We start from the raw sequence: 68,136 nt of genomic DNA, 5'->3' as shown, positions 1-68,136 counted from the left end.
AATCTTGTACGCACCAACTGAGCCAAGCCAGGAGAGCCCCTAACTCGCTGGGAGTGGTAGAAATAATCAAAACAGACATCGGATTGTGGATATGATTCTATATGACAAATTTGTTTCCTAGCAATGATATTGTGGTAAAGTCGGTGAGGCAATGTCCTTTATCGAATACGGGGTTCAAATCTCAGCCTATTAGTCATGACTGCTCTATCCGAGGTTGATATGGGATGTTGATAATGATAGGAGACGAGTTAGTGGTTATTACATGGTTATAATGGTATAGGAACCAATTTGTAACCAAAGCTGTTTATACATGCATTTAATAGTTTTTTTGCTATGTATGTTTTCATCAGTATTGGTATTTGTGTTCTTTTTTTTTCTTTTAGCAAATACTTTAGATGGACGATTATGACTGACTTATTGCATCTCGGAAAACTGGCAAAAGATGAAGACATTCATTCTCCGGCATTTGTTCGATTCACCTGTTCTGTTTCTATAATTATTTGGAATTATGCTTGATGTGGTGCCGATATTTTTGTGCATATAAATTTCAAATTTGGCAAAACTGTTTGTGTAAATTATAAGTAATTTAAAAGTCTGTCATGTCTACATAAAATTAACATACACCTGTTTATTCTTGTTGGCTGGTTTCTTTTTTTTTGGGGGGGGGGGTATCTAAATATTTAGTAAACTCCTACAATATTAAGAATAAGGGAAAATACAATCTCAAACAGGTCGGGTGTGGGAGAGGACAGAAGAGCCATTTATTTATTTTACCGTTCTTTTCGCGGCGCCGCCATGGGAAGAGTGATATCCAGTGATACCCCATTGCATTCATTACTGTTCGGAGGAAATCATGTCCATTTACAGAGCGGTCCATTTCCGAAGAGTCTGTTGTTTCCCAGAACAGACCGACCCTCCCTTAACACAATTAGGGAGAATGTTAAGGAACGTGTGTGTGTGTGAGAGAGTGTGTGTGTGAGAGTGAGAGGGATTCGAGAGAGGTGGTATTTTATGGTATCTTATTAGTGGTACTTGTACCTCTGCATGACATTGGAAGAATCTACGAAGGTCATACAAGGTTGGTACTATAATCAGCAGTAGACATGGTAGAAGTGATGCTAAATACCATGGATCTCCGTGTTTTTATTTACTTTTGAACATATTTCGATGATTTGATAATTCATCATTTTCAAAAACAAGAGATGTAAGTTTAGTCGACATTTTATTTACTTTGCCATTTCTTCAAAAACATCTAATTTGTTCTTAACAAGAATTAAAGATTTAAAACTGATTGATGTCTGTAGAAGCAATGCAAAATGTAATCGAAGTATTATAGCCTATACTTATTTTATCATGTGACATTCACCAATGATAAATTCTAATCACACCGACTTTATTCTTCTTCTAACAAGGCTAGGCATAATCCCATATATCACGTAGATGTATCTTTCTTAATTTTCTTCTCTTTGCATACTGCTTTATTTTTCATCTACTGTGATCAGATACTAAGTAGGCCGATCACCCAAGGTGTCAGACTTGCAATTTGTCATCAGATAACCCACCCACCTGCTGAAGATGTATCCATCTCTTCCTCAACGTTTAACAGAGAGGTTCTCAATGGTAACCAGACTGCCACCTCATATAAAGACAGCACGTAAGAGAGCAGAAATATGATAAAACCAACTAAGATCCACTCTCTTTCATAGCAGCCATTCTACTGAAAGAGAAGCAAAATGTGTAACTGCATCTGGGCCGACAGACTGCTCGATTTCGCTTTCATTGATATCTAGAGGGCATCGCAGGTCGAGAAGATATCGACGATGGGTTCGAATTGGCGCGACGTCGTTACCAGCGTGCTCCTGTATTACCATCCAACTCATCATCATATCTCTGTTTGGATTCGCCAAGAGACAGTCGCGCAGCGTGAATCAGCCAATCTCATTAGCTGAAATATAATTGTTTCTCTCAACGCCCGCTTCGATATGATATCTTTCTTTTCACTCTAGCTATTCTCTGGTAACGCTCTTCATCAGGGGAGATGGGGAGGCTATTTCGTCTGGTTTACAGCAGTAATATCATGCGGAAAAGGACACGAGTCCAGGTCTAAATTGCTGTTGATCAGATTAAACCAAATCAGGTCTCGAGATCGGTTTACGCCACGCTCCTTCCGATTCTAATTTGAAGGATAGATCCTGCAACCTTGTAGCCCCATGCAGTTCAGCAAGAGATTGGATTGTAATGATTCAGCCTTTTTCACAGAAAACGTCAATGAATATTCATTGACAAAGTCTGCAGCAATAAATCCACAGTTCATTAAGATTAGAACCAATAACGACAAGTTGTTCGGGTGTTCAGCAATCGTCTTAATCAGATACTGAATAAATCTTTAGGACCACACATGCTGGCCTTCTTCATGAAAAAGAGACCTTATAATTATGTTGGATAAATCTAAAGATGTTTAAACATCATTCCTTGTGTTTTATACCTATCTATTATATTTATTTGTTATAACCATATGCAATATTGATTTATTGATTTGTATTGGCAATACATCGTTAATAAGAGCTACATTCTGCGTAAGGGAATTGCATTGCAATGATTCCGGCGGTGTTAAGGTCGCTACACATTGGACGTTCTAAAATGACAAAGTTCCTCTAGCTCCTTCACATGCATGCATTCCCCTTAACAGACAGGGAAATCTGGGGAATCAAAAGCGCATGGTTTTCAGGTCCTGTTGGCCCAAAATATATTCATAATTCCTGAGCTAATTAGATATTCCGACGAGTAGCCTCTTGATGCCAGGAAACTGCGATGGTAAAGAAACGCCCTAGGGGCTTCCAACATCCTGTGCATCCTAGGTTCAAGGTATAGGGTCTCCCATCTTGGGAGATGTGCTCGCGTGTCTTGTTTACAGAGCATGAAACAATTTTAGTTAAATCATGCATAATAAAATCTCTGTTCCCTCCCGCTCCCTTCCCCGATCCCTGTGGTGTGAGAGTCATCGGTATAGGTATAGGTTTAGGGACACTCCGGAAAGATTGGTCACCTTTCTTGGAATGAGACCCTAAGTTGGACTCTTGGAGGAATCACTTTTTAGAAATGGTCTCTCGGAATATTTTAATAAAAGAAAAACATTGGGTTGGTACCCGGCAACCCTTAACATATTAGGCCTATTTAGAATTTGGATTTTGAACTAAGTTGTGCTTAGAATATTCATTAAAATTCCGTGAATCCTGAAGTACAAAACTGAACGTCACCCTTTCTCACTTGGGGACGGGGTGATAAAGATGTTAAAGTTCAATTAGCAATATTTTAAGTAAATCTCCAACAAAATAAGTGAAGAAAACAGTTCTTCGAAGATGTATTTCAAATGGTAACACCGTATGCCCTTGAAGCAATGAGAACAAAAAGAGTCTGCGATTCGCAATTTCAGTATTGCTACTATATGACTTTCAATTTTAGAAGAAAAAAGAGTCCATCATATACCACAATTTCTGCGAAAAGAAAAATGATTTCCATAATGGAAGCAAGACGGCCCATTGACTGTTCATAGGCGCATTATATACCTGCTAAAAGCACTCTTTTACATCACCTTTATAACTCCCATTCTTAAAATGAGCAACATGCTCTGCTGCTCCACACTACTCCACATTTGTTATTTTGTTGTATGGAGAGTCTTCTATATACCATGCAGGGGGTGTATATGAGTGTGCAAAAATGAATAGGAAAATGATAAATAAATAAATGGTAATTTCTTTAACGTTTCAGTGAAGTAGGAAAAGGCATCTATTTCTGTTCTAGTTCTACTTCATGAAACTGTAGAGCACACCGTTATAGTTTTTATGCTATTCTTCAGATAAAATACGAAACATTGTTGTATTTCTTCTTAAAAGGATGACTCATTCGTCAATTCGGAAATTACATTCACATTTATGGGAGTAAAACATGTATTAGTAAGCATTGCTTGTATAGCTTTCACCCCTCCTTACAGCAATAACGACGTGATAGGCACCAGATTTAATAGGAGCTAAATTATACGGCGCCACGTAAAGGTATCACGTGATCTTGCTGTGAGGGCTCATCTCGTATTGAAGTTACATATCTATCGTTCAACGTTTCTTTATTCAAATTACAATCATAATCAATCAATATCAAGCTAATTTCACACCCTCAAATAAGAAAATATCAAATTGACACCAACTTCCATGAAATACAGTTGAGGAAACGTCGTTTTTTTCAATGCAAATAAATTCGGGTGCAACTTTTCTATCGCCTGAAAATAAATATGATCACAACCATTACATAAGCTTTTATAACAGACTCTTTCTTTTGTAACCTAATTGAGCCTGCTAACATGATTTATTTATGCTTTTCATTCATTGAAATCTAATAAATGGTCTCTGTTATAAGCCATCAGGTCTTATGTTCTATATATGTTATGGATTTTGCTGTTTGGGTTTCGCTTAAACCGAAAATTATATTGAATATCGAATGCATCAATGCAATATCATACCAATGATGACGATATTTCGACGTGTGCGGGAACGTTAAAGGACAAAATCTGTCTTCATCATTTCGGTCTAGCGTTCTCGATATTGCTTTCTCCTTCGTAGAATACGACTTAGAGATACTCATGCAGTTAATGTTCATCATTCCCCTGTCAATTCTTATATATCTTGCCTCTAATAATCAACTCCGATAAGCCATTATGCCTGACAGAGTACCATGAACTCGACATTTACCTGTGCACGTATTCTATTGATATTTCAAGTAAGGAACATACAAAATATTGAAAAGAAAAGAAAATCATACAACATAAAAAGTATTTGTAGATCTCCGAAACAACACGAGTATTGATATCTTCTCATTTCATATGATTCTGTTTTAATCATTTAGAATATTAGTAAATTAACTAAACATAGCTCCAGTTTCCTTTTCCAATACAAATAACATTGTTTATTTGGACCATTAAACTTGATCCTACAAAACTGTCTCAGTCGAATTTGAGGTAGATCACGTTGTTTCGGGCTTCTTTGTTTTTTTTTTATTCATTTCTTTTTTTCATATTATTCATTCATTCATTCATTATTATCTTCATGATCATGACAGATGTATTATTAAATATGATTTCCTCATGTATCTTAACTTATTTAATTAGACTTCAACATATGTGTCTTGTATTCATCGGCTTACATTATTTTGGTAAAGGCCATCGGTTGGCACTCTGGCTAACGTAATCTGAATCTTGTTTTCTCTTTGGGAACGCATCAACCTTGATGAAGGATGAGAGGCATCCTCGTATTATGTTCTATATCTACATCACAGCCACCGATCATCTTCTCCTGATTGTTTAATGACCTACTTAGAGAATTATTCATGAGCAACGCGAAACCCTTAATGTGATTTTAGAAAGAACATTAATCATGTTAATCAATGTCGTTTACATCACGAAGAGCTTTATGTGATTGGTGTCATTAGTAACCAGACGTTCCTTTGGTATGTAGGTTAATTCCTAGGAGAGGGCATATTAATATCATACAGTTAGGGAAGGGGCGTGGGTATAGATCTATCCAATGCCACCCCTCCCAGCACACATACAAAAAGTGCTATACAAGAGCCCGCTGGGAGAATAGTTCATGGGAGCTGTAGTGGCGACCCTGTGTAAATTATCATTATTAATATTATAATTATTATTGTAAGTATTTTTAATATTATTATCATGTTTATTGTTGTGTGCTAATTTTTATGTTTATAAAGGGTAGCATACTTCTCTCCAAGTTTCATATCTTTAATTCCGAAAATTGAAACAGTGTGCCTTCTCACCATAGTATCTTGATTTTGTAAAGAATACACATGGTTCCCTGTGAACAAGATAGGCCGACTGAGGTCTCATTTCATACAACTTGTTATCAATTAAATAATTACACTACAAATAACAAACTTGTACGCAGTCAATCTTTTTATAGGAGTTTATTAACATTAAAAGTGCCATCTTGCCAAGGATAACAAACTTCATGCAACAGGGCACTCGAAGCTTGCTTATAATCGAAAATCTTATTCCTAATTCTGCAACGTTAGCCCGTTTTTGGTTCAGCCAAACAGAATGGGAATAAAATACATGTATAATAAAATTCTGCAACGTTAGGTCAGAGGAACGACCCGTTTTTGGTTCAGTCAAACAGAATGGGAATAAAATACATGTATGATGAAATAAGGACATCATGAAAAAAATAAAAACTTTGCAGATTTGCCAAAATATAGGGTCCTTTGACTACAGGAACATCAGGGTCATAGCATTCTTAATTTTTCCTCTCTCTTTAACGTTGGTGCTATCCTTAGGTCCAGTACCTGTTCCACAATAACCGCTGCGTCTGGCACTGTCGTTTTGTTTACATGATGTAGACATGTCTGGTATATTCATGACACCAAATATCAAATGGTCGGGCACATCGTTGACCCTGAGCAGTCGTTTCATCGAGGCCGAACCTCATCTAATCCTTTCGTACATCAGACCTCGTACAAACTAGGTCTCCCATAACTAAAACTGTGTTAGCCTTACGGGTGTTTTGAAAAGAAGGCGGGAATCGAAGATACGCAATGCGTGGATTTTTCTTCCCACAGCAATATTTCGCAGAGAAAGTTTTTACAAGTCACGACTTGCCATAAACTTGATTGAGTATAATCTGAAATACCCAGCGCGCCTCCTAATAAGAACCTCACACACCCTCGCTCACCCTTACACACACCCGCACCCACACACACACCCACATAAATACATACATACAAGAGCAAACCATTACGCGCATCCTTACATACACACACCAAGCATACACTCTCGCTTATTATTTGTTTAAAGTTTTTTGTGGCGAGCTTGAAAGCTTATTGAATAGCCACACATATTTATTAGTTTTCAAACCCTCTAATTTTGTCACATCTTCTTATTAATACAAATTTCTAATTAATTATATTCAAATGTTTTTTATGTAAATGTGCATGCAGCTGCAAGAGGAATTTCTGATTTAAAATGAAACTACACTTTTGAAATAACAAAATATATCATAATATTTTAGAAGCATATACTATTATGTAAAGCTCTCTTAAACAGAAGTAATAATTCATTTGTTCATTGTTGTTCGTTTAGCCCTATTTGTTGGTTTCTGTATTTTGATTCAAACATAATACTAGAAAGTTGATTTATTGCTATTTCCATAATTTGCAGTTGGCATTTTATCAATGTTAATTTAATTTATGTTTTATCTCTCCCCATTGTATAATTTTACTATCTCTGTTGATTTTTTTTGCTTGTAAATTAAACATTTTTAACCTGCGAGCTGCCTGTTTGATATTTGTGTCAATAAACCATACCAATTCAATTACCAATTCAATTCAATCCAATTCAATAATTGCAAAATATTTGAAGTGGTTGCTCAAGCAGACGTAACATGTTTATTATAACGAATCAATACCAGGTATTGCACTATTGCGCTTTTATTTGTATCAATGGATAAAACTTTAATGCAAAGTCATGCTGTTTTCCTCGAAGGGGGAGGGCGAGAACATTCAAAGTTCTGATTATGCAGCGCATACTGGAGAGGAGATAGTCCATAGTCTCGATCACTTCCACCCACGCTGAATCTGACAAGAAATACAGCTAAGCAATGTCTTGCATGCTTGACACAATGCTGTCCCAAGCAAGCAAGATGCAAAACGATGTCCTGTATGCTTTGCACTTGCTGGTGATTAATTGCAGGGTCATACGTATACCTGACGTGCATGTAACCCAACCCCAGGATGAACGCCCAGCAACATTATTCATTGGTGGGACTGCACTGTAAATAGACCAAAGGGGGTTGCACTGCATGGGGCTTGTCGAAATTTGAGGCGTCATAATGAAAATTGTGGAGGAGTAAAAGAAGAGGGAAATATGTAGGCCGGGGGTCGAAATGACTTGTTGCTGAGATTTGTTGACTATTCGTGGTTTGTATGCATGCATTACATATCGCCAGTTGTTTTAGAGTATTTTATGGATTTCTTAGACTAAGAATCTAGGATTTTCTAAGGGCTGTGTCTACATCTACGGTAGATATCGCACATTAAAAATCACCCACATTAAAGTTTCGTCATTAGAGTGACACGATGCTTTAATTTTAACATTTCTGTGGCGTGAAATTACATACCATTCTACTAAAATGACCATAAAAAACTCGTCATATCTATTTTTTTTCGGACAGACCCACTTGACGTAAAAAATAGACTAAGCATATACTATGCAAAAAAGCACCACTGCACATCCCTCATCCTCTTCATTCGGTCCACATCGGGACATTGAGGAGTTTTACCAAGAAAGGATGATTGTACCAGATTGCACCACTTGCAAACTTTGTCAAATTACATGAATAAACATGATCCACTTGTCTTAAAACATGCTGTGGAGGTCCATTATAACTAAGCCCCAGTAACGGTAAGGGTGTCTTGGATCTAACATAGAAAATACTACCTGCATATGCATACGCTCACTCAGGATGGTTCGTGGTTGTAGTTTGGGGTATTCATTTATCTGTGCCCTTGCACGGGGAGCAATGCAGCGGGATACATATCGATCGACCCATTTAGGATTTCTTTCTATATTTCATGGGATTGGATAGGGACCATGATCTTTAGGAGTTGGGGAAAACCGATCCTAAAACAGTCGTGTAACATATGATCTTAGCCTCGCTAAGCACGTTCGTGTATGAAATCAATACTAATAGGTGGAAAACAGGCAGAATTTCGATGTGTGTACATTCATGAATGCCTCGTACAGGGAGTTCAAGAACTTTTGATTTATCTGCAAGAACAGATTTTTAGGTTATGTATTTCACACCTTTTCAGTACACATGGTAAGAGAGCATTACAATCCGACCCGCCCCTCTTTTGCCCTTCTATTTATTTTCTTACTATTGTTATCTGGACCTATAACCTGTATTCATTATTATCCATCTATCTATCTATCAATCTATCTATGTATCCAACCATCCATCCACCCATCTATCTATCCATCTGTCTATCTTTCTGTCTATCTATCTATCTATCTATCTGTCTATCCATTTTTCAATCTATCTACTTTTATATTTTGAACGGTATTGTCTCAATTTAATTTGAAAAAAAAAACAATGATGGAGCATCCAATCTGAATACAAGAAACCGCCTGGTATCAATATCTTAAAGTGGAGGTAGACGTCCTCTCAGATAACGGAGTTATGGAATGTATAGAGGGGAATGCGTGGGATTGAAATCTGACAATATATAGAAGCTCTTTGATTTTAACCGTCTCCAAATGATTTCAAATTCGCATGGCTTATTGGCGTATTGATAGAATAAAATGCCAATCTGGTCGTTTTATGTTCACCATTGATTTTCAATCGGGCATTCTTAAGAAGTTTCCTCATACGGACTGAAAGGAATTATTGGAAGATGAAAAGTCGTACAGATTATCTTAAAATGATTTTCAACAAAGAAGAAAGAAACAATGGTCTGAAATAAAGAGCAAAGCATAGACGACTTTACCATGATGAAGAAACAGACTGAGGCAGAAAGCATGAAGAAAAAAATCCCTCTATCACCTCTTTCACTCTCTTTTTGTTAGTTTATTTCCCGGTGGACGTTGTGGCCAGTGGCGTAATGAGCCAACAGTCTTGAGGGGGCTAGATATTGAGTATCGGGCGGATTTTATTAAGAGTAAATTGAGTTGCGAGGGAGTTTTGACAGACATTTATATTACAAAAATCTAAGTTTGTGATCGATTTTGACATAATTTTGATAAATATCATACATGTATTTCGCCCTTCTCTCTTTCCTTTTCTCTTTTTTTCTCTTGGCCGTAATCTTTCATTTATTCATTTACTCAATCATTCATTTATTTGAGATATTGTTATATATTTATCTATCTTTTTTATTTTTATTTATTTATTTATTTATTTATTTATTATTTTTGTATTTATTTATTTTAATTTTTTTTGGGGGGGGAAGCGCCCCAAGGCCTTCCCCCATCTGTACGCCAGTGGTTGTGACGTGCGCCTGTTATCCAAGCTACACTGAGGAAGTTAGAGATTGATTCGAGGTTCGAATCCCGGACACGTCTTTTGGATGGTAATGCATGGACCTACAACAAAAATGGTACAAATCTGCAAAAACTCAATAACACACACCCTCACGCACACACGCACACACCCTCTCACATACAATGTATCTGTGATCATGATAACCTCGTCATGCTAATTTCTGTATGTCTTTATAACAATGTATTTCTCCATCTCCGTCATCTCTCACTCGATTTATAGCTGAATGTCTCCCTATGCGTGTTCTTTAAGTAGTGCCGTTCAGTCTTTCATTCTCCTGTACTTCTACAAGACAGCATCGACCACTTCACCTCCCATCTCAAGTAAAGGGGAAAGGGGCAAGGGAAGAAGAGACGACTGTTGTCTGGATGAGATAGACTGTTACCCTACATGCCCTCTTAGAGCTCATGGTGGAATCAATCTGCCTTTATGCCTATGCCTGTCTTTACGACCCCCCTCTCAACTTCCTTCTTCCCTACCCCCTTCCTCTCTCTCTCTCTCCCTCTCTCTCTTTCTCTCTCTCCATTATCACTCATCCCCCGACTGACATGAATGAGTAGATGGAGGATGGGTTCTCAACGAGGACAGAAAGAAGAAGAGAATGGAGTTTCAGAGAGAGGTAGGCCGATACCCCATGTCCTCATGACAGACCCTTGGACGGGCCCTTGGAATGTCATGTCTCGCCAAACGAGTGGCAATTATCCTGCTACAAGCTCTCCCGATGACGAATAACCCCGCCAAGCATTGGACGTGACAGAAAGGTCACGTGACCGGCTCTCCAAAAAAGAGATCCGCGCGATGTTGTTTGTATGCTTAAGCAGTCTGTCCTGTACTGGGATACAATGGATCCTGAATGAAAATATACGGCCAACAATCGAATGATGATATTTCCTGTTTTGTCGATGAAGTTCTATTTAAGGTGAAAGAAATTGCAAGCCATTTGTTAGAATCATTTTGCGGAACATTTTGATGGATGTTTGGAAGATCAAGTTGCGATCGCCTCTATATTCGATGGTGACGATTTATCTGTGCCATAATAGTTAAGGGCATAATGAAGAATGTCTATTGATATCAAGCCAAGAGTTGCTGGTAAATTCAAGTTATTGAATTAATTACAGTGCATTATTACACTGATGAATATATTTTTTGAGGACCGAATTTTTATCGTTTAATAGACTACGTAAGGAATGTTAAATTGTGTTTTAGACATTGGCAAAATCGATCTTCGAATAGAACGTCAACCGATAGGTCGGAATACACACATCTTAATCATGATAATGTTTACACGTTAGTATCCTTATCACTTTCATTAACTTATTTTCTCCTAAGAGCGACTTTAAGAACGACTGGTGATCATTTCTTGTGGTAAGTAGTATATACCAAAATGTTCATTGGCGATGGTTTAGCGTAAGAAACGATCACCAGTCGTTCTTAAAGTCACTCTTAACTTACGAACAGTTTTATGAAACAGCCCCCAGGACTATTCACGTGAGGGGTAAATAACGAATAAACTTACATGGGATCAGATTGTCAAAGGACTGTAAGGTGGACAAATTCTTGACAATAACATGAATATTGTATATATTTAAATCCGAATAATTGGGGATATAAAATGACATGAAATCGCATACACAATTGCTCATCAATGCTGTTTAACACAAACATATTCCAATGATATTCGTTAGTAATTGCTTAAAGCGACATTTCTGGCCATGTTTGTAAGTATATGGGTTATTGTCACATTCGAGAAATGAATCATGGCGAATTCTGTATTATCAGGTTATCTTATCGTTGCTCAATGCCTTGAAAAACATCCTCTACGACGGACAAAATTAATAAATTAATCAAAATAGTCAGACATTCTATTGAGAAAAAAAAAACATGCCAGTTCGCAGGAAGTCGCATACTGGTGGCAATATTCAGCCATCTTGACATTCTGCCGGGCTCCTTCGTCTGACACGGTCCTTTCATTTCCGTTGGAAAACAACCACCTCCAATATATCTACCACTTCGTTTTTGAAGAGACATCTTAAGAACTTTCTCTGTGTCAGGTAGGAGGAAATGGCGGCCAGTAAATCAAACCTCTTCATAAAATACCATTTCAAGTGGTATCTTATAGTGTCCAAGCAATCGCGGTGCCGATTTGAAGAGTTGATATTTAGCCCAAATCAAACAAAAGGTGGAGAGGTATTGGTATTTGATCATCACTTCAGAGCACGTCTCGGCATCACCCTAAACTTGGACCATTTAACCACGTTTATTATACAGCTATATGTATTCATGAGTTGGGGTGAGTGTTTTCAATCATCCTAATAATTCTATTAATGAAAGTCCATATATATTGTTCTTTGAGGTTAGCGGATGCTTTTACTTGGAACGAGGACATTCAGCATCACCACGTGATGCTATAATGAGACCTTTTGCAACGACATAAACTATAAAGCGGGTTAAGAAATAGAACAATTTAAACATCAATGAACATGTCTTGGTTAACTTTATTAATGTAATGAACAAGATGAAACTGGATTTATGGTAGGCCTATAATAGGGCAACTAGGGTATTCGTGGACATTTCACCCCTCGTCACCTTAATGTGCGTGTCTGCAATTCATCTGACACAATATTATATCAATATTACTCGATCAATAAACCATGTCATGACCACTCCAGGGCGGAAGAAGGACATTAATAGAGATTTGATGAAAGTACTTTCTTCTTATGACAACGCTAATATCTGATTATGATGATGATGATGATTGCTTAAAAAGGTGCCTTTGTTAAGTTTTGTTCGAAGGCTTACCCGATAACAACATTATAAAACCAAATTCAGGAAGATCATGCAACGCCTGGTGATTCTTTGTTACTTCTTAAGATGCTTTGATTGATTGGAAATTATAGTTGGAACGAACTTATTGGAATATAGCCTTGACAGCTCAATTTAACAGTAATCCTTTTGGGGCATCCGTGTTAGAACCCTTACAATGTTCTTAGTTTTGTAATCACTTTGCTTCTTGACAATGCTACTTTTCATTGTTATAGAACGGTAACAACTCGATGCTACGGGGGTAGGGGTTCTGTTTATGCAAAAGAAAAAAAGGAGGAATATAAGAGAAGGCCTGATCATTTTTATCAAAACGATTTGACAGGAAAGGCGCCATCGGGAAAGGTGTACTGTCCTCATGCTTCTTTAAAGCTTTCAACAAAAAATACATTATTAATGATGCAGAAAGAGTAACAAAAATGAAGAACGATACAAAGAGTTTATTGAACGAATTGGCTTGGCCTATTATTTCTTTGGGTTAAATGGAGAGCTAACTGATCTTCATTTTGTGTAGTCAAAATACCTAGTTTATATACCTTTTCCAGAGGATCGAGGGGCGAAAAGTTTGTTGTCTCTCATTGACTTTGTGTTATAAAGGGCTACAGGAATGGTTTCTGTTTTGCTTTTCTATAACGTAATTGTTGTGATATATTGAGGAGTGAATTAATCATATGTTTATGGTTCACATGGACGTGCAGTACCTTGAAATGTGGGACAAGGTCAAAATTCAAAAGTTGCAAAATGACATAATATTGAAAATCACTGTTCTCTTCAGTGGTGATAAGTGATTTTCTCAGCGGTTTCTTTTGTTTTCATGCACCTTAACATTAACATGAAATCAAACACACCTCTGCACAAGCAAACACATAACAAACAAACAAACATGCATGGGTATTTCAAACCATGTTATCGCACAAAACCATCATTACATTAACCATAACAAAACATAAAAAAATGAAGAAGCAGGGTCTTGATTTGAATAGAGAGTTCTTCGACTTTTCTTCAATTTCTTTTCTTTTCTTTTTCGTGACGGAGAAAGTATATACATATATATATATATATGTGTGTGTGTGTGTGTGTGTGTGTGTGTGGAGAGAGAGAGTTGTGGCCAAGTGGATTAGTCTTCGGACTTTGAAACAGAGGGTCGTGGTTCGAATCCCAGCCATGGCGTAATTTCCTTCAGCAAGAAACTGATCCACAGTGTGCTGCACTTAACCAAGGTGAGGTAAATGGGTACCGGTAGGAAGTAATTTCTTAAAAAGCTGTGTGCGCTATGAACGCCTAGCTTAGCCGGGTAATATAGGAGCGCCTTGAGCACCCATCAAGGTGGATTTTTGCGCAATATAAATACCCTACATTATTATATACATAGGATTATATATAGTTTAGAATAATCTTCCTTTTTATATAATTATATATATCACTATTTGGACAAGAAAAAAATCGATAAGGCTCAGCTGTACATAGAAGGGATGATCAATTTGGGAATTATATATCAATAACGGTGGACATTAATTTAACCAAGTACGACAGAATAGAGATTTAAAGGATTACATGCACCTCCTATGACGCACTTAGAAAATTTAGACATGATAAATGCGCAACATCCGTGCTTTTTGCTTTACCTACCGCCCGTTGCTTTGTATGCCTAATATATTCATTGGCATTACACGTAATAACTTAAACAACCCTTCTGTAGACGACTTAATAAAGTAGAATTAATCATATGGATCTTTGAAAGCTTAAGACCCATCCACTTTCCCAATAAGACCCGACTCAATGCTACAAGGAATCTTCTCTAATTAAGTTGACGTCACATAATGCAATTATGCAAGCTTTGTACCATGACTTTTCGCGCAGACTATATAGAGACACCAGTCTGGATTAAAATATAGAACCCAAACCACCCTATATCGTTTTTTAAGAGTTCAAATCACTCTGTTCGGCTAATATTAAACTGTCAGTGATGACTGTGTTAAAACTACTTTAATGACTCAGATATTTGTATGATTTTTGTATTTCAAAAATGTATATATTTCAAAAAAAGTATATATTTCTGTATATATACATATACCTCTTTTGTTTTAATGCGTGGGGGCGTATTGGTATCAGAATATTGCTGAAAAGGCACCTTAGTAAAGAATTTTTCAAATAAATGAATGAATAAATAAATAAAAGATCATCTGAGTTTGGAAGAAAATATTAATTTCTCTAATGTATATCTTCATGCATGTTACGGAGTCATATTAGATCACAATTTAATTTAACTACAATTTCAGTTCAATGAAAAATAGTTTGGGAGTAATCACAGAAGATTAAATATAAAGCTGTTGGTTCAATATAAAAAAAAGTGATAATAAGAACAATGGCAATAAAGGATTGAATTTTTTAATAACATCATTAGCTTTATGTTTTCCATTGATAAGCTTGGGAGTGGGATCAAGGGTGAAAATAAAATAAAACAAACAAAAACACCCTCCTCTACATTATATACTTCATATGTGCAAAAAAGGTATCTGTTCTTATACTTTGTTTGTGTTTTAGTTCTCAGATGTTTCCATAAGCACCCTTTCCTAGTAATCCCGTATTTAATTCAATTATGCTGACGCAGCAATATATATTATTGCCCAGCACTTTCAAATCTTTGTTTAAAGCGCTACATTAATGTAACGATTTGTTGTTTTTAATAGAAATATAATTTTATGACTTTTGATTATTGTCATTATTATCATTATTATCATTATTATTATCATTATTTTTATTATTAGTAGAAGTAGTAGTTGTAGTAGTAGTAGTATTTCATTATTGTTGTTATTATTAGTAGTAGTAGTAGTAGTAGTAGCAGTAGTAGTAGTAGTAGTATAGTAGTAGTATTTCATTATTGTTATTATTATTATTATTATTATTACTATTAACAATATTATTCCTGAAATTCTTGTCATTATATAGCTAACTCTTTTCACGACCAGGCAACGTGACCGGGTGCATCCGCTATCGCTTAGGATATCATACTTCTATTGAACATAATTTGACTCAATTTGTATTTGTTATGTATTGTATTTTATTGAGATAAGATTTAATAATGATAGTGAAAATAGGATAATATTATTCTTACTTCTTTTCTGTTTTTGTAAACAGCATATGTTGCATTATCCGATTTACATCTTTTGTTGTAAAAAAAACTGAATATGCTAAATGTTATCAAACAGGGGCCGCTGTGGGGGAGCTGAGCCGAAAGTGGGGTAGAGGCTGACCATGCAAAAATCATATTCAGATAGTCATTTTTACGTATTTGTACACGGTTTTGGAAAAAAGTGCGGGGCCCACAGCCTCCTCTCCCGGTTTCCGCTGCCCCTGTCAAATAACAGTATTCGAATGAAATACAGTTGTTGCATCTTTCGAAATTATTAGTTTGATTCAAATTATCAATGACGTATGTCAAATACCATCTTTAGATCAGTTTAAAACATGAGAGACTAATCTATTTCATTTGGGATCAATTGTCTTTCCTGAGTTTTCTAAATAATAGAATGAAAATGAATGAAAACTATTAATAATATGACATTTTTCTGTATTCAAAGACTGAGATTGTTAACATTACTGTCAATGGCGGTTAGTTTAGTATGTATAATGTTTTAGTTTAAAAATGAGTTGAACTTTTCCAAATGTAATTTTTGTTTGAAGGAGATATTTCTGAACACATTTTGTAATCGGCTTCACAGTAAATACAAATAAGTTTCTCTTTCTTTAATTTATCAATCATAATGCCATATTTTACAATAAGAAACAAGAAAAAAATATTTTCAACGTGTTTACTGCTTATTATGTCGACTAATTCAAAGATTCATATTTCATAAGACTCGATCGAATTTTCACTTATTCACTCTCTTCCTGCATTTTCACTCTTTCGTCACCTAATCTCTTCACACAGAGTAATACAATGCTTGAACTCTCTAAGAACATAATATGACTTTAATAACTTGAATATCATTGATATTATATCACAATCTAAATATTTCAATTTCTCATCATTTTTTCAATCGAAATGGGTGCTAACAGCATTTTTGATGATTATTGAACATTTTCATAGATCTTTCGTCAACACGTACGTGCATACTTGACCAATTTTAATAAAACACCAGGATTTATTTGATTCATATCAATTCTAGGAATTAAATGTAATGATACATTACTTGAATAACTATATTTTAGGCCACTTTGTTTTATCATTAAAACAAAAGGAAATCTGCTCAAGCCAATACTTTTAAAAGCGCATATACATGAACATATTTCCTTGCATGTGTTAATTGATGATACAAAGAGAAAAAAAAGCTGAACGTTCTCCACTCAGAATGTCAAAAGGTGAAAAGGGCTAATGAAAATCACCCAAGTTTTCTTTCTTACCTTGGGTTACGCCGAAAGCTTGTATGATCACCACAAAGAGAACAAGATTGTGATCCATTATTTTCACTTTAAAAGAACGTCTATCCATCATCAAGATACCCATCATTTCCCCGGGGACGTACGGTCGAAACCAGGCTCAGAAGTTTCCTGGCTTATGATGAAAAAGAAGAGCGAGCTAATGCTTGCCCGAGGTCTCCCAGACTTCAGCAACACCTCTGTGTCTCTTTGGAGAAGAGTTATGTGTCTAAATACCAATTATTATTCCAAAACCTGGATGCACCATATTGAAAGAGAAGTTGAGCGAATGTTTTCTGCTTCCTCGGTAATTAAAGAAAATGATCGAGAACTTTCAGGGTGCGGGTGGCGCGGTCGATAGAAACTGTTTCACTCTTTCGTTCTGGAGGCAGTGTTGTTATGAATATAAAGACGGTGATGGTGGTGGCGGTGTGCTGATGAGACTTTCTGTCGCTCCAGCATGCTCTTGAGTTGGAGGCGCGGACGGACGGGAATATGCACTCGAAGGGAGAGAAGAGCACGAATAAATCACGTATCATCAGACCGTGTCATCAAGGAATACAATCGTTGCATGGTGAGGCTGAGATATTGGAGCCCTCTATCGGCAGCTTGCTACTTTTTATCAAACAATACCCGTAAAATATTTTTAAAAATATTTACCAGGGGTGAAGCAAACAAACTGACTTAAAACAATAATGTCACAACAGTGTTCTTCATGATCTGCATATTCTTTCCGTGTTAAAATCTGCCTTTTTCCCTTCCCTCATTTGATAAGACCCCAATAGACCAGTTCATAGTTACTTCATGGACAATTTTGATCAAATGACCTTTGTTGAGAAAGGCAGATTTCAAAACAAGATATTATGTAAGGATGCCTTACATAGCAGGTTGAAGAAATTGAATAGACCAGGTGACTAGAATAGCACACCATTGAACACTCTATGAACTATTTGATGCATTTCTTCTTTGAATGCAAATTAGAGGATGTTGTACAATGTACTTGGCAAAGTGTGAAATACCAGTCGTTCGTGGACATATTGTTTTTTGTGGATGTAAATGAAAAACACAATTAAAAGGAAAATATGAATAATCAAGACATCAAAGATGGTGTTTATCTCATTGATTTTTAAACCACCATGTCACTTTAGTACAATGACCTTCCTCTGATCATGCGCAGAATCTTCTGATTTTTCGATTCACTTATGTTAACGTTAATTTAAAAAGCACACATTCAGGTTTGTTCAAAAAGTTGTTTGTTTGACTTAAGGGAGGGAATAACATTTTGAAGTGAACTGAACACCCAACAATTAACATCAAAAAGCATAAATAACAATTTTTCATAGAATGTTGAAAAAAAAGTACATGATCATTGATTTGAGCAATGTAACAAAAGAACAAATATAATGATTTATTTAAACAAAGTTCCCTTTTAGTTTTACTGTTTGAAAGTATCGTTAAAATTCAAACCTCTAACACTAGCGTAAAAAAATCATCCATTAGAACTGCATTGAGCATAAAGTAAAGTAGATGAAAGCGTTAGTAGTTGTCAATAAGCACTGTGCAGTGAAGTGGAATAGCGCCATCTAGCGATCATGCTGCTGTTGCATATCAATGCAGATATTTATTTACCATGAGTTCAGTGTTTACAAATCGAGGTGTTTATCAGTTCAGTTATCCTTTAAAGATTTCAAAGTTGCAAGAGAGAAGGGGGGGGGGGGGGGTTGTCGGCGGTAATATTTGATTACTAAACATTTTAGACCAACATAATTAATATGCACAACATTTACGACACATTTTGGTAGTACGTTGCTCCGGCGACGATTACTCCGCAGCAAATTCCATTCATTAATGGAATGACCAACTTCAACCCTAGATTGAACCTTATAACCTAAACCTAACATACAAACCTATTGCAACCCTAACTCTATCATCTTAGACGAAATAAGCCGTTAGCAAGTGTCTTGCCAACGTACAAATCACACTCATAAAAGGCTGAAGCCCGGTATTGCTTGATGGACTGAGCACCCACACTTATACACACACATACGCACACCCTCGCGCATACACTCTCACACCCACAGCATACATGAAATATTTGCACACACAGTTATAGGGTTTTAGGATACAATGCCCCCACCATTTGTTTAAGTTCTTGAGAGAAAAAAAAATCATGAAAATGCTCCCTTAACTTGAAAGTACCTCTTGGTTCCGGCGTAATCCCTTTTTATAATGATTTCGCAGGACCCTGGCGATTTTCAGTACATAGGGAGTGCGGGTTTTGAAGACAAATTTGACAAGCAAAAAAAAAGGGGGGTGTGAAGTTGATTTGGCTCAGGAAAGATTATCACAACACAAAGAAGGAGAAAGTTGTTGTATTTTTTTTTACCTTTTAGCATACCTAATTGATTTATAGGGGTGCCGCCTATTGTGAAAAAGAACAGACGCAGCACCCCTGCTTAATAATAATAATAATCCGCTTTTATATAGCGCTTAATCCATCGGAACGACGTGTCTAAGCGCTTTACAGATATATTATTACCCCGGTCATCGGATTCAATCAGTCATTCCCGCACACAATGTGTGCACATCCTCCACTCCCTGGGGAGTATTCTAGTCAGTCGCCTGTGAGGCGCACACAGTACTGACCAAGCTACAATGACTTTCACATCCTACCGGGTACCCATTTAGCACCTGGGTCGAGAGTGGCAAAGTGTGGATTAACGCCTTGCCAAAGGACGCCAGACCGCGGTGGGATCCGAACACACGACCCTCTGTTTACAAGGCGAGAGTCAGAACCACTACACCACGGCTCCTCCACACATGAAATTCTACCATTTCATTCAATTAACATTTCCAGTCCCCTTTTCCCCTGCCACATACATCGATAAAAGAGTAAAACGCACCAAGCAAAACGCTCAAAGTTTAATCAAAATCGGATAACAAGTGCAGTCATGAATTCTAAAAGTTTAGCAAATTTGTGAAAACAGTTATATGCACGCCCTAATGAATATTTATTAGTTTGGCTCATGATGTTATGTCCAAACTTACCCTTTTTAATTCTATTACATGAAATAATGATCACGTATTTTCATCCATGTGTGTATGAGATGTTTCCCTTGAAACAAAATGAGTTGCAGTGACGATTCTATAACACATCAAATCAGTTTTCAATCCATTTTCTTTTTCACTCTTCATGAACAACGTTTGAATAACTATGATAAATAGATAAATGGTTAAGTACATTTTATTTATTTATCTATTTATTTGTTTATGTATTTATCAAATACATAAACAAATGAATAGATAAATAAATAAATTAAAAAGAAAATTGAAAATAAATTAATTAATAAATCATCGGCTTGCTCATTGCATATATAGCATAGATCTGTTTTACCGAAATACTACAAAATTTAAAACTGTCATGAATATGTTATTTTTGCCGATTTTGATGAAATGTTTAGTATTCTGTTTGTCTGATTATAAGTTATCTATTCAAACCATAAGTATCATTTTCAACCTGGAGTAATCATTTGAATCAAAATTTAACAAGTCATTAAGGTGAAGACTAGCATTATGTCGCAGTCTCACCGATGGAAGGAACTAAGAACTGGCCGATAGTATCATTGAAAATAACGTAATAAGACTAGTAAAGTCTTTACTCTAGATAGGTCTTTACTATAAATAAATCCACCCCCCCCCCAAAAAAAAATGCTGTTACTATTCCAAATCATTACTAGATGACTTGATGTTTAAAATCATTTCGTAATTCTGATTAATATGAATTTTATTAACTGTCATTGATTTTTTTAAATCAGTGCTGTCAATCTAGCCCAATAGAAATATCTAACTTCATGCTTTATAAAGTTCATCTTCTGATTTTGCTCCCCTTTAGCCTTTCTGAATTATTATATTCTGCCCCCCCCCCCTCTCTCTGTATTTTCCTGTCTTTCGATTTCTACACTCTCACCTCTTCTTTCCAAATAGTCATCGTCATATCCATCATCATATTTATCATCTTTATCATCATCACCACCACCACCACCGCCACCACCACCACCACCATCAATATTATTATCACACTGCAAAAACTCCGATGTTGATTTAACACCAGCCCGGAATCTATGTATGTCCACACCAGATAGGTATTGAAACAACACCAGTTTGGAATCAAACTGATGCTGTTTTAATACTAATTGGTGTTGTACAAACACCTATCTTGTGTTAGACCAAAACGAAACTGGTGTTGTTTAACACTTCTCTGGTGTAGATTCCGGTCTAGTGTTAAATCAACACCAGAGTTTTTGCAGTGCATAGTCATTATTTTCATCATCGTCACCAACTTTACTATCAACAACAACACCACCATCATTATCATAATCATATTCGTCACCATTTTCGCCATCACACCACCTTCACCACCACCATTACCGTTTAGCAAGTTACTGTAGTTCGCGTTCATAGTAGACCGATCATAATGTTTGACAGCGTTGACTGGAGCAAATAAAGACGAAACAGACTCAAGAGGGCGTTCTTTATCTTGTATTGTGTCAAAACGTATATTTAATCAATCTCCAACAAAACGGATGGAAGTGGAAATACATTTAAATATACAATGATAATCATAGTATCGATTATCAAGCTGTACAGTATCGCTTGTAATCGCAAACGATTTGGTTAATTGAAGACCAATAAGTTTTATGCTTATTGTAGACATGTAGAAAAGAAAGGAAAGAAAACAAGACTGCCCAATTTTTCGAGCATAAATGAAATGAAAATATGCAAATAGATGAATACATATAAATTTGATATTTAAGATCACAGCAAGTCATATTAGCATCCAGCACTAGCTGCGGGATAGTCAAAGTTAGGTATTTCTTTTAAATATAATCATAATAATATTTTATCACCTCTACGATAGAGTCTATATTTCAATGTACACGCAATTCAAATGAAAAAGAGGCACGCCCTCTTTGACGACTTTGGACAGCACGAACAGCAAAAAGGTCGAATCAAGGATTCCCGTATACCCATTGATAAAAAAAATGGATAGAGCTTGAAGCTACAGGAAAAGTATTCCATGGCACATTGACAGTATAATGGAGCCATATACACGCCCACGCAAGAGAAAAAGTGTGGAACCGAGTGCGCGCTTGACCTTTTGGATTACTTTTAAGTGCTTCCGGTGACCTTAAAAGAGCGCGTCGTTGCTCTATCCAGTTTTGTTTTTATATCGATGGTTCTCATCAATGATTGCCTTGTACCAGTGTAATAATAACTTAATAAAGATCATGCATGAGATTACGTAGTATGTATAACGCAGGTCCAGCCGCGGATGATCTACACAGTGCCCTATATTCACAGAGACTAGTCAAGTTGGCCATTACTATTTAAAACATCTTTATTTGAATCTCGGTCTGGCCCAACATTATGCAATTTGACTTAAGATTTTTATTTCGAAATCAAATTCTTACTTACTTGTACTGTTTGAAAGAGATTCCTAATAATTAGAATGGGAATATATCAGTGTGCAACTATATAATCTCCAATAAGGGTGATTTTTTAATAAACAAATAAATTAATGAGAAAATAGTCGGGTAATAGAATGGTATATTTTTTCCTATTCTGATTTTGCCAGAAAAAAGGAACTCGCCATGTCGTATCTATGAGCAAAGACCAGGCGAGCCCCATTCTTAGAAGATAGGCCCTACAGCACTCATTCTCACTGCTCAAACCGAAACCAATGCCACAAAACATTGTAATCAAACACACTTCGTAGAAGCACATTGTAAATCCAAAATGCTCGCTTCTGATTGGTTATAGTTGCTCCTGATTCTACCAGCACGGTTGGACTTTTGTAGCAACGCAAATGCGAAATGCCCCAACGCGCCATTATAAAAAAGGATTGGGATTAATTTTCAAATTTCAATTGCCGAAAGGGGTTTTGGTTACTTGCATAAATTTTTCATTAATATTCATGTAAACAAATTAATCATCGCAATCATTTTTAGAGATCCAGAGCAATGCCCGAGTGTTACAAAATGGCATTACCCTATTTCATGGGTGACATGTTGGCCTGATGTCAGTTTTGGTCATGTGACTAGGGTTTTAGTAAATCAAAATAAATCGATTTAATTTCAACTTATCATGGACTCACGTAGATCTATTTCACGAATGCAAAATGATCACTGAAAAGAATACCTGATAGTGTTCTAACCGTTATAAATACATTTCTTTTTGTGTATTTTTTCTTTCTCCCTTTTTGGGAGCAAAAGAAAGAAAATGATATTTCTATACAAACATACAATACTTCAAACACCAGGATTTGGCTTAAAGGGGACCTTTCCTATTCTGTCATTATGTAGGATACAACTTGGAAGAGGAAATTCCAATATTCGACAGTTTGAATAGTTCTCTTAAATTTATGTAGATCTTTAATCTGAAGAAACAGATAAAATAAATAGCTTTCCTTTGATTAGATCCTGTGAATTCAGAGTTCTAGAAATCAAAGCAAGGAAAATCTTCTGATAGTTATAAAAGAAACAATAAATCAAAATAGAAAGACAGATAGATGTACACATTTATATTACAAACCTTAATAATTATGATTTTGAAATCATAAATGAGGTTCCTGACTTTGTTGACTAACAGTACGGTACTACGTGTTTTAAGTTTTGCATTAGAATGGTGTATTGAAATTATATTAGCCGTCGTGTATCCCGCAGACAAAAGAGATTACCAGTATTATACATAGAAATATACCGAGCAGAAATATGCCTATATCTAATAAAGAACAGTTATTGCATAATGATATATAATGTAGATGTGACACTGCTAAAAAGATAAAAGATTTCATAGGTCTATAATGCTCCTTCGTGATCACATATACGTCATAAAGAATTGTATTACATTCTAAATAAGAGCGCTTCGGAAAATACCTAGGTCGTCAAACAGTGTGAGAGAATATAAAAAAAAACTAATCCGACTACGTTTTAAAGAAAGCACTAGATGCCATCTATTATATGCCATTAACTATGACCGTTGACCGTTTTTTTCTTAAATAAAAAGAAATCCTACAAAAATTAAACAAAATAATCACTTGGTCTCATTTTTCCATATCAAATACTTGGAAACAACTTTACTTTTTTAATATTGCTCCCCTTCAATACAGAGAAAAAAAAACCACTGGTCCGCCGTGAAGTCAGAAAGTTAACAAAAGTTTGGAAGGTCCAGAATAAGCGATTTTCGTTAAGTCGTACTCGTCTTCTTCCGAACAAAATTGTCATATTGCTTACAATTTTAGAATGTCGTAATCAAAATTCACACCTATCATGCTTAATGCTTTACATGCATGCTGAATACGTACAGTATATCATGATTAAAAATTCGTATTAAAAATAAGAGTGTTGAATATAATCAATAATCACTTTGCTTACAAAGAGAGATAACATTTAAAAAGAATCTGTACCGCTACAATAAAGTCCAACGCCAGCGTTAAGAGATAGACTCTGTGATATCTACAGTCAAATTACCCTTATCGCATTTAATTAGTATTGAAATTCGTATAGATTTGATGTTTTCAGCTAAATATAAAAAACAAATGTTATTTTTTTAACTCAAAACAAGACCACATATACATGAAATATTCACATTCAAAAAGCGTCAAACAAATGTTGATATATAATTATCATGTCGATTATAAAATATACAAATTATCAATTTTGTTCATTTTATTACATAACATGATCTTGACCCTATAAGTCGTCAAGTACAAAGCAAACTGCCGTTGCTGTGTCGGTATTAGCTCATGCATCAAGGGATCGACCCCAGCAAGCGTAACGCCTGTACCGTAGACGTATCTTTCAGACGATAGCACGTTCGTTCCCATCTCTAGTGTAACCATGGTAACCTACATGATTTTTAAAGAAATCGTTCTGAGAAAGGACACAAGCAGGAGGAGGGCGGTTCAGACTGGTTGAAAGCAATATAGATAATTATGACACATGAACCTGCGATTGATGTCAGGTTGGTTCTGGGGGCCAGTGGCATATAGGGTTATCAGTGACACCAATTGGTCGCTGGTGGTTACGAGGCAATGATTTTTTCGAGGATACCGTAACATGTATAAATTGGAATTAGGTAATGTTAAACAAGGAATAATGATTCTATGATTATATATTAATATAGAATCATTCTTTCTTGTCAAAACATTACTCAACTCCAATACACGTTGAGGTAAGCTCGAAGATAATATATAATTATACTTGCAAAAAATCATATTATTGATAGTGAGGCTAAAATCTGTTAGTAACCAGATATTGGTTTATCAGCATGATAGACCTAAATGCATCTACAGAAACGAACCAAGTATCAAAGGTAAAAACATTTGTTGTGTCTATTTTTATGCATAGTACCTGAGCTATTTCCTTTTAGAATGGATTTACTCAGAAACTTCACACAATTTAAAGCCTTCCAACGATTTAGGTCGCGATTTCATTACAGCATACATTTTGCCACAATATGTATTGGATTCGAACACTTGTCTCAACTGCATAAATGTAAGCATGACTCTACTCATCATCTACTTCGAGTGTTATCAGTAATCCATTTTTTTCACCTGCATTATTGAATTAAAGACTACTTTGGTTTAGGTCAGTGCTTCCTACATGTCCTGGGTCTAAAACACCACACCTTGCATGACGTGGGGAATATTCAGAAGTAACTGATCCTACGTATCCATAGTCCATACGACGTGGTCTGAAGAACGTTTACCTACGGACGTCGTCAAGCAATTCAGCCATCCGATTGCCAATGCTCCATTACGAGAATGATCACCACTCACTGCTTACTGTATGTTACGTCATCGTCGTCCTTTTCAACAATGAGGTCAGTAGAACGGCTGTCATTGTATTGCATGGATAACGAGCCATCAGCCATCATTCGCCATCTCCTCGCATTGCGGCGGCCAAAGTTGCATTAGTTTTGTTTTTTTTATAAAAGACGGTCACACGCACCTTGAGTTATTCTGAAATTGGGAGATCGGTGGTAGGAGATGCGGTCGGGGGGTCTGTTGCCGCAGCTGCATCCCTTTCTATCTGTGTCACCACTGGTTCGAAAATGAGCGGCGCCGATAAGATGATTCCGGATGTCCCGCAAATTACGCAAATTAAAAAAATCCAGAGAAATATCCGGTCGATGACCATGGCAACATATTTCCAATCTTCTGTTACCTGTGAAAATAACAAGATATCAAAATGAGCCAAAATGTTAGTTTCTTTGCACTGGCGTAATGTTAGGGGATCAAGGACAAAATTAATAATGGACAGAAAAAAAGGAAAACGTAAGAAATGAGATGTTAGGTAAAAAATCTACTGCCAAAATATCGCTCGCAATTTTTCATAAATTTTGCCCCATAAGCCATATCAGGACCCCTCAAAATATTTGGCTAAATACGCCAATATTTCTGTGCAAGTTCCAAAATATTCAGTGAAGCATCAGGGTTACTCAAACCCCAACAGAGGTCAACGGAAATTGACGTCGTTATAGCATCGCACCGAAAAGTGAAAACAACTAATTTTAGTATAAAAATACAATCAATATTCCCGAATATTTTGTAGATTTGAAAAGATCATGCTTCATGAACCGGGGGAGGTTGGGGTTCGATCTCCGTCTGAATCATACTGATAACATGACCTTCTGCCTTCCTGCAGGAGCCCTCAATTGGGTTAGAATCGGGAGTATATGGAACCCGCTGGAAAATTAGCATCAAAGATATCTTTGGGTTTCGGCGTAATTATTGGTGAATCGTCATGAATTTCCGAACTCCCATAAAAGAATGAACCGTACAGACATCGTTCGTTAATCGCACAGAGGCTATACAGACAAAAGTGTGAGGTTTTCAATCCCACTGAAATTTTTGAACGACAATTCGATGGCCCTTCCTGGTATGAACGTATAACTGCAGTATAGGTATGTGTGGACCTAACAGCTGACAAGGCACGAAAAGGCGTGGTAGGGGCATTAAACGCCCTTTTCACCTTTTTTTATGCCCTGCCAGTAATTACTAATCATTTTATATTCACCCTATTCCATTCCTTAACCTCTCATTTCAGGCATCAGTTTTTTTAGGACCCTTATTTCATGTTAAATTCCAGTTCCTAATCATCACCATTTGCAGAGGGCCATCTACCGTAGTTCTCAAGCTTCTAATTTCATAGCAACTTCAGATCTTAAGGGTATGCTTTCAGATTTTGGGGCCGCGCACCCTACCCTTTCCAAATCCGACCCCCCCCCCCCGCCCCATCGGTGGTCCTATGTCTTGTTTTAGTAATCTTTTATTCTCTTCTCTCATAAAACAAAATTGAACATAGCAAAATTTAACATTCATGAACATAAATTAAAAAGCGATATCAAATCAAATTACCCATAATTACAGAGTTTGATTTGAACGTACAAATATTGTGATCAACACATCCATACATTTGACAATTCTTAACAAAAATAAAGTTGAACAATGCCAGAAATAAAAATTCTGAATCAATTCAATCTGTTCTCAAAATATCTGATATACATTCTTTTCTCTTACATTTTTATACATACATACTACATTATGTCTAATCGAAAAAAAAGTACAACCTAAGATCAAATTATTCACCATTTTACTGATGGTTGTATCACCAAAAAAAAAACTCTAAAAAACACGTAAGTTGTTAAAATACTACTAGTGGGATTTATGAGAGAAGATTTAATGTTCATAATCTTCGGACCTTCCGCACACTCACATCCCACCACACTCAACACAGATTCACGCACAAACACCCCGTGCACACACACACACATCCACCAGATCAAATACATTTTATCTGTCCGCATAAGAGTTACGGCAGCTGTCATGAAAAAGTGCATGTCATGCATTTATTACAAAACAACAGATTGATTCGGAATGCCTCGTCGTCATAAAGTTTTTATATATTCACAGGTGAAGAATATGTGCTCATATGTCTCTTCACATTTACCAAGGAACGAACATAGATTATGCGTTGATGATTTAAATCTAAACAAATATTGTTAGTATATACAAGTTAATATAACAATTTGAATTGAAACTCAATTAACTTGCTATTTAAGGTAGCTACCCTGGGTCTTAAAAATATTGTATCGGTATCTTTTTCGGAAAAGTCATATATTCTTTCAATGTTCTTAACAGCGCATGACCTCTCAGATTTCATGTTTAATAAAGCTTTATAGATTTTCTTTGAAGTAATATTAGCTAGCGTGTTCACATATATGAAACATAAATTCGAAATTTAAAGCTGTGTCCCTGCATGTATTTGTTTTCTTCAAGAGACATTTCCACGTTGCTGGAATGTTTTCATTTACTGTGTGGAGATTTTCTCATCTTCTTTTAATACCATCCTCAGGAAGGCTCTAGATGACTTAAAATGATGTAATTTATAAGTATTTCTAAGAAATAAGCTTTCTTCAAATAACATATTTCCGTCCAAACGCATTATTGAAGAATATCTCATTTCTTTTTTGACGTTTCCCTTTTAAGCAATATTTCTTTCGTAGCACACCATATTTCCAACATGTTTATGTAAAAGCTTGGTAGGGACAATCTGCACAAATTCAAAGATATGTTGCTAAAAAGTATAAGTAAACCTCCACTGTCACGTGTCCTATTTATAAAAAATCGTCTCAATCTTATTTTCGAATCTCCTAGTATGAGTCTCTTTAACCACATAATCCTTTGTGCAAATACAAACAAGTAAAAATCTATCATTCTAAGCCCTCCATTTTAGTAATCCATGCACATAACGTTCCTTTTTATTTTGTCTTTCCCATTCCATAAGAATTCAAACATAAACGTTTCAATATCATGAAAAACCCAAGGTGGTACTGGGGTGAGTGACGATACAAAAATTATTTTCGAGAGTGCAAATGTTTTCAACAATTTAATTTTTCCCATTAAAGTGAGATCTCTGTTTCCACCAATTCAACAATTTTTTAATTTTGCTTAGGATCTCTTTATAATTTATCAATTCCTGCACCTCCACATACAATGAAAAAGTTTTACTCAATATTTTAATGACTTCTACTATTTTACCAAAAGGCATTCTAACGTTTCCTTCTGAGAGGGGGCCTAACAGCAAAATAAAAGTTTGGTCTTTATTTATTCTCAAACCTGGTATTTTTTCAATTTTTTCAAAAGGTTTTTCTATGTTATCTATTGATAATGGATCTTTTACAAAAAGGGACATATCGTCTTCATAAAGTATTTTTTTAACTTCAAAATCACCAAAGTGAATTCCACGTATATCGGAATTTTTACGAATCGAATGAGCTAAGACCTCGATACATAATATAAATAAATAGGGAGAGAGGGGGTCCCCCTGCCTTACACCCTTTCAACCCTGTAAATACCCTGTAGATATGTCTCCATAAAAACACAGCTTGAGGCTTTATTATATGATGTTTTAATCCACCTACACCAAGATACTCCAAAACCGAAATGACGTTAATCACTTTGTAAAAATGAATGGGACACAGAGTCAAATGCCTTTTCAAAGTCTATTGCCATTAATAGCCCGGAATGTTATTTTGTTTCGTATAAAAATCAGGTCGTCTATTAATTTTACTGCCTCTCCTATATTTCTGTCTTTTATATATCCAACGTGATCAATATAAGTAATTTCATGCAATACTTTTTTAATTCTTATTGAGAGAGCTTTTGCTTAAATCTTATAGTCGATATTCAGTAATGAAATTGGCCTGTATTTTTTTAGTAAACAAAGGGTCTTTTCCGTCTTTCGCAAACATCTTCAATAATCTAGTATTTTTCGCCTTCCTGTTGCGAGTATAATTTACTGTAAATATAATATATCTCTTGTATTATTTCATGTTGATTAAAACTGAGTTTTCCTTCTATCATTAGTTTACGAATTACTGTTTTTCTTTTATTAAATTCCATCAGTTGGGTAAAATACCTTGTATCTCTTTCACCACTTTCACAATATGATGCTGTGGATCTAACCTTAACTCCTTTACTTACGTAATTATAAATTTCTTTTAATTCATTTTGTTTACTTTCTAATAATTGTTTTGCCTGTCTACCTTTCCTAAAAGATCGTTTTCTGAAGCCAATGATTTTTCTCAAAAATCTTATTTTTTTCCTTCCGTAACTTAACCTTTTCTTTAGAATACTTTCTTGTAAAACTGCCAATTTTCATTTTTAGAAAATCCCATAGAATTCCCTTATTTGCAAATTCTTTTTTAAATTCTTCTTTCAATCTTAAAATTTCTTCTTTCATCTTTTTCTTAAAATCTTCATCGTTACACAAACTATTATTGGATTTTCAGTAACAACTTTTAAATTTTAAATCAGATGGCAGATTATAGCAATGCAAGTGAACTGCTGAATGATCTGGTGCTAAAGATGGAAGTATTTTACAATTTGAAATAATCTCTTCTAAAGTTTCTGATACAAACCAATAATCCAATCTACTTTGCATGAAAGGGTTCATTTGTTTGTAGGTATATTTTTTTATGATACCATACCTTTCCTTCATATATCTATATCAATCTATGTCCAATCAAAAAATCGTTGAAAAGAGATTCAAATTTGGAATTCATATTTTGCTTACATGTACCCCTATAATCTAGGTTTTTATCTCGTATCGTATTGAAATCTCCTCCTATTATTGTGGGGTAATTATTCTCATTTATTTTTTAAATGTTCTTTTGAGCTTCCTCAAAAAAATTATTTGCTCCGATTCTTTCCCACGAACTGGGAAATATATGTTTGCTAAAACTAAATTAAACCCCTGTATGTTGCATTTCAAAATTATATACCGACCTTCTTCATGAGCAATGATTTTTAAAACTTGGGCATCTAGCTTAGCATCTACAAGTATACTAACTCCTTTGCTATGACTCGTACCATGACTGAAATATATATTTCCAACCCTCTGTTTTTCTACCTCTCTTCGATATCTTCCGTACTAAATATCTCCTGTAAAAATACAATATCTGAACGTTGATCACGACACCAATCAAAGATTTTTCTCCTCTTTGATTCTTCTCTTATCCCTTTTACACTTAAAGAATCGAAATTACAATCAATGGATATCTTACAAGTGCTACACTCCATATCGATTATTTGAAAGTAATAATAATACACTTGGCCACATTTTACTACTTTTAAATACTGACGGCGAGGCAATTACAAATACACATCTGCTTTCCTTGATCCCAACATCATTTTCCCTGAGACCTCTACACCCATGCGGACAGAGAGATGTCAACCAACATGACCAAGTTGTTCGATCAGTGTCCGTTTGTTCTCGCATCCGCTGTGCAGTGTCGTACAATATTCGTAAGATACGAATGACTTTACGCACGACTGGTGATCCATTCTTGTGCTGATATCCCTGTATAATTGATTTATGACCTAAGATCATGTTCCAGTCATGTGTAAAGCTGTGCGTAACTTTACGAATTGGTTTATGAAACACCCACCCGTAAGGACACCGTAAAATCCTAAGAATAATAGTGAGCTACGCATAACTTAGCCGAATACCCGTCAAATCAACACTTTCCTGGTCAAATTTACCCCAAAACGGATATCTTGAAATGCTTACAGAATTAAACTCATCCTCGTTCTTGAGATGCTGAGCAATGAACTTGACTCCATCAACAGCCTGTTTGAACTCCTTGGAGTATCTCCCTCCTGCCTTCGACATCGACGGCGTATCGATGTTCGGATTACCGACATCGTCAGATAGAGTCCGGAGTTTGAAACTAGGGTGGAGGTTGTCAAAGATATCCCGCCCGTTACCGTGGGGATTCTCCCCGTCTTTGTGCATCACCTCCTTGAGTTCAAAATAATTAAGGTCCTTCTCCTTGGAAGGGTTTTCTCCATGTAAGTGCCTCTTGGGCCTCTTCATGTAGAGTAACGGCGGCAAAACTTCGAGGAAGACTTTACGCACCCACGGGCGCATCGTATGCGTGCTGGGTGCTCTATAGTGAATGTTCAGAACAATAACGGTAATGACAATGGATAGTGTAACGAGGACCATGGTGAAAAGAAGGTAGCGACCAATGAGGGGGATGAGCAGCGATGTTGGGGGAATAATCTCTGCAATAAGCAAGAGAAACACAGTCAAGGCCAGAAGCACTGATATACAAAGTGTAATCTTTTCTCCTGAGTCTGAGGGTAGATAGAACACAAGAACAGTGAGGAAGGAAATGAGCACGCAAGGAAGGATAAGGTTCACCGTGTAGAAGAGTGGCTTTCTGCGGATATGAAGCGTGAAGGTAATATCTGTGTAGATCTCATCGCAGCACGGATACTTGAGTGTGTTTTTGTTTGCCGGTGTTTCAATGATGTCCCACTCGCCGCTCTGCCAATAGTCTTCCAAATCGACGTCGTTGCTCGAAGGAACAAGGTCTATCAAGCTTCCGTCGTAAGTCCATGAGCCGAATTTCATCGGGCAGTACTGTTCGTCGAAGGGAAAATATCTGACGTTGATCTTGCAAGAGCTTTTGTAGATAGCAGGTGGGAGCCAATATACAGTGCCGGTATTGTACACAAGTGCTTTGGCCATAAGTGTCACTTCGTAGTTGCCGTCAGCGCTATTTGGGAAAAGATAAAAGAACGCACATTTTAGACACAATAAAAAATCACGTTTCCCCCTTCGTGTTATAACCAAAAGGCTACATTAGCCATATAAACCTTTCTATCAATATAAGCATCGGATGAATTCTGCTTTTATTAGACATTGGCTAACAATCGATGTAGTGGGAGGGCTGAAAGTAATAAGAGATCAATATGATCACACACTTTTCAATACGATCACACACTTTTTTGGGGGAGGGGGGGTACATAAATCGGGTTAACGAACATTGAGGTATAGGCAATTACGTGTTGCGGAATTACGAAGTGCAACCCATAAATCAAGGGTAGTTTTAACCGTTCTTAGAGAGAAAGAGTGATTCTCAAAATTTCGAGAAACCTGGTGGAATTTTCGTTATCTCCATCCGAAGGGTGAATACTGTTTTGAATTATTTGATATTGAAGTGAGTGTTTACTACAAAACCTAATCTAAAATAATTCATCAATGCGCAGAAAAATATAACAGTCCAACATAGTTTCGGGGAGGGGGGATTTGAAAATTCTTGGAATTGATACGATGAACAAAACATCAGTCACTCTTGAAATCTGGTTTGGGGATCGGAACTTTCAAGCGTAGAAATAAGAGCAATTTAAGTTACAAAAAAATTGGAAGACATCTTCTTCGTTTTTCAGACAATTAATTTAGAATCCAACACAGGCTGTTTTATAACAACAATGGAATGATGGATGGTGAGTTAGTAAATGAATGTGGAAATGTTAAAAGGATGCGACATTGTTAAAATCAACATCAGAATTACGGTTACACCCATCAAAGGGCAAACAGTGCGTTAGAAATTTCCCTGTGAGCGTCCAGATCTGTTAAAAGTACATGGCTTCAAAACGCATTCCAAAGTACTTTTTGCTAATTATAAACGCAATTAAATTTGAATCTCACAAATGCGCGATCAAAACGCGTTTAAACCAGTTTTCAAACAACGGAAAGGCAAAGTTATTTTGAACGCGTTTAGAGCTTTGGTCTATTTTTTTTTGGGGGGGGGGGGGTGTTTGCACTATGCAATTATAATAACAAAAATAATGCACCTTGCATGACAAGGGCACAGTGCACCATCGCAGAGACAATATCGGTTTTTCGACTAAGAGGTGATAAACGCAAACGCAAAAAGAAAAACGCTATTGTAAAGGCCTTTGAAAACGCGCTGATAATGGGACATAGAAAGTTTTTCTAGCACGGAAATGTTGATAAAACGCAGCTTAAAGTAATTTGTTTTTATTGTAGTTCTGTTTGGTAAATTTTATGTTTTAATGGAAAAATTTATATCAAACAGTGGTTTCATTTCCCCCTGAAAAAAAATAAAAAGGAAAGGAAAAAAACCATCGAAATGGTGAAAAGGGGGCACACGCACAAGCAATCAGTTTGATCCCAACAGAATCATGGTTAGGGATCGTTCAGATACCACATCAAAAAATCAATTAAAATCAAACCCCATTACATCCACGAGGCCAACACAAGACCGATGTTCCTTCTACCCATCTCGAAATACTGCCTTAATATATAATTCTAAGTTGTCGATGATCGGTCCTTTTTGGAGTTGGTGTTGTTACAACATCAACTAATCGATGCTCACCGGATTCCAAACAAACTATTCTTCGTCATTATATATTCGGTCTTGTGCAGCTCCCCGTAATTGCAAGTGGGGTATAACAAAACTATCAATGTCCACACCGAACTGTGGTCAAAGTTATAAGGAACATGTCCATGCGATAATGGGGGTGAGGTGAATGGAATCTCGTGACCCAGCGTTCTCGTGTCAGGATATCTCCTCAAACCATTCCTATCTTACTTGTTGTACATTATTAGACCTGGTATCCAGATCTTGTCAGAAGGTGCTCTTATAATCGTGATATTCTCGTATTCCGATGGATCCCATTTCAACCGATAGTCCGCCCATTCCTGCTTTGAAAACATACAATAATATCAAGCCATAGTTCTTCCCAAAACAATTATCACTTATCTGTACTCATATTCTTGGGAGAAGCTTAAGTTTACGAATGAAATGCGATTCTCCCGATGTCGGGTATTTGTTGAGAATTTTCAAGAAGTTTGCATGTAAATATCACCAGTGGCTAAAGAACAAAAGGGCATGACCTTTAGGATTACGATCATGCCTATCGTTTGATGCAAGCTGATATCATGGATATTGACTAATGAAAAACAGATGACTAAGTACAATTTTTTTTTTAACCTGTCATCAGATGAAAAGTTCTGCAAATTAATGAAATAGTTCAAAATTTAACAAAATGACAAAAAATGTCATTTTGGTGGGCAATGGAAGCATTTATTGTTCTTAGCCCGTTGTTTATGCCTGGTCTAAACTTAAGCTTCTTCAAGAATATGGGACTTCTTCTTTTAACGTGTAGAGGTAGGGTATGTTAGAGCATGCTTACTTGTTGTATAAGACCAGATCAGGGGTCCATATCATTTTGGAGGGTACTCGGAGTATGGAGATGTTGTCGTATTCCATTGGATCCCACTGAAGTTTATAATCTTCCCATAACTGCTCAAAATGGCAAATAAAAATCACATATGTGTTAACGAACCTATTGATCGAAAAGATTCAACTTCAAGTACTTTCATAAATCATGTGTACATATATATAACGTGTTTGTTAAACTAGTATGAGTAAATTCAGATAAGTCGAACACCTCTAGCAGTCTCGCCTGCATAACGTGATGCAATATAGCTGAAGTGCTGAATTTGAAAACAACCATTGAATAATTATTCACAAAAAAGACCATGATGATAATAAAATGCTACGTTCATCGACCATAAATTACATTTGATCTTGATCATGTGACCTAAGACGTGTGCAAGACGGCCATTGATACTTTATTACCCTTATGTCCACGTCTCATGAACTAGATTCGTAAAATTTCAAAGTCATGAAGCAGTTCAACAAATATCTCCAACATGGCCAAAGTTCATTTACCTTAACTTACCATTGACCAGGTCATGTGACCTGAAACTCACGCACGATTATCACTGATAAATTGCCCAAGTTTCATGAACTAGATCCATAGACTTTGGAGTCGATGACATTTCAAAAACATGACCCTGTTTAACATTTTGATCTTGATTCCCCAACATTTTCTTAGTTCATTGACCATAAATGACATTTGACCTCGGTAATGTGACCTAAAACTCAGGCAGAATGTTCACTGATACTTGATGACTCTTGTCTAAGTTTTATTAACTAGATCCATAAACTTTCAAAGTTATGATAGCAATCCAACAAATACCCCAAACATGGCCAAAGTTCATTGACTTTAAATGACCTTTGACCTCATTCATGTGACCTGAAACTCACGCAGAATGTGCAATGTTTCTTAATTACTCTTACATCCAAGTTTCATGAACTAGATCCACATATTTTTAAGTTATGATGATATTTCAAAATCGATTTTTATTTCTGCATCGGGCCCTAAAGAGGGGGTGCTGAAAGGGGGGGGGGGTTAAAATGAAGGTGAAAATTTCCACATTATACCATACAAGCCTAATCTGTGCACTCCAGAGAAATCTTTGGGGGTACTTCAGCACCCCCAATCTTCAGAGCCATGTCTAGAAATACTAAGAACTAGCTTGGTCATTTTATATGATATTGAGATCATATGTACGAGTTAATGAGACCATTGCTACTTTATGTTTATTCTGTTCACACAAAGGTTGATTCCTATTCAACCACATTTTCCCGAATGTAAAAAGAAATTGGGTGTGACAATCCCCTAACGAAATCATTTTGTCCTTATCAGTATCATTTCTCCCTCTTCATGAAGTAGTACCCAACTTCCCGTCTGTAATATTATTTATAGTCATCTGAATTTCCTTTGACTAAAGTTCCGAGACGCCATCTTTAAAACCGGGGTTTAAAATCAACTGTATTATGATCACACACTTTTAGAATAAGAAGGAAATCAAATTCACGGGGAAATCTCACATTACCTGTTTGAGCCAAACGTTCGTTGTCATAATTTGGTTCTTTTCGTCCTGCAGGAAGAATACAAAAACATGAGAAGAATATCAACAAATCAAACTACTATTAAATTTCATAACAAGTAAAAAAAATCAACTAATTAAACGTCTTGTCGCCAAATATCTGTTCTCTCCCTCCCTCATTTCCCTTCTATTTGAAAACCAAAACATATAGGAAATACAAACAATTTTGTCAATTTAGATATGTACCCCAAAGGTCCGAAAGGTCACCTGCATTATGCACAACAATACATGTTGGTTTGAAAATGTATTTACTTTTGATATACTTCTTTTTTGTTTTTTTCGATTTAGAAATTCCTTGCAGACAGTTGACGACGCTTCCAATCGTTTGTTAAACTCTTTAGTGAACGTTTGTCGCATAAAACAGATTTCGGACAATTTTTTTTATCATTTTGATACTTCCCATCGGTTCCGAATCGTTCACGCGTCAATTAAAACACACTCCCGCAGGCATGAAACACCGGATTGCTATTATACTTGTCCAGAAGTATACTCACCACATCGATAAGTTGGGACATTGTTAACTGAAAATTGACCGGTAAAACATCCGAGTTATTGACAACTGGTCTAATCAATCTGTTATATTTGTAGAATAGTTTTGTAAAGAGTCGCTCCTCGGCCTCAGATGATGTGCATCCTGAATGGACCAAAACATAAATGAAAGGAAGAAACATTAGTATCATGAAATGATTGCCTGAATAACGAGTTTTGAAAACAAAAAACAAGAAATTGAATCAACGTAAACGAAATACGTCTAATCACCAAGCACCGTATATGGATACCAATGTACGCGAACAAATTAAAATATTTTCTTATAGACATTTGCCACAAGCCCCAAATTATATGGTGTAATGTCTACTGATATACCAGGGGGTGTTTCACAAAGATTTAAGTATGACTTAGAGTCGCACTTAAATGTCTTGTTGCGCGCAGTATAAAAGGCATGACAGCATTGGTCAGATCATGCCAAGAGGACGCGCACTACTGCGTATTGATCAATAAGATTGCGCGTTGCATATAATGTACGCGTCGACATTTAAGTGCGACCTAAGTCATACTTAAATCTTTGTGAAACACCCCCCATGAGTGAAAGTCGATATAAATATAGGTATTAGATGGGGGTAAGATAAAAACACAAGCCTATTATATCTCGTATGCTTCTACGTAGTGAGGATTTCAGTTCTGTGCTTTTTTCATTCATAATCTCAGATCAATCATTTCCACTGTTGAGTATTGATTTATTTGCATTTGCCTCAGGTCACTATGCAATATTCCCCTTGCAATTTGGTTTGTCTACAGGTATATAGATCCAACTTGACGATGTACACATTCGTTTCACAAAGATCAAAATAAGAATTTCCTACGTGTATATGCATAGTTTACCAGTTTTCCAGATGTTTTGGAAATATACAAATATTTTTAAGTCCATTCCAATTTCGTAAAAATAAGGTTCCTGGCAGACTCAATCTCTCACACCTATTTACCAATATCACAACTAACGTCACATATATCGAGAGCAACATCAGCAAAGATCTATCAAATGTTGATCCATAAATCATCATAATTATGCTCGAACCATGATTTTGAAAGAAAACAATGACAAGTCATCACCATGATCACATAATCTTCTCAAAAGAAAGAAAATAATTATATTGTGGTCAAACACAGATAGGAAAATGCACTTATTAAACTTTCCATGTGAAAATGAAATCATCAAAATGATGAAAAATAAATTTGATTTCGCAGGAATCATAAAGATATACTATATACAGATTATCTCCATTACTTTCTTATCAAATGCTCTATTCCATTTAAAAAAATAATAAGAGGATTAATTTGCACCAAAATGTTATATATTATAAAGAAAGGTGGTTATCGAATTTTCTCGTTTTCATTCCTATTTTGATTGCTGATTATAAAAATTATGAATTACTCGACGGTGTCAACCGCATATCCCTCTCCATTGTTTGATGAGCGTGATTGTCTTGTGAAAAGGGAAGATACGAAATGGTTTAAGGAATCAGTAGTATCATGTGTTTGCTAAGAACTATCAAAATAATGAACTTGGACAGAAGCAGGGCATTGTCATTTATTGTGAATTAGGTTGTATGTCCGATGTCATTAAGATAGATAGATTTTGGAGTGCAATACATTTTCGTTAAACATGTAATATGAACATCGGACGGTGGATCGGCGTTTATAATAAGTTATGCATCTTAGATTCCAGAAAAACCCAAAATATACTTTATATATTCTAGACATTAAGATTATGCATTTCATGAAGTTTTGTCTATTTGCACACTTCCTTTTTTAAGAAATGCTCAGATATAAACTTTACAATGATAACTCCTCTTTTTGTCTTTTTTTTTGACTATTACCGATATTTACACCCAAAGCTCAGGGCACATCTTATACCATTTCGTATCTTTTCAATTCCCGATTCTTCCCCAAATAATGTTAATGCAGTTTAGATTATTTACGCCACATTTGGCAACAATTAAAGGGTTTGTAATGCTGAACCGAAATCTATATAGAACTCTGATCTTGATTCAACAACCATGACGTTCGGTACATGTAAGCTGAATATATATGTGAACAAACAAAATCCGTAACACAAGGCTTTGAAACAACCTAAAGATTTCAATTGAATATTTTGACTACTGCATAGTTATCCAGTATCTTGAAAATATATTGATGCAAGTGCGAATTTGAAGAGCCATTACAAGTTTTGAGATCGATTGCGATTTCTCGTTCCGGAATCAGTTACGCCCGATCCTTGCCACAATGGAGACACTAATAAGGACGGTTTATTTTCAATTGTTCTGATGCCAATTTCTCTAATTACCAACTCGTCTACTATCATTTCGTCTACCATCAGTTCTTCCACTATCCAGTTGGTCTAATAATACTTGGCCCAAAAGCAATTTGGTCTAATTGGACTTAGTGTTAATCGGGTGAAATAAATGAAATCAAAATGAATATTAGACCAACTGGTTAAGAGACGAAATGGTCATAGACGAATTGGTGTTTAGAAGAAGTGATGATTGGACCAAATGGTTGTCAGACAAAATGTTGATGAGGGGAATAGCATTAGACTAAATGAAGGAAGACCGTGTGATGAGTGGACGAGTTGGCAATAGACGAATTGAAAATATACCATGAGGACGGGGGGGGGGGGGGTCACAGATAGTTAAGTTTGACTTAGAGTTATGTTTAAACGCCAACGCACACATTCTATTTAACTCGCTATCTGATTGGTGGACAAGCGGTAGTGTGTGCCCCGTACGCACAATCCGACCAATTCGGTGATGCGTTATATACCACACGCATCTGAAACTTAAGTGCAATTCTAAGTCATACTAAGTCTTTGGGAAATTCCCCCAGAGCTATTTAGAGGTTGAAACTACCCTGATTGATTATTTCTAAAGATTTCAATTGTTACAACTATAGTCAACTATCAGCAGATTTTGATTAGGCAAATTGCGCTCTACAAGGTCCCAGATCTTATTTGATCGAATTGTTATTATAATCAAATTTCATTAAAAACATATATTACAGAAAGCAAATAATTCATCCTATCATGTTTAAAAATAAAATATGACTATAATATTTATGGAGAGGTAAACTTTGCATTATCATGAGAATAATTATGAGCGTATGATAACGATGAAATTTTACAAATGGGTCAGTTTTTGATATATTTCATTTAGGCTTACAACTCTACGAGCAAGATAGTCATGACAGTGCATTGCATTCATTTAATACAGCATCACGAACATACTCAATTTCTTCCAGGGCCGATAACCTAGCGGTGAAAACTCGGAAATAAAACGTCAAAATATTATACGTATTTATATTAATGTACTCTTAAAGGTCAAGTCCACCTCAGAAAAATGTTGATTTGAATCAATAGAGAAAAATCAGACAAGCACAATGCTGAAAATTTCATCAAAATCGGATGTAAAATAAGAAAGTTATGACATTTCAAAGTTTCGCTTATTTTTAACAAAATAGTTGTATGAACGAGCCAGTTACATCCAAATGAGAAAGTCGATGATGTCACTCACTCACTATTTATTTTTTTTTTTATTGTTGAATTATACAATATTTCAATTTTTACGAATTTGACGATTAGGACCTCCTTGCCTGAAGCACAAAATGTTAAAATAATGGAATTCCACGTGTTCAGGGAGGAATGAAACTTCATTTCACATGACAATGACGAGAAAATAAAAATATTTCATATTTCATATAATAAAATACAAAAAAATAGTGAGTGAGTGATGTCATCAACTCTCTCATTTGGATGTAAGTGGCTCGTTCATAAAACTATTCTGTCGAAAATGAGCGAAACTTTAAAATGCCATAACTTTCTTATTTTACATCCGATTTTGAGGAAATTTTCTGTGTTATGCTTGTTGAATTTTTCTCTTTTTATTCACATCAAGTTTTTGTTAGGGTGGACTTGTCCTTTAAGAACCAGAGGTTGTTGGAAGATGTTTTATTTTAATCTCGTAATGGATGTATGGATGGCATCTTTAAACGGACTGAATGAGTGTGCCCTTGACCTAAGAAAATACGAATTATATGTGGTGCTCCGAGCGCTCTGCATTACCATAAGATTCGCTGAAATAACACAATTTAAATGTAAATATACGTAGTGTTAAGCGTTGAGCCACTACACGCTCATACAATTTCGTTTTGACATTTGTTATTTTTGCAACATAATCATAAAAATGAATATTACTCGTAGTATTATAAAGGTAGGGGACATTTTTTTAGATTCAAATGCCATATTCTTTGAATATTTGGCGGAACCTTGATTAAAGCTCAATTAAATCACCAGATAAAACGATTAAGTCAATTTGCGCTTTAGCCTTTCCTTCTAACAAAGAGAATGAAATAATGCACTTCAAAATATCAGATTCTGAATTTTAGATGAGAATACAGTGATCTGCATTGCCTCGGAGTCCCTTTACAACCCACCTTATTCAAGACAAAGAATGTCGATGATATATATATATAAATAATTCTACCTATGATCATGCACGAAGGCTTGTACCATAATTAAACATCATGTTTTGTTACAAAAAAAACCCTGCTATCATACACTTTGTTAACAGATTCATGGAAAACATAATAAACAACTCAGTCTGGTCTTTATCACCAAGTCGTGTGAGGTTATGATTATGATGTTGGTAACTGATATTCAAAACGTGATGCAATTTCCATACATCATTATAAGTACGTCTGTTTGGTTTAGATTTAAACGGCGCTGACAGTCATGCCCTGCAGTGGAATGCTTTCATTTTATTTCTCAACAATAAGTACAATGTGGTTCCCAATGAAATGAAACAGCTCTACCGCAGCCTATCACCGTTCTATGTTGCTCTTGAATAGATAATTCTTTATATTAGATATGACATGACGATTACATCTCAGGAACAGCCATGTAGGTAGTAAATGTGACATTTGATCGGCTAGGGGTAGCAGGGTGATTGGTACCGATTTAAAAAGAAAATGAGGAGGGATTTTTTCAGGAGTACAAATTGGACATTTTCGATGAAATATTCTTCCATCCCTTTATAAGGAATCCCCACGATTATGTTCCTAGATAATGATCGTACAGCTAGAAATGTCATTTAATAAAATTGTGTACGGACTTGATAATACCGTGAATGAAAGGAGGTTGTCGGATATTCCTCGCCCCGTCCTCCGCCTCTTACACCGACGCCATCATGGCCATGATACCCCGTGGGTATCACAGGACTTGCTGAAGAGATGTGGAATCTCTTGGGAATATAAGAACTCAACGGGGGATTTTATTTACCAGGCATAAGACGCATGCATGAGTCAAATGCTAGAGTGTCATAATAATTAAACACAGCGATGTAAGCTTGCCTAAAGATGAAGTATGTTGCATGCTGAAGATGCGGGGGAATTAATTCTAACCTCTACTATTCTGAAGATAAGTTTCCCATTTTCTCCTTCCCATAGTTAAGACATAACTCATCTATATTGGAGGTACACAAGAGCTTTACATACTTTTTCGAAGTTTAAAGCTTACATTTTTTGCGAATTGTTAAAGATTATAGTCTTTTTATGTAAAGAGTAAGTGATTTATGCTATAGATTAAATGTCGCTTTTTTAAATTACAGATTTGCACACAACATTGGTGGGTTGCTATAATGAAGGAACCGATATCTCCACGCACTCTTAATATCATTCGTATGTTATAATAAAGAGTTATTTAATCATTTTCAATATTGTGAAACATGAATTGTCTCTGTCTTCATTATATACCATCAGCAATGTTGGAACCTCCAGAGAATTCAATGGACCACTTTAATATCAAATCTACACGAATCAAAATCGTTTACATGTCATATAATAGAGCACAAGAGATTGTCAGAATATACCATTGGATCCTTATTTGAATACCCTCTGTGTTATGCATATCGTTGTGAAACGAAATCTTGACAGACCTTTCTTATTTTACATTCCATTTTTATGCACTTTGAGAATTGATGAATTAAGGAAGGTCGGGTACTTTAATCGCATTTGTTTTATACCAAGTTGTGTTTTTATTTTAACATTTCATCCATTTTGCATTGAATTTATTTATTCTAAATACGTCACTACATGAGAAACGTGTTAAATTGCAATTTAAACGAAGACATGGTACCTGACAGCATTTTACCAAGTCTGCCTTCTAGGTAGACCACTTGGCCGGCAGATGGTCATGATGGTGTAAGTTGAAATAATTCATATTATTGTTCTCATGAAGTTTCCATTCGCGCAGTAGGAAACCAATTTCATTTTATCAGTTTGTCTCATCATAATGCTGCCGAACTTGCCGTTTACCTATGATGTATTATGAAGTCGCATGATTCAGGTTGAATGTACATGGAATGTTCGAATATTATGTTCAAATATTTGACTGCGAAGATGGAAATGCACAAACAGATTTCAGATCCGTGGTTTCTACAGCAGTAGAAAACAAAACCGGTTGTGATCAAACTCTATTATTCCTTATAACGACTTTTAACTAAATACTTTCTTTTAAAGTGACTTTCCATTTGACTGAGTAGATTTGGACCGATGAAAATTGACATTATGCAAGTTAGATTAAGTTTTAGTTGAATCAATTGTTTTTTTTCACCTTCTTGCCTTAAACGAAGTTACAGATTTTTTTTAAATTGTCCATGCCAAGGTTGTAAAGATTAATGTAGGACATATATATCATTTTATTGCATGCAGTAACAAAAACAACAATCGACTGGCTTGACAAATTTAGCTTGTATTGTAATGGACTCCTACACATGCCGTTAGATCACGTGTCATTTTAAGGTTATATTTGTTATATTGCCCGTGCCTTCAGTAATGGAGCTTGGTACCCTGAATGCAAGGAAGAAAGGAAATGAAAGATACGGACTCGAGCCTTATATTGAACCACATCTCTCCATGCTCACTTATAAGAAAAGGAAAGCATCTATTTCGCTAATCCGATGACGTCACTAAAGAATGTTCCTCCGTATTCGGTGCGCTATCGGTCATTTAGTGCATTTTGGGTATAGACGAAGGCGATCGGGTATTGCTCGAAACGTGGTAGATGAAAACAATCAGAAGTAAATAAGAAAAGTGGTGTGTCTTAGAGAAACGTCTGACAAACGACCATACTATATTACACGCCAAGGTTGAGAGGTAGCCCTTAATGGTTGGCTAATAACTGTTGCCTCCTTTTCTGAAAGGTCTTCTTAAACCATGAACGACCAGAACATACCTACTGGTGGTGCCAAGTTTATATTCGTCGCCACTTAAAACAATAGATTACGAAGATAATGTCCTTCTTATATGGTTAGACAGAGAACAGGCCTTCCATCCAATGTGACTAACTATTAGTGTTTTATCCTTTCTGGAACTCGCATTGATGAATTAGTATAAGTCATCCCCTTTGTGATCATTGATTTTACCCAACCCTAAACGGTCAATTAACGTAGACCATTACATAAGCCACAACTAGGTAGAACTTCGTATTTCTGTCAATTAACTATCTTCATTAGATGTAGCAATCAAGCGAAGATTTTCCATCATGTGTCTAATGGTTCATAAGGTATACACTCTAAACCCCAGAGTAAAAGTTTACCCAATATTGGGTAGAAAGGGAACATGCATGTTTGCTGGGTATTTTCCCCCAATAATGGGCAGAATGCATGTTTGAAATGTAAATTTCAACGCAACATTGCGTAAAAAAACATTTGGTATCTTTTTACCCAACAAACATGCATGTTCCCATTTTACCCAATATTGGGAATTTTTTTTTAGAGTGTAACTGGTTTGGTTCCGCACCTAATATCTAACCACTCTTCTCATCTTATGCATACATTTGATACATAAGAATCACAGCTCTATTCTACGGAAACAAAACTTGTTCTTGCGAAGAAATCATTTTTCTATGCCAAATTGATTACCAGACAGCACCATTCAGACAAAAATCGGAGCAAATTAAATGCCTTCATTTGAGAAGCATGTGAAATTTCATCGGGAACCTGGTGAAATGTTTACTTACCTTGTGCAAAGGCAAGGATCATGATGGTGACTAGAAAGGATTTCATGATCAAGCTGCATGTAGCACCCGTCCTACCCCTATCTGCGTTGGTCGATGTGTTTCGGCATGTCCTTACTTGCTGGCCGCAGAGTGAATCCAGCCCTGGAATAACACAATGAAAGATTAAATAAACCATTCGTGAATAAGTAGTAATCAAGGTTGTATAATATTCCATGATATATCCCGATGCATAATAACGAATATGATCTGTTAATTAGATTCTTCAATATGGTTCCTTACTTGCATGGCGCAAACTCATCCAACATTATGATCATTCTCGAGCTGTAAAATGAGCAATAATATCATTTGACTTTATCCTACATAGTCCTTCTGGAGACTTATCCATAGTCATATCACATCATTATGGTTCCTGATTTTATCTTCTTCTGGCCGCTAAAGCTTGTAGATCTTCCATAGACAGTATTCAATCGCCACGATCTGATAAGAACCAGTCGGCGACGCCAGAATCACACAGTTTGATTGTTACGCTCATCACCAGCGGTAAGATGTGATCTGTCAAACTGTCAACCGAGCATGCTTTCACCCTACCCTAACATTTCTACTTCTTACCGGTCCTTCTATTACACATGCATTTATCAAGGTAATGCCCTTGCTTCTACAGTCAGGAGGTCGGTAACCGTGCAACTAGGAACCATGACCCACCTCCTTTCTAGCTCTCAGCATCATTTGTGTTTCCAAGAATCTACCGGGGAATGACATATCTTAACCTTGACCACATATTGAAATTTAAAACTTATGCCTATAAGTCGCCGTCGTCATCGTCAAGCGGAAGGCTGTGTAACTTGAAATGACTCAAGAGTTTTTATTTAGAAAGGAGGCCACTCCCTTCTATAATTATTTTACAACGCATTAATTCCTTGAACAGTTTTCTGAGATTTCATCTACATGTTCAGTAATGAATCATTCTACAGCTATTTGAAAATCGATAGATCATTTTTACAAGTATTTGTGCATAACGGTATATGTCTGATTCGTAAACTACAGTTATACTATATCTATTGATATACTTCCATTGACTTGTTAGCTGCCATTAGCGGTAATGAAAGTGAATTCAAATTTACCCAGACCAGACGTTCTAATTTTCACGAATCCACTTCAATGATCGATATCAATGATTTTGTGATGACTAATAATTACAAGTTAGATGAAATCGATTGCCAGACAGAAGCTATTACAACCATGGGATTGAGGCTATTACTCCCTTACTGTTTCATCTCCGGGAAGTATTGTTCGGAAAACATTATCAATATCGGAATATAGCAGAATATATTTTCCCGTTGGTCAATCCACCGAAACATTTAATGTAATTGTCAAACGTATTGATTGATTTCCATTAAGAGATCAGTCACTTCGGAGGAGACGAAAGGAGTTGTCTTATATCGTCAAATGAAGCGTTCAACAACTGTCAGACAAACAATTGAACAATATCCCTTTGCATCTAAAAGAAGCACTGTCCATGAAGACTGAGGGGGTATCTATTTCAAATATCTACACTGTGGTTCATGCATATTTTATACATAGAAGCTACTCATTCGAGCGACTTAGAAAATACTCCGATTGAGTCGATCTATTTATAATACACCAATACGTATCATTTGTAAAAAAAAATGGAATCATGTTGGTTGGACAGTAGCCAATTTTTTTTAAGTCGACTCAAGACAACCTGGCTATAGGCTGCTTTTAGTCTACAGTATTATTTAAATGTTGCTATAAACAAAGTACAGTGACATGAAATCGTGGGCACAAGACAATATCGATCAATAAGACCAATCGCTTATTACCAAGCGATACCGTAGACATGGTAGATGTGCAAAGAGTTATTTTTTCATAGAAAAGCGGTAAGTTAATTTTCATTTACAGACAGCACAAGAAGGATCAAACTCACTACCACAGAGTGGCGCTCAAATGATCACGGGCAAGTAAAAATACGCCTTCCCGATGTGTTGTGTTGATGATAATGGAAGGAAAGGTGATGAACCGAACAGCTCCTTCCCCGTTGCCAATCTTGAATTGTTGCGGAACTATAATTTTAGATTTGTGATCTCTCTAATAATAATGATAATGTAAGATCAAATTTTGATTTATTTTTAAAAAAACTGTCGGTTGTTATGCCGAACATGAACATGACATTGAGTTCTCACTTAGGTCTCATTTTGTTTCCTTGAGGCTAAATGGAAGTCACGTCTATCTCTCCATGCATCTGTGCTTCCATATGTCTCTCAATTCATGCCTCGTGTACCCCTTCGTCCTACAAACACTATAAAAGTCAAGGTTACAAGGCGTTCTAAAATCCAACTTTATCCTTTTTTACTTTATAGTCTCCGAGGTCATGTGATAACCCACATATCATATCGAAAGGTGCGAAAAACATTTCCTGGGGGCTTCAAGATTCTCAGCTACATGAAAATTCAATTTTGACGGCCCTCTTTTTTCATAAGAAACATGTTAAAGGCATGTCGGAAAGGTTTCATTTCGAAAGGTCATATGATTCAAGACTGGGCTAGATGTTGAACAAACCCCTTCCCCTCCACTCCCATATATAGGCACACTCACCCCTCCCTCCCCCCACACACACAAACAAGCGTAAACTACATTTAGCCATCCTTGATAATTATCTGGATAGCATAACAAATTACTGTTTTAATCCCTTTAATCAAGCAATATCATTTACTCCCGTGTACGAGTAAACTTAGTTCAATCTAACATTTGTCATTTTTTTCAATCTCTCTAAAGCCAAGACGAAAAAAGCTTGAATAACGAATTTACTTGAATTTTGACAGTGCCGACCTTTTATCATCACAGCATTAGCAGTACATCATTATAAAGCCATGTCGTTTTGCATGAACATAATGCAATGTATTACAAAATACAACAAGGGACCGGCCTCCTGTGAGAGTCTTATATGGCAAACAAATTATAAGCTATATTACAATTTTATTTTTCATATTATACTTCAAAACTTTAAAAGGAATAAATCTATTTTGGGTTTTCATTATGTGTTGTAAAATGCTTATATGATAAAAAAAAAGATCTACGATTTCACCATGATATCAGAAAATCAATGAGATCCAGTTTCATAGTCACGCAAGCTAAAAAGGTAGAGTTTAGATGACATAATGAGCGTTACAACTCAAATTCTAATGCATCAAAATACATTAAATACTTTATTTCTGAACATGCTTAAATGTTCATAGATACGATAAAGCTAAATCTAAAATAGCTCCCAGAAAACTCAAATGTCATGAATTCATATTTGAAGGAATTCTATTTCAATTTGACTTTATTTTACATATTTCACAATTAAACATAATACATAAACCATATGACGTCAGAAGATTCTACATGATACACTGCAATATTTTTATCCAATATCATATACCATATGGGGGCCATTATTTAAAAGCAGTTTGCTTTTTTATGGTCCTAGCCATATTTTGTTTGCATAACTATGTTTGATTTGTATATACACATTTTTATGGTTGAATAAACTTGAATTGAAAAGGCTAAGAAATGGTAATACTTCTTCATGATTTCAGTCTAAATTTCTTCGTATTCCTTAAGGTGATGCTCCGTGTTAACAATGATATGATTTAAACAGATGAAGAAAAAAATAGGAAAAAAGATTAAAAAAAAACACTGAAAATTTGATCAAAATCGGACTAGAAATTAAGAAGTCATGGCATTTTTAAATATTTACATTAGTCTGGTGAAACAGTTTTAGGCATGTGTTCATGAATATTCAATGAGCATCTTGGCGATGTCATATCCCCACTTGTTCTTTTGTATGTTATTATATGAAATTAGGTTTATTCAATTTTTTTCTACCAAGAACTGAAAAAGTGGATTGACAACCAATTTAGTGCATTAGATATTCATTGCTGCAACTTATTTCATTATAAAGGAGACACATTATTCAAACATGTATGAAGAAATGAAACATTTATGATTTCACGTAATAACATGAGAAAAGTGAAAGTGGGGATGTGACATCATGAGCCCACCTAATGAATTTTCGTGTTGTGGTGCATAAATACTATTTTCACAAAATATTAAAACTTTAAAATTCAATAACTTCGTTATTTGTTATCCGATTTTGATGAAAATTTTCAGAATTTTCTTTGTGTATTTTACTCTATTTGTCTAGATATAAATATTTTCAGCCCGGACTATCCCTTTAATTTCATATATTTCCTGTCTACAATCTTTGTGTTTGCTTCACATCACCGGTGCATTATCAGGAGTCAACAGACAACTTGAAACTTCAATGTTGTGAATTCTAATTTGGGAGAAGTTTACATATTTTTTACCGTCCAAACTCTGGTAAAGCACTTGATGTTACGCTCTGTCGCAGCTGCTCGTGGCATAGATGCCAAGTGATCTTCAAAATGGCAGTTGCCTCGTTCTTCATTTCTCACTTGACTGCTGATTCGCTCATTAATGTTCCAGAATTCCGCTCTTTTCACTTCGATGCCCACCGTGAATTGCCTTCATTTTATCATTTTCTGAAGATCGTAAGTGTTAAGGACCCCGAACATCCCTAAGACCTCCATAATTTCGATGAATAGTAGAGTGTTTAATCACCGTGTAAACATCAAAATGGTAACACCACCCTATGTGATGTAATAAAGTCACTATTATGATCTGTTTTGATATCTGAAATGTTGATTCGCTGCAATGATATGATTAGAGCTTTCTTGAAATACATTTCTTATGGGATGTAAATTAGGTATCAACAAATAGCACAATGAAAGTTAAGATAGAAAATCAGGCTTTGATGCATAACATCTGCGACCATTTATTCCAAATGTTCTTCGTAATCTCATAATCTGCTAGCTATGCCAATGATTATTCATAACATCTTAAGGGTATTTCCAATCATAATGAAAATAAGATTTACTGAAGTTTGACCATTATTATACTTATTTGTTTAAGATATTTTCATCTTTGAGACAATTAATGATTGACTTCTTAAAACTTGTTAGCTTCACAAATCGCTCACCAACAAACCATTAATTAAAGAGCTACACACTCAGAATACATTTATTTCATAGTACATCTCAATGGATATACCATACATCCCTGTCGTATTCGCATTGTTTGGATTAATAAGTGATAGTTTATATAACATATTTACTGATCTTGCAGATTGTGTAATATTACTTTCAAGGTAACTTGGTAAGAGATATGTCTCATACGATATTGGTTTTCACTACCTAATTAAATCACATTTTTACTGTATAAAAATCTACAAGAAACACTTCCACTTCCATGACTTCTCACATACCAAACCGGGTTGACAGTAATTTCCTTGATATCACAACGTCATTCAAATAAACTACATTTTCCCTTTCCTCAACTCTTATAGTGCTGGTATAAAGCTGCTGGAAGGATGGTTTTGAGTCGATCAGCGATGCCTGATCACTCTTGCAGACTTCTATCTCTAGTTATGGTAGTGAAGAAAAGCAGTTGATAACCTAATTAAAGTTTCGATCCATTAGTGCTTCTTCTACGATGATCGCTGATGACAGACAGGTGAGAATATCTCTATGGAGAACTGCTAACCCCTAACATGCCGGGGATATTAAAGCCCTATGTGATTTATGTACATATGGAGGTGAATTACCAACCTCTGTATGTTCATTGGAAAGTAAAGGTTTAATGTGGCCGAGGGCCCTCTAAAAGTTATTAGTAATAACAGACGCTAAGAGTTTATGACAAACTATAGCCTACAACCGAATACAGCATTATCAACAATTGATAAAGTACATGTAGCTCATGACGGTAGAATGTAATTTGCTATGAAAGACAAAATATTTTGATTAAAAGAAAATCCGGTTTATGACAGGCTGTCTACATGTACAATGATTTTGAGCACCGGTTCTAATTTGCACCGTCAGATCGCAGGGGCCGCGGAAACGGGGTGGGGGCTTGAACCCTCCCCCCCTCCACTTTTTTTTTCAAAAACCGTGAACAAAAACGTAAAAATTACCATGTGATTGTGATTTTTGTTTCTTCCGCGGTCCCTGGATCGTTGAAAGTAGGTTTTATGTTGGTTATTTCTATCAAAATATATGCAAAAACCTTCATGATACGATCATTGTGAACGTAGAAATTCTGTATCTGTACCCAGTGAAGTTCTGCTCGAAATGATAGGCCCTAGTAAAAAAAAATCCAGACCTTTTTTTTAATCCACAAAAGTATGCGACTTACTCAGCATGAAACCACCACTAAAACCCGGTACCACCCGGTCACGATATCCGCTATAAATCTACGTTAGATGTGGACTGCCTGGGTGAATGTACAAGCCAGATGGTAGAAACAGTAGGGCGCCACCATCTGATAGCCTTGTCATCATCCGAAAGGCTTATTCTAGGGCTAATTCGATACAGATTCAAGGTCCATCTTCTGATGAGATGGGTTGAGTCTGTCTTCTGGACGATGGAGTTTTCTCCAACGTAAACATCATGACCATACACCATAGACGGACCTGCTAACCAAGATCAGATGGGTGTAAGTGTCCTCTCACTAATTATTATCCTTGGGTTCAAAGACTATACAAAAAAACATAACCATGTTTCCCTTCAGTAGATGACCCACCAGCAGTGGTCGACCATTAACATGAAAAATCTGCATGTACTTTGATGATAATAATTATTGATGTATAATTCTTAAAATCGAAATGGGGAACCAGCTCTTGTAAGTACTTGAAGACCTATTATGCTACGTGGTGCAACTCTCTAATCTTACCAAATAGGAAAATGCCAAACTGATCGCGTCTTTCGGATGGTGACGTTAAAGGTCGGTCCCATGCAGACGTGAATAATCTCGCACATCTGTAAACCAAATCACAAGCACACACTCACATGCACTCATCATCAATGACTTCTGAGTCTGATTTTTAGATCTGCATGTTTACATCTTACTACAAATCATATACATACTGAATGGTATTAGAGTTGGAACATCTCTATCGAGTTCAACGCAAATAAGTCACTGATTTTTTCCCCCATCGATTCCCTACACTCTAAACACAAATCAGTCAAAAATGACTAGTTAATAGAGTCAGCTGGGTGTAACTGTTATTCTAGTCATATTTGACTATTTTCTAGTCGCATTTTACTAGAACAGAGTTATTTCTAACTAGAATATATGTCAGAAATGAGACTAGCATTCACTTGCACCCAGCTGACTGCTTGTCTAGTCAATTTGACTGATTTGTTTGAAGAGTGTATGTATTCATTGATTATGATACGACGAAATGGAAATTATGTCTCTCCTGATATTATAGTAATCTAACACCTTTGATCTTGTATTGATCATGAATCGTGATGCATCGGATATAAATCATAGATGAGTGAATTTTTATATACACTTAAACATTAAAATAAGGTGTTACCGTTCAAAAAAAATTGTAAAAATGTACCAGAATTTCGTTTAATTGTGAACTACATGTAGGTCGGACACACATTCCTTGGCTATTTTGATCCATCTTTTTTCCATTTGCGATAATAAAAGGAATATCTTTAGCATGAAACGTAACGATCAAGATTAAAAGTAAATGCTCATGGGGAAAACTGAAATGGGAGCAACTTTGGGGGTCTTGATAATGAGCGTGCACGCGTCAGGAGATGGTCTAAATAGAGAAAGTACTGTCGTTTCATGGATTGTCCTATATTTAGATCAAGGAAACAAGCTAATCTAACCTGACCTGGCTGAATCTACGAGTATTGACCAGTGTATACAGCTAGGGTAGGGCAAGCATGAGCGTAAAACGGTCATCAGAATATGGTGTAGTAGTAGTACTCCTGGCTAGCTGGTGGACGGAGCAGCATAGCGATGGAGGAAGATATTCAAATCAAACAACAGCATTTCGATCGGGCTCGGGGTCTATATACGGCGACCAAAGGCATCCAAAAGCGCGAGATTTCCACGTCCCATATCGATCACGTTGGCCCGAAATCTAAACATGTGTCAGCCTACGTTAGCCAATACATGCATGCAGCGTGTTTTTCAATTGCGTTTCTCCCCATTTTCAGATTTAAACAAGAAGTAATAAAAAATATTTAATTGAAAATATATTATTTCAAAATACTTTATTAAAAGTCAGTGAAGATTATGAGCAATGTTTGATATGTCTAGTAGGCCTATCATAATATTCTCAGATTTTTATAAAATATACGACCAAGAGTAGATATTTACTGTATTAAGAAGGACATCATATGGCGTTTTGAAAATGTGATCACTTCTGCCAGTGTGTAGTCTCTGTCATGAAGGTAATCGTATGTCATTTTTTTTTTTGGGGGGGGGGAATTAAGTTTCACGGACCTTTCGGCAAATTCACCATATTCAATCACCTAGTGAAGATGAACAGAATAAATTTATTTGAGACTCTCAAGTCTCTTCATCGGTGCCTGAAGATACATCTCAGGTTAGAATACCTTTCATAATTTGTGTGTCCATCTCACCACATACCAGCGTATGAACTGTTCATAACCTCAGGCTTGGGATTAAACGTACAACCGCCAAGCACTCAACGAACACTCAAGATGGCCGCCACTATTGTGTGCGTGAATAATAGAGGGTTACACAAAAGGACGAAATCAATACATATCAGCTGTTATTAAGAGGTCTCTGTGATCAACAAAACCTCGCTATACTACTCTCTCCTTGGACCAACAGTTATTATGAATCGTCAGATGCGACATGTATACGTCTGCATTGTTTGTGTATATAGGCATCACAATCTTCAATATCAAAATGTACTTTATACAAGTAAGCAGTATTGGAGCCCCTGTGCGAGAGTAATTACCCATTGATACCAATATCGTAATGGCTTCCATGAGGAATTTAAGAGAGATATCATGTGTGAAATCTGTATATTATTTGAAGAATTGTAATTGACCAATTTATTATATTCCAATAAATCATAAAAATGAAGAAAAAAAATCTACCTGAAAATGATTTTCCACTGTAATTTCAAAAGAAATATGGACTGTACTCCCAAATGAATCTCGTATGTTGGTAAAATATGTGTTGGAAACAATTACGATACAAGGGGAGACAGGTCACACTTCGCAGACATGGCATATTTAAGGCATTAAGGTTCACTGTCTTCATTTTCATCTTATCATGATATGCTCTGACGTACTTACCCAGTTTCGCTACCTTGTTAACTAGAGCGAAACATTTTCTTCCCAAACAACCTACTTCGATTTCGATTAGGGATGCATATCCAGAAGATCTCACTTTTAAATCTAGACTATAACACTTGAATTGAACAAACAATATTGTCAGCCTTCTTATCATACCATATATATATATATATTCATATTTTATCTAACTCCATCGATAAACACGTATTTACATGTGGTTCTGATAAAGTAGGGTTGTAAATAAAGGCCATATGTTTCAGGGATGGGTTACCCTGGAGGCATACCACATAGGAATAGAAGTGCCATCAACGACATCCTATATCTTGGCCGAGTTATAGGGCGAGGTTTCAGGTTGAAAAGTTTAATTTCGATAAATTTTTTACAACACACAAGAAATTGCTTCTCGTACTGGAAGGGGTCAAAACGAAGGCCTACAATACCTATAGTAGAAAATGAAGCCTTTTGATAGCTTCCGTAAATCTTGTAAATATGAAATGCAATTTTCTGTCAGAGGGCTGAGAGCCCCCCCCCCCCTCCCTTTTTCCTCCCGTGTTTCTTCCAAAATGATCTGGTAGAAATCATTTAGGCTACCCAACTAGTATGTCCAATCAGGGATCAGTCTAATAATTGAATCTATTTAAAAAGTGGCCTATTGTTATCAAAGTGGAAAAGGGGCCTAAAGTTTAATTGCTTTTGGTTTGGGTTACATACTCTCATAGCATTCTGCCACCACCCAATCTTTTGATGAGTGTGCCAGCCTTTGCAAACCTGTATCGGAATGGGTGAACGTTCATGGCATTTTACACCACGTTAATCAAAGCTCGTTCACAGGAGACCGATGAAGCAGAAAGCTGGGTTTGAGCCCTGGACATGCAGCTAGCTCCACATCTAGATTAGATGGTCCGTGTATGAAGCCTTGGTTCGCTCTACTTGAGATGAGATGCATTTTTTTTTCTCTCTCAAGCTGGTAATTTTATGACACTTAATTTAGAGATACCCGATACCGATCTGGTTGATCCTTTTTCCTTCAATTCATCTCTCTCACTCATTCTTTCAATATCTCGTTAAAAAGTGAGAGGAGAGTGATGTAAAAACTCAATTTTTCTAAAGTAAAAATTTCAATGGAATTTTCGTGTTGCTAAAATGTAGAATATATGTTTTCCACACATGGAACACGTACTGCATCGGCCTGCGTGCTTATACCTAATATTAAATATATAATATGTGATAATTTCTGTCAATATTGGGACGTTTGCAGTGCTGATATTTTGCTGATATTTCGAGGGCTAATCTACACTTGAAACACTGCACGCACACTTCTGAATGTCAACACACATCCATGTATGTGAGACACCATTATCAGTAATCTGGGTCAATCATATTTGTCATATTATTACCAATTTCGATCGTGCCTGCATGTGATCGACTGTTTCCGAATCACATTTTGTCTTAAATTAATTCTCAAGCTAAGTATACCGGAAACAAGCTTGATGGGACGTCGTCGTGCTCCATCACGACCTAACGGGCAATGTCGTTAAGTGAAGGGAAGATTGGTTAGTATGTTCTTGAAAATGTTCAGGTCTTGCTCTTTGCAATTGCGAAGTTTAAAGGTGTGACAGCTCAACGATGTATCTGTCCAGCGATTAGTCATGTGAATAGAGTGTGCTCGACTAAAAATCGGCAGACGAATGACATTTTACACACTCACGATTCCCTCAACCTGTAAATAAACAGGCTGTAAGCAAAAAGAAAAGTTCAGGGATTCATCTTTCAAACCGATATTTTGGGCGCCATTTAGGTTAAAGGAAAATGCCTGCTTACATGTTTTACTGGCTTCCTGCACAGATAGATAAAGGTTATTTTTGTTTCATTAAATTGAAAATTGATTGACAATTATACAGACATTTTAATTATCAGAACTTCAAGTTGCTCAAAGAACACGCTAGATTGAATTAAAAAAAGAAAGAGGGGTTAAAGTGAGAAAATAAAAAGGTGGATGAGTATTAAAGAGAGAAAAACATGTCATCGTTACTTTGCCCCATCAACCCCATTAGACTACAGGGGCACATCCCCTGCACAGAATAGGAACATGAAAATGTATCGCGGTCGATTATCATGATTACCAATGGATGTCAACTTATGATGTTGCTAAAAGAACGTGAGATTATAGATAATAAGATCATCGATATTATCGATGTTTATTAATGATGAATCTGAATGAAATAGGGTCACTGTCCCGACAAAATTCAATTTCAATTTTCAATTACAGATCTCATAATAGCCATGAATCTCTCAATAGCTTTATGTTCATAGAACACGCGAGTGAAGTATTTCCAGTTTCGGTGAACAGAAATTCATTTCAACATCAACGTGATCAACAATGTTAGCTAATGTTGGTTTTATCATACTTCATTATTTATCAACAATTATTATTTATAAAGATATTGCAACTCTTTTTTATAACTACTAATATCACTAAATACCAAGAATATCAGTGATTCTAGTACTTACTGTTATTATCTTCATCATTAAGACTAATATGCAATTTCCATAACCATTCGCTCATACCCTGGAAACAATCGAATCCACGCATGTATTCCTCTGATGAACAAACATGCTAAGTCAAACTTTAAAGAAGTTTGACTTAGCAATTTTGTATACAAATACCCATTAACAATGCATGATCATAAATTGTGATCTCCTTAATTCTAGTGTGACATAAGAATCAGTTTTGTTGCAACTCATTATACTGAAAGATGACACAGTTATAATAACGCACCGGCATAAGTTTAATGGATGAATAAACCTTGTAATGACAATATTCACCTGATTACAATGCAGAACCTGTTTTTTTAGAGTGAATAAAATCGGAAATCTTTCTCTCGCCTTCAAACCAAATGTTTCTGTAAGTTTAAAAGTATCTTTCATACAAGAAAGTCGAAAGTCCCCATCATGGCCGTCATAAAAATAGCGTAAACTTCGTGATGAGTTGCAACGTTTTGAGTAAGCATTATAATATAAAAGTTTTTAAGAACATAACCCAAATACAAGAAAAAGTTTTATGCAATACAAGAGCGATTTTTTTTTACACTTTCTACAATTTTTGACCACCAAACATGAACAAGTTGCAACCTATTCCAAGTTATGCTTCCACAATATTTTAGATCTCATATGGTATATAACACGACCATGACAGCAAGAGAATCTCTATAAAATTGAAGCTGTGTATCAGCATTTCGACGGTGAGTGCAAATACGAGCCTTTCTTTGGAGGAAGTCTTACACAATATCGAAATGTTTTACTTACGGATTATACAGTTTGCTCTAAATCTTGAGTTCAACACGTTTGGAGGACTCTTGTTGTCCATCACGTTAGCTGAGAAGACAGGGCTCTTGTTTTATCATTACCGTGGGAGCATTTCATGAAACGAATCAGTGAGTTTATTTTTATAAGCTACCGAAATCCATGTATCTCATTGGCTGAAAGCAAATTAGTCATTGAAAGTCCCCGGTCAAATTCTTTATGAATTGCTCCCCAGAAATCGACTGTAAAAACTTCATTTCCATGTCACTTATGAATGATATACGTTTAAATCAAGTCAACTGATATTTTTATTATCCATTTTTAAATGAGCACCAAAACTATGCATTGAATTTCCAAGCCTTACATTAAAGCAGCGCTATAATCCATTAATACATGTATATACATGTATATATATATATATATACATGTATTTTAATTTAAGATTAAAGTATCGAGATGACGTCCCCTATATTGATACCTATATGATGGACAACATGCCGACATTATGTCTGTCGGTGATCAGGATGATAAGGTCTAAAAGGTTTTTATCAAAGTAACAACTGGGGATATCGAGGAATATCCATTGAGTTAATTACCGGGGGTCAATTACACGTCTCAAAACCATGTGTGAAAAGATGAGCACTGAAAGATCTAATCAGGGCTGACCAACAACTTAATGTGTTCAGAAGCAAAAGGACAGTAACTGCATTAATTAGATTACGATTGGAGTACATCTGCAGTCTGAACAGATTATGAAACTAAAGGTAACAAAAAAATCTAGAATACATTAAAATATACACATTCCATGTACTCATGTATAAAGTCATGCTGGAGAAGAAGAAACCAATATAAAGAGTCATTGTTTGATTTAACATTGTTATATTTATAATGTCAAGATGACGGTATGTTATAATTTCTACAAACCAAACACTTCTTGTTCAATTATTAACCAAGACCGACAAATATATATTAATAGATTATTGGGTAACAAAATGATTATCCTGAAGTAGCCTATGTTTCTTACAACCGAATCTAATTATCAAGGGCATCACGATATTTCAAAATGAATGAAATTAGAATATATCATAAGCTACTGCACAAGAAGACCATACACTCTAAAAACACTGAGTAAAATTCTACCCAATATTGAGTAAAAAGGGGACATGCATGTTTGCTGGGTATTTTTTCACCCCATATTGGGCTATTTCAACACAACATTGCGTAACATGTACCAAATATTGGGTATGTTTTTACCCAACCAGCATGCATGTTCCCAATTAACCCAATATTGTGTAAACCTTTTTTAGAGTGTACGGACTACTAAATTGTTTAATATTTCATGAACTGCAACAGAAAATTCCATCTTTGAGTGGATATAATAATCATACATGTACAGTAAAAATGTGTCTCTTTCCCCATTCCTTTCAAACTATCTTACATCCCCCGTACAACCTGCACATTACTAATACAAGGGATTACACTTGGCTCAATACATTCGTGTACAAACAGTACTTAAGATTATTTAAATCCCCACCCTTTAATGACCATGATCTGATGATAGGCTTACCTGTCGGGCTCGTCATTGCTTTCCAGATTAATAATTCCTTGTTTAATTTCCTAAAAATGGGTAAAAAATCGAGATCTTTCCTGTCTAGCAACGCCAACGAATCGGAGAAAGTTACATCGTATACATGTCTGTATATGTCCTCACGTATTCAAAAAGTTGTTTTTAAATATCGTCCTTATGTCCAGAGATAATTCGTTGACCGAATGAAAGGGGTGAACACAATAGCCTAGTGGCGTCCCGAGATACGTAGTAACGTATACATGGTACGTACTTGTGAAAAGGCTCACCCTCTAAGCAGACATCCCAGGCTCGTCCACCAGTCGTTTAGAACTTTGATGCTTTTTGAGAATCGTATATCGCTCTCAGTTACTTGACTTTGCCATTTCTGTATGTTTCGCCCATTTATTTTGATTTTATACTGTATTTTTTGGTTCCATCAAAGTTAGCTACTTGACGTATGCTTTGTTAGAAAACAATTATATGCATATTGCTTTATGATCAAGGGAGAGAAAATGAATCTGAGATAGAAATGTTCCTGTGGTATTCGGTAGTCATACTAAAAAATCAACCCCTTTAAAACAACTTTACACTAATTAATGATACTCTAAGCCAATGAAAGTATTTCTGACGACTGGAACTTTCTTGTGATATCATCTATTTATTTTATTTTATTTGGATCAACTGGTGACGAGACTAGTACATATAGCTTATGGGGTGATAATCGAACCATTACTTTGCGATAACGGTGAGCTCACCGAGCAATGATTCCTCATCAAGAGTAGATAAATTCAAATCAATACGGATTAGTCGCACATTTTGTTTGTCTCTTCGGCTGTGGGGTAAGACGAAATTTAAAAGAAAATAGGAAAATAGGCTTTAAAAGCCAGAGGGGTTTATTTACGTTACATGACAGGATAGTTTAATGGTCTAAAATGTAATATCTGTTTGATTCGGTGTGGAATATGACCCACCAGACATGTCGTTGGTGTAAGACCAATCGGAACCAGTTGATTTGAGCGAAAGATACCTTGGCCAATAAAATTCGCTGTTAAAGATTTATTTTTGAATCAGTTATATCGTTTAAATTGTAGCGATCATTCTCATTATATTCGAATAACATTGCCAAGATATTTCCATGTAGTATGGTCGTCCTTTAGAAACAAGTATACATCGAATGGGCTCAAAAGATACACAAACTGGACGAGCATTTAAGAATTTAATCTCCACGCTTATAAACCTCACACATGATATTATTATGATTCTCTGATCCAATATCGCGTCTCATTTCTTTCGTTCTGAGATTTACACAACGATATTTTCATTGCAATGCACAATCGCTTCAATTCTGCAGTACATCCCTTTGATTTCATTATTACGTAATAAAATGCTGATGAACGACATAGCTCTAACACAAAAAGAGGAAGAAACTTTTTTTAAACAGGAATATAAATAAAAAGCCAATACCGACGTAAATAGAGTCATTAGTGCGCCCGAAAGACTTCAACTGTCCGTTTGAAGATGCCACCACAATGGGGGCCTTTCCTTTTTTCTTTTCTTTGTTCTCTTTTTTAAAAGAATTAAAGTGGATTCTCTCTCCCCGTTGGTCGATTCGCTTTGTAATTCTTTTTCACTGGAGGGAACAATGCGTATCAGAGAGGCCTCACAATAGAATAGTTGAGAAGCAATTGATCTCTAAATAAGATTGAGAGGAGACAATAAAAAAGGGAGAGTGAATTGAATTGTATACATCGAACGCGAACGTTAGGCTTTGATTTTCGTTGTCGGTTGTAATGATCGAGAATAAAATAAGAAACATCTCCATTTGATAGTGTATATACATGATATAGGAAATAGAGTGTGGCGTTAATCATGTATATACACTTTCAAAAAGACAGGTGAAATTAACCACTTTATTAGTGCGTATGTGTCCGACTATACAACGGTCGAGATCAATATCACTTTTTTAAACAAATAATTATTATATGTATAGACCTTCTTATATTTATGTAAATATATATATACACACTCTAAATTCAAAGGAATTAAAATAAATCCAGATCGGCTGTCAATAGTGACCAAGCCGAATTTTGAATTTATGTTAAATCTCAAGGATTAACATTTAAATCTCAAAAGATTTAAATTCAAATGGGTAAATGATGAATATTGAATACATTTGTTTACATTGAAATTAGCTACAAGTGCTGTTGTTTCTGAGTCCACTGAGCTTTGCGACAACATTGGTCACCAGAGGTCGGATTATAAGGGTGTATTTCATGTCTAGTCTGCACGTCTCCGACCAGGAGATGTTCACAGACCAAAGACATCGTAATCCTTTTTGAGACATGACCGTGGAATGGTTGATTTGCTTGATGAACTCATCCGAGGTATTCAAGGATCTTCGCTTAATAACCTGGAGTTGGACAAATCTGGGGCCTGTCACGTCTCTTTGCCGTTTAATGATCACCAATGTCTCACACCAATTGAGTTGTCTTGTAATGCAGAGGAAAGCGTGAAATGTAAATGACATTTGGGCCTAATGAGCAGGAACAAAGGGCTAGATCAGCGGTGATGGTGATCATTGAAGCACATGCCTTTGCCATCCTTCAAGAAACACCTTACCTTGTATTCATTCATCCGTGTCAACAGCAATATCACATTCGGGTAGAAGGTTTTTTTTTTTAGAGTTGTAATGATCAACAAAATTGATAAAATGATGTTAATCTAAATTACTAATGTTCATTAATCTTTATTCGAGAAAAACAGCAATTAAAAAGTGGCGTATTTCACTGAGAGGGACAGGAAGTTGTACACGCCTAATATCCTATGTGTCAGAGGAATGAGATATAATAGAAACGAGAGGACATTAGAAAAAGGAGAAATAGTCATAAACACCACTGTAAGAAAACATTAAGGAAATAAATATATTAAAGCTTTTTGGTTGCTACCTATAGTCTGTAGCGCAAGCTCGCGCCTCAATATGAGGGAATTACAAGGCGCTCATCGTAAAAGACTAAAACAAGTCAGGTGAAGCACCTTCCAACATGGATATAAGTTAGTGGGACAAGGTGGATTCAGATTTCTAATAAGCACTCAATCCACATCATGCATTTTCATACGGAGCGCTTAAATCTTGTTAGACATCCGCGGGCGTTTTATGGAGGCTTTTAAGCGCCACAAGTTCACGGCCGTCTGCATTAAAATGGAAGAAGAATTCAAAACAACATGGAAAGAGAGAATGCTGTGCAATGTAAGCTGAGGCATATAAACCTACAGCTTATTGCATGCAAAGGGATGGAGGTAGCGTTTTTGTTTCTATTTATAGTATAAATTTCAACTTCGTAATAGCTAAACACAATTTTTTTTAGTATTAAAGGTTGCAAGTTCATTGGTGTCAGATCTATTTATTGATATTTTTAAAAAGATTTTTTGTATGGTTTAATAATGAATTCGTAACAATGACGTACACAGCTTCACTAACAATGAACTAGTAAAAACCTCCACATCTCATTTTTTCTTTTCCAGTCTTCTTTTACACTCTAAAAACACTGAGTAAAATTTTACCCAATATTGGGTGGAAAGGGAACATGCATGTTTCCTGGGTACAATTTTACCCCGTATTGGGCTATTTCAACGCAACATTGCGTAAAATTTACAAAATATTGAGTATCATTTTACCCAACCAACATGCATGTTCCTATTTTACCCTATACTGGGTAAATCTTTTTTTCGAGTGTAGCAAACTCTAATGCACCTTAACGGAGTTTATGAATGTACACTTGAAAAGCTCAAAGACTTTCCTATAAATTAGGTTCAAATGTATGAAAGTCTACGTAGCTATTTAGATTTTGATGAAAGACAAAGCCGGTTCAAGTTCCTATTTAAATCCTTAGGGTTTTTCCCAAGAGGTATTAAATATTTGACAAATGCATTCCCAAATACGGTCACCAATGATAGGCACTAAAAGTCCTTGCTTTCGGCCGTGCTCTCTCGATCCACAGATTCTTGTGGGTGGTAAGCATACTTTAGAATGTCGTCTGTAATAATTCAACGATCCATAAAACGAGACGGGGGGGGCAGGACTTTTGATTTCCATAAATGTTACTCAAGTTTTTCATGGCATAAAACGTTCAGTATGACGCCCGACTATGCCAGATGTATTTTGGAAGATGTGCAGTTGTTAATTACAGGAAAGGAACTTCATGCCCACTTTAAGAATAATAATGTCAACTTTGCAAAATATTAAGTAGATAAGGCCTAATAATACTACTCCTCTTATGCACGAATGTTTCGTTGTTATCGCTGTTGTATTTGTTTTTTGTATTTTCAAATATGTTTATATCGAGAGGAATGAAATATTACATTGAAAATATCACAATACGCACACATCGTTAAACACTGACAATGCACTATAGTACATCGCCATGCTACGTAGGCCTACATTATTCAATAATCCCTGTCACACTCGTTCAACATATTCCAGACCAATTTATTCATTTATCAAGTTATCTATTACTCTATTTATCAATTTGTATATTTGTTTATTATTTAGTGGTTATTTTTTGCGATGCAATTGTTCGTTATATATATATACATATATATATATATATTTATGTGCTCGTGCTGTATATTTCCTGACATCCTTCAAACTGTATTTTGTGTATTCATGTTAAATCTAAAATACAAGGAACAGCCGTTATGAATTTATTTATTATTTTCAATTTTTATGATTCCTAATGTGTGTTTAAAGATATGCGGAATATATATATATATATATATATATATATATTTTTAATTTGAATTTGATTTCAATTAAGTTGAAAGGTCGTTTGTTCAATCGCAGAAGTAATCGATATCCGTGAAATAAAGATATAAGAATATTTCTTGATGTTTTTGTTAATAAAAAAAGCCTGACTTCACACATTTTCGTTCTCCTTTTGGGCATTTACATGTAACTTGAAACAATAATTATTTTCATATCATCGATTAAATAAATACATAAAATGTCGATTTTTACAGGCCAGTCGTTGTTTTAAATCTGATGATCCCCAGTATAGGTCATCTCTGTGTGACTTGGACCAATCAATGGCATTAGACCGTGTCAAATGAAGTTGCTATGCCTCTACATGGTTGACCGATGATATATAAATTATGGCCTTTGTTGATGTATTGGCCAGTCGAGATATTATGACGATGAGCATGGTGAGTGCTTTACCCGATGCTTGTCCAATCATATAGTCTAATGATTAAACCCTGGACAAGCACTATTTGATCGCTTTCAATCTCGGGGGGAAATCAAAAAGTGATGAGATTCGAGAATAACCCAGGAGATTTTTCCTCGAAATAGCAACGACGTTTTTATTTCAAGGACACCATACTAACACACAAGTTCAGCAGGTAAATCAATGACTACATGTCGCAACCAAGTTATGCATTTTCTAAACCACCATTCGCATATAGTGACATTTTCTATAGAATTTCTTTCCAAAATGATCATTAAATACTATCTGATAATCTCTGCTATTGAAAACGAGCATTGGCAAGCATACAAGATTATCATAAAACGTACACACAGTATCATAAAAACAGGGTATATAATATCGTGGGGGAGTCTGGTCATTTTTTTAAAGATTTATCACCAAAAATAGCAGCGCTATCCTGTCACGTTTTGTCAGCTTGTGTACGTTTCTTTCCTTACTACAATTATTCTCTATTTGAAACTTTGCACTATAATGAAATCATACGATTAACAATAGTGAGTAAATGTTTACATGAATGAAGTGGAAATAAAGGCTTGAATGAAGTGTGCATTTCAGAATATACACGACATGCATAATTTACATATACTGTAATGAAAGATAAATGTAACAAATGTGACCTAACCAAACTTATTTATAGAATATCATAAATAAAGTATGAATAATTGATCCTTGATTCATTTAAAATTCATGGCATTGGTTTATTAAACGACCGGTTTCACGTTTGACTGACTTTAATATGAAAATAACAAAACACGGATACAGTATACATAAATATTACATTATCACGATCGAGGCATCCTATTCGCTTTCGTGAATGTCTATAGTGATAATGGATAAAACAAAACAGCGGATTTTAAAATCCTTGGAATAAAAATGAGAATTGATATCAATATGGCTATATACCTTTTTATGAAAATTGAAAAACTCAATCTAAATTATGCTGTTGTACAAAGAATTCAGTCCTTACACAAAATAGATTGTATCAATGTTGATCTCTGTAAGGCAGTTCATGATCATTATCCAGATTTTTTTGACAAAAAAATACAATTACAGATTCTTACACTGGTACCTAACACTAACTACATATTGATGTTCTCCACACCAACATCGGTATACTCTTACTGAGATTTAAAAATAATGGGTCGCAATATCAAAATAATTTATAATGTTTCCTTTAAGAAAAAAATATCTTTTCAAATAGGAACTATGTTTCTGTCACCAATCGGTTGAGTAGTTATGACTTAGTCAATAGAGGCACTAAGAAAAAAATAATTGATGTGGTTAGTTTATCAAGTACCTCAATGTGGGTTAAAAGTATCATTCATTACGTCACGAAACACTACATTCCCTATTTCGCAGGGGCGTCGATCCATTTTTCAGATTGGGGGGGCAAAATCATTAATTTTCCAAAGGCGCTCGATCGTACAAAACACCCACCCACACCACACACACACAAATATATATATATATATATATATATATATATATATATATGACTCATGAGACCCAGACACGTATCTCACAAAGAAATTAATGCGAGCGCGAAGCGCGAGCTGATTTTTTTTTAGTATACTGACAGGAAAAACGTGCCTGCTTAGGACTGTTTGTAGTAACTCATGAGGAGGATACATATCGCACTACACAGATAGTACGAGTGCCGAGAGTGAGCTGAAATTTCCTTATATTCTGATCTGAAAACTTGATATTCTAAGCATTATAGGTACCAATGATAAGATTTGTATCTAAAAGAACGGTAGATGCGAGCGCGAAGCGCGAGCTGAAAATTTTGATTTTTCGATCTGAAAAAAATAACAGTTTAGTGGACGTTTTTGATGAACAACAAGATATATATCCAAGAAAAGATGATTGCAAATCGAAGGAGGAGTTCTTTTGAGGCTTAGAACTGAAAGTGGGACATTTACATTCACCTATTTAATCATGAAAAGTATGGGTTTTTCTACAGAAATGATACGAGCGCGGAGCGCGAGCTGAAAATTTGTATATTCCAATGTAAAGCGGACATTTTGAGCACGATTTTAAATAAAGAACAAGTTGTGTATCACCATCTCGCTTGCTGAACATTACAACCTTTTTTTTAATGCATATCCGGAATTATTGGGGGGGGGGGGCAAAATGATATGTTTGCCCCCAATATTTTCATTGGTGGGGCGATCGCCCCCCCCCTGCCCCCCCCCCAGGATCGACGCCTCTGCTATTACGGAGGTTGAAAATAGGGCTGGGTGTAATGTCATTAGTGAAAAATGACTTTGGGTAAACAGACTTGACCCGATATAAGACTGAAAGGGAATTAATAATCAATCTAAGTTAGGGAGGTATAACGTTTGTAACTTGAAGGGGATGTGGGGAGGAAAGTAATAGGAATTTACTCAGTTTGATGAGTTTTTTTACTTCCTTATAGTGAAACATTCACTGGTTGTTTTTAATGATAATGCGTGTATAAGAAGTAAAAGAATAACTCTTGTTTGAGTTAATTATTCATTACCATCATACATATTTTGTCAATTAACAAGATCTGACAGGATTGTACTCTGACAAGTGAGTGTGATACCCATTTGGTTGTTACCTTATATTTATTATTTATCCTTAATTAACCCATCGGTTGTTTACCCTCTCTGTACTTTTATCTTAATATTCAGGTAGGCCTGAAGTTCATATTGAAATGCTTTTGCAGCCAAGGAGTAAATCTTCGCAAAAACAAAATCGTGAATGTGTACACATTATGCGATTGATCTGACGTGAGCTCTATAGGGATTAGGGGATCGGTATATAGAGGAGAGGGGGGGGGGTGAATACTACCCCCATCCCCGCTCTACCCTCTACTTCTATGCCACTCTACCAGTGTAAATTGATGCGGGATGAGGATGGTCTCTTGATGAGCAACACTGATGAAGGATGATGAAGAGAGATGAATCGGATGGAGAATGCTTGATATGCCGAGAAATCACTTAAGTGCACCTCTCATTGATGAGTGTAGAAATATATAGGTGAGGTTGAATTCACCTCTGTCGTCGTTTTCAAAATATTCCACCTCTTAATTCACCTGCCAGTGTATTTCCAGCATTTATCTACGTATCGATCATATCAGGTGCAGATAAATCAATGGCTTGAACCAACCTGAGTGCTTGGATAATGTAGACACACTGGTATATATAGATAATACTTCTTTGACGGTTATAAGCAATAGCTCCTAT

At 35.8% G+C, this 68,136-nt stretch overlaps 1 protein-coding gene across 2 annotated transcripts; it reads right to left on the bottom strand.

Moving 5' to 3' along the window:
• Positions 1-21,873: 21,873 nt before the first annotated feature.
• On the bottom strand, positions 21,874-59,917 carry LOC121415499 (neuronal acetylcholine receptor subunit beta-4-like). 2 transcript variants are annotated; one of them, XM_041608700.1, is made up of 7 exons: positions 59,667-59,917; positions 45,585-45,725; positions 37,513-37,652; positions 36,965-37,009; positions 35,413-35,522; positions 31,973-32,966; positions 21,874-26,563 (listed from the first exon to the last, which is right to left on the bottom strand). In XM_041608700.1, the coding sequence occupies exons 1-7, from the start codon at positions 59,680-59,682 to the stop codon at positions 26,354-26,356; spliced, it is 1,656 nt and encodes a 551-aa protein (XP_041464634.1). In that variant the 5' UTR covers positions 59,683-59,917; the 3' UTR covers positions 21,874-26,353. The 2 variants fall into 2 exon arrangements, with proteins under 2 accessions (XP_041464634.1, XP_041464633.1); XM_041608699.1 differs by lacking the exon at positions 59,667-59,917 and adding an exon at positions 45,864-45,897.
• Positions 59,918-68,136: the final 8,219 nt, after the last annotated feature.

The sequence above is a fragment of the Lytechinus variegatus genome, chromosome 5 (assembly GCF_018143015.1).
Source record: "Lytechinus variegatus isolate NC3 chromosome 5, Lvar_3.0, whole genome shotgun sequence".
NCBI classification, from domain to species: Eukaryota; Metazoa; Echinodermata; class Echinoidea; order Temnopleuroida; family Toxopneustidae; genus Lytechinus; species Lytechinus variegatus.
The sequence above is the reverse complement of the archived record's forward strand: the minus strand, read 5'-3'. Positions and strand labels throughout refer to the sequence as shown.

Bases quoted from the DNA above. Each gene is read 5' to 3' on its own strand.
- LOC121415499 (XM_041608699.1), bottom strand. The intron at 37,653-45,584 runs GTAAGTAAACAT...TGGTCCATTCAG, and splicing joins GATCCTTGCCTTTGCACAAG to GATGCACATCATCTGAGGCC. The intron at 32,967-35,412 runs GTAAGCATGCTC...TTTCCCAAATAG, and splicing joins GATCTGGTCTTATACAACAA to CGCTGACGGCAACTACGAAG.